The 69,022-nt window shown below is 38.9% G+C and overlaps 6 protein-coding genes across 14 annotated transcripts in view; 3 read left to right on the top strand and 3 right to left on the bottom strand.

The window, feature by feature from the left end:
* Positions 1-2,618: 2,618 nt before the first annotated feature.
* LOC121903451 (leucine-rich repeat-containing protein 43-like) lies at positions 2,619-14,140 on the top strand. Its single transcript, XM_042420471.1, has 12 exons — positions 2,619-2,794; positions 2,976-3,188; positions 4,608-4,718; positions 5,476-5,615; positions 7,024-7,262; positions 7,401-7,564; positions 9,574-9,733; positions 10,928-11,067; positions 11,164-11,253; positions 11,724-11,942; positions 12,112-12,202; positions 12,798-14,140. The coding sequence occupies exons 1-12, from the start codon at positions 2,708-2,710 to the stop codon at positions 12,983-12,985; spliced, it is 1,842 nt and encodes a 613-aa protein (XP_042276405.1). The 5' UTR covers positions 2,619-2,707; the 3' UTR covers positions 12,986-14,140.
* A 103-nt stretch (positions 14,141-14,243) lies between these two features.
* clip1a (CAP-GLY domain containing linker protein 1a) lies at positions 14,244-43,618 on the bottom strand. 7 transcript variants are annotated; one of them, XM_042420464.1, is made up of 27 exons: positions 43,331-43,616; positions 37,680-37,995; positions 34,929-35,488; positions 34,281-34,405; positions 33,961-34,177; positions 33,650-33,847; positions 33,151-33,242; positions 32,805-32,865; positions 29,825-29,929; positions 27,653-28,561; positions 27,335-27,451; positions 26,853-26,910; positions 26,641-26,724; positions 26,272-26,428; positions 25,925-26,090; positions 25,552-25,767; positions 21,560-24,013; positions 20,363-20,500; positions 20,130-20,236; positions 19,869-19,989; positions 19,715-19,767; positions 19,072-19,189; positions 17,728-17,878; positions 17,553-17,605; positions 16,872-16,877; positions 16,216-16,343; positions 14,244-15,286 (listed from the first exon to the last, which is right to left on the bottom strand). In XM_042420464.1, exons 2-27 carry the CDS (start codon positions 37,768-37,770, stop codon positions 15,058-15,060), a joined length of 6,714 nt encoding a protein of 2,237 aa, XP_042276398.1. In that variant the 5' UTR covers positions 37,771-37,995; positions 43,331-43,616; the 3' UTR covers positions 14,244-15,057. The 7 variants fall into 7 exon arrangements, with proteins under 7 accessions (XP_042276398.1, XP_042276397.1, XP_042276404.1 ...); XM_042420463.1 differs by having other exon boundaries at positions 34,929-35,491; XM_042420470.1 differs by lacking the exon at positions 29,825-29,929.
* Positions 43,619-46,547: 2,929 nt separating this feature from the next.
* On the bottom strand, positions 46,548-51,770 carry zcchc8 (zinc finger, CCHC domain containing 8). The gene is made up of 14 exons (XM_042421254.1): positions 51,515-51,770; positions 51,338-51,380; positions 51,183-51,257; positions 50,807-50,909; positions 50,647-50,724; positions 50,409-50,512; positions 50,174-50,239; positions 49,990-50,050; positions 49,766-49,902; positions 49,513-49,655; positions 49,298-49,404; positions 48,810-48,896; positions 48,263-48,383; positions 46,548-47,940 (listed from the first exon to the last, which is right to left on the bottom strand). The coding sequence occupies exons 1-14, from the start codon at positions 51,687-51,689 to the stop codon at positions 46,946-46,948; spliced, it is 2,295 nt and encodes a 764-aa protein (XP_042277188.1). The 5' UTR covers positions 51,690-51,770; the 3' UTR covers positions 46,548-46,945.
* A 683-nt stretch (positions 51,771-52,453) lies between these two features.
* si:ch211-110p13.9 (uncharacterized protein LOC562347 homolog) lies at positions 52,454-54,652 on the top strand. Its single transcript, XM_042420717.1, has 4 exons — positions 52,454-52,803; positions 53,329-53,458; positions 53,582-53,715; positions 53,815-54,652. Exons 1-4 carry the CDS (start codon positions 52,684-52,686, stop codon positions 54,595-54,597), a joined length of 1,167 nt encoding a protein of 388 aa, XP_042276651.1. The 5' UTR covers positions 52,454-52,683; the 3' UTR covers positions 54,598-54,652.
* A 324-nt stretch (positions 54,653-54,976) lies between these two features.
* Positions 54,977-61,076, bottom strand: rsrc2 (arginine/serine-rich coiled-coil 2). Of its 2 annotated transcripts, none has more exons than XM_042420715.1 (10): positions 60,871-61,076; positions 59,513-59,654; positions 59,096-59,136; positions 57,600-57,763; positions 57,151-57,282; positions 56,933-57,049; positions 56,376-56,476; positions 56,020-56,282; positions 55,812-55,901; positions 54,977-55,702 (listed from the first exon to the last, which is right to left on the bottom strand). In XM_042420715.1, the coding sequence occupies exons 1-10, from the start codon at positions 60,874-60,876 to the stop codon at positions 55,517-55,519; spliced, it is 1,242 nt and encodes a 413-aa protein (XP_042276649.1). In that variant the 5' UTR covers positions 60,877-61,076; the 3' UTR covers positions 54,977-55,516. The 2 variants fall into 2 exon arrangements, with proteins under 2 accessions (XP_042276649.1, XP_042276650.1); XM_042420716.1 differs by having other exon boundaries at positions 56,376-56,461; positions 60,871-61,065.
* Positions 61,077-61,390: 314 nt separating this feature from the next.
* kntc1 (kinetochore associated 1) overlaps positions 61,391-69,022 on the top strand; it is a 21,846-nt gene continuing 14,214 nt past the window's right edge. Inside the window, exons 1-26 of one of the 2 annotated variants that reach the window (XM_042420713.1) lie at positions 61,391-61,788; positions 62,028-62,180; positions 62,329-62,449; positions 63,033-63,148; positions 63,384-63,462; positions 63,568-63,645; positions 63,738-63,772; positions 63,884-63,994; positions 64,489-64,582; positions 64,859-64,911; positions 64,999-65,111; positions 65,209-65,263; positions 65,350-65,448; positions 65,556-65,599; positions 65,721-65,786; positions 65,896-65,971; positions 66,250-66,375; positions 66,555-66,721; positions 66,832-66,943; positions 67,114-67,257; positions 67,334-67,390; positions 67,685-67,756; positions 67,888-68,007; positions 68,471-68,614; positions 68,716-68,811; positions 68,964-69,022. The exon at positions 68,964-69,022 is cut by the window's right edge and continues 45 nt beyond it. In XM_042420713.1, the coding sequence (XP_042276647.1) occupies positions 62,037-62,180; positions 62,329-62,449; positions 63,033-63,148; positions 63,384-63,462; positions 63,568-63,645; positions 63,738-63,772; positions 63,884-63,994; positions 64,489-64,582; positions 64,859-64,911; positions 64,999-65,111; positions 65,209-65,263; positions 65,350-65,448; positions 65,556-65,599; positions 65,721-65,786; positions 65,896-65,971; positions 66,250-66,375; positions 66,555-66,721; positions 66,832-66,943; positions 67,114-67,257; positions 67,334-67,390; positions 67,685-67,756; positions 67,888-68,007; positions 68,471-68,614; positions 68,716-68,811; positions 68,964-69,022 (2,381 nt within the window). In that variant the 5' untranslated portion in view covers positions 61,391-61,788; positions 62,028-62,036. The remainder of the gene's footprint in view (positions 61,789-62,027; positions 62,181-62,328; positions 62,450-63,032; positions 63,149-63,383; positions 63,463-63,567; positions 63,646-63,737; positions 63,773-63,883; positions 63,995-64,488; positions 64,583-64,858; positions 64,912-64,998; positions 65,112-65,208; positions 65,264-65,349; positions 65,449-65,555; positions 65,600-65,720; positions 65,787-65,895; positions 65,972-66,249; positions 66,376-66,554; positions 66,722-66,831; positions 66,944-67,113; positions 67,258-67,333; positions 67,391-67,684; positions 67,757-67,887; positions 68,008-68,470; positions 68,615-68,715; positions 68,812-68,963) is intronic. The other variant, XM_042420714.1, reaches the window with a different exon arrangement.

The raw sequence follows: 69,022 nt of genomic DNA on the forward strand, positions 1-69,022 counted from the left end.
TACAAGAGTCCCTATTTCCCAGTGTACAAGGCTCCAGGTTTTGGGAGGCCGTAAAGGAGATGTGCATCATCACAATGCAAGAAAGCAGGAGCTCTACAAAAAGGTTATACATAAAAAATATGATGTGGTCATCTGCATAACATGTCAACCAGAAGCGTGTTCAAGCCTAACTGGAGTCAACACCACAGAGTCAACGCTCAAGATTATACTGACAGAGAATGATAAAGACAATGTTGTCGTAAAGCTCACATTTGAATGAACTTGCCGTCAGACTTTTCAGGCAGCCACCATAAGGAAGTTGTTAAAGAGTAGTTAAATGTCCAATTCACATATTTTCAGTCATTCCTGAAGTCACAACATACTTATTAACATAAGCATTATTACACAGAGATACGAAGAGTCTCTTTATCAGGTTCATTTTTTTCACCCTTTTCAGATAAAAGAATAACACAAAATGATTTAACTTTCATTTAAAAGTCGCTTACCTTTAGCCAGAGACATGTTGCGCTTTTTGTTTGTTTGCTGCTGAGTTAATGGACCTAAACTGGCGCATGCTGTGCTTATATATCGAAACACAGGATTTTTTTCTCATGCCATTAGTTGGTGGATGACGCCATTGCGGCATTATCGGCCCCAGAATCTCATTGTAAATGTTTCTATTTTGCAATTGTGGGGTACAATGCACCACAATACTGGTTTAATGTGGGAGGCAATGCAAACTGACACAGAATTATCAAAGACATCTGATGTTTATCAGTTGAACGAAAATAAGAAAAAGTGAAGTCTGCTGTCTGAAGAAATTTCACTGTCACTTACTGCAGAATTTCAAAACCAATTACCAGACAAATTGCAGATTTACTCTGAAAATTATTGTTATGATGCCATCAAATCCTCAGAGAGTCTAACCTTGAACTCACACAGGTTATTTCACTTAATCTCACTGAATCACAAAGAATCCCTCTACACATGGAGTCACTGAATCACAAAGCAAAGAATGAAGAATGCACAGCCAGCCTGCTTATCCTGCTGACATAAGAGGTAATTAAGTGGCTCACTATAGGCTGCAGCCTGGTTTATCTAGGATCTTTTGTTTTTGGATTAAAATGCAAGTTTTTCCCTTTTCCTGTTCATTCTTGTTTCCAGTGACCTGAGATAACATTACTCATGTTTAAATTTTTCTGCCGCGTCATATGGACTAGATTGCTGCTTCTAAGAATTTGAGATACCTTTTAATTGGTAATGAGCTTCCTAGAAACACAAGTCCTAAAGCAAACTTTACAATCTTTTCACCTCTTAGAGATTTTTACCATAGATAACAAACCACAGGTTTCCCTCAAATATGCAAGAGACTTTAGATTCAGTGGAAATCAACAACAGGTGCTGGAAAGAACACTTACACACTTTTCTTGCTGTAATCATTCCTCCTGTTCATACTGGCCATTAAGAGATCCCTTCATAATGCACTTTTAACGTACAGTACCAGTCAGACCCTCTCATTCAAATGAATGAAAAACTGTGTCCAAAGTTTTGACTGGTACCGTAAGTGATGGGGGACAAAATCTACAAAAATGTGTTTAAAAGTTTATTTGAGGCTATATGATCCTACCACTGCGGCTCAACAGGAAAACACTTTTACTAAAAAGGGACATTTTTACTAAAAAGTCTGTAACTCTGGAAGATATGCACTTTAACTAACTCAGATGGTCAAAGCCTCATTTTATCTTCATTTTAATTCATTTTCGCTCAAAACGATGACTGTGGATTTTGTCCCCCACATTGTAAGCTCATTTAGAGGGAATCGTTTAATGGTCAGTATGAACAGGAGGAATGATCACAGTGAGGCTTCATTATCTTCGGTTTATCTGGTCTATCAGACCATACAGAGTGGTGGCAAGAAAAAGTTACAATATTATTAGTATTTTTGAACCACATTTAAGGTGAGAACATACTGATTGTCCAGGATTTGCAGTAATGTGTCAATCCCAGCAAAATTCTGTGAAGATTTACTTGGAACAAAGGGAAAAAAAGATTGTTTTTATTTGTTCAAAGAAAAATGCCTACATGGGTAAATGTATTTTTATACGGTCTATGGGGTAAATACATTTCCACATTACAATCTGGGAAGAAAGGTGTGCATGAAGATTATGAAATAACATTTATATATCAGTCACTCTCTGTGGGGTCCTGTGTCCTGGCATTTTGAGCTTTGCCTTGCCATTATAGCAGTAGGTACCTAATATCATTAACAATGGCTCAGTACCATCTAAGTGTCCCAGTAAGTGATTCCAGTGAGCCAGCGTGCACAATACCACAGTATTAACAGTTGTAAAACCGATGTAGTGTAAGTCTTCTCGTACAGTAAACTGTACAATGTTACTCTCTCATGTTGCATCCATAGCAGGTTACAGGTTACATGTGGCATCGTGCACAGAGTGTGTGCTCTCAACAATGCCAGTAAAAATCTCCTCTAATCCCTCTGATGTGCTCATTTCCATAGTTACCACTAGTTAAGACATTTCTGTGATACATCCCCGGAGCTGAAACAAGTTTTTCTGAAGTTTTAACTGCTTCACTCAGTGAGTCCCAGCTGTTGCCAAGCAACTGGCAACCATTTGTAAACAAACACCCGGGGCCTTTTCCCCTGCAAGACTGACCAAAGACAAACTGACCATACATGCTTTAGATACAATAGCTATTGTTGACAGACATGAGCTCAAACACACTTTCTGCTGTGTTAGAAAAGCAGATTCGCCGTCTATGTCTGAATGACTTTCCTTGTGGATATGGCAGCTGGGTGAGTTCAATTCAGGTTGCAGTGTCTTCTAGATAAGTAAGGGATAATGTACAGTGAGCGGGTCATTATTGTGAGTGTCCTTGGACCTCATGTATATTTAGCGGTTTAAAGCACTCTCATCACTGCACAGCTTGCTTTTTTTTATGTAAGATTTTATTAAACATAGTGCTTTTGTTTGTAGAGAAAGAGTAAAGACAGTACAGAGGGAGCAGAGACAGAGGACACAGGCGTCCTGCTGGATCTGCTGAGTTGCCCTCACTCTCCGTGGTGGCACGATGAGTCATGGAGCCCACAAGCTGCGGCCCTGAGACGGCTGGCTGTGTTCACACCTGAGTCTCTGCACGGTGACTTCGTTTACAATTACTTCAGCACACTACGCATCGTGGACAAGGGCGTGAGTGTACAGATTTTCTTTCCTACGTCAAAATGTTGAACTTTTTAATTTCATTCACTGCTCTCACCTGACCAGGGTCCAAACCTTTTTACAGAATTTGCTAAAACTGGTGAAACATAAACACCAGTTTTTGATTGAAAGTCCTGATTTAAAAAATGTTAAAAAGGATGCTATAACTTTAACATGCGCTCCCTGGCCTGATCATAGAATCCCCAAAACATGTTATTTATTATAATCCCCAACTTCAATGTCCCCAAATCCAAAAATCAAATTACACATCTAAAAAATTTTAACTGTTTTTTGTTCAAATTCAACAATTAATTAAAGCAAACCCCAAATCTCAAAAGTGGGCATTTGGGAACAAAAGATAAACAGATGATTGTAAAAAATAGATCACATTTTCATATCTGGATCTCCTCTGGTAGCTGAATTATGGCTGCAACTTCAATAAATGAATGCTGCTTTTGCACAATTGAGCAAACTTATTTATTCATTTATTTATTTATTTATTTATTTATTTATTTATTTATTTATGCATTTAAGGAAATTATATAACATAATAACACTGGAGTTAGAAAGCATATGAAAAAATAAAAAGAATCAAAGAAACAGATAAAGAGGGAGAGGAAACAGGTAATAAATAAAATAACTTATTACATAAATAGTTTGTAGGATACAGTTGAATAAACTGATAAATTAAAGTCAGAGGATACATTAAATCAATATAGGAACAACAACCATAGATACACACACGTGTGAGTGTGTGTGCACACGCATATACCCACACACACATTCCCATGTGTACCCATGTACAAAAAGAAAGACAGATAATATCATATTGTTGTCTTAGTTTTCACATCTCATTAGAAATATTGTGTGTTGTATACTCAACCATTTTCACATCTTTCTTCAAAGATATGAACTCAATTTCTAATTCTTATGGTTGTTTTTTCCACTCCATATATTTCATTTACAAGATCCTTGCATTTGGAATTAATTAAGTTCATCATCTTTTAACTAATTCCTTGTAATTTCTTCAATTATCTCAACCCTTATTACTAGTAACAAGTGAGAATCTTTCTTCTTGATCTCGTCTGGTATTTACTCAAATACGAGGACTATCACTGTACATTATATATCCTTGTAACACTCTTTTTAACTTTGTTTTAAACTCATTTTCTAAAAGGAGGGCGTTATTAAATGTCCAAATGCCAGCACCTTTTTTCCTTATTACTACTTAATGTCATTTGCAAAGGTATATGATCTGATAAATGTATTTGTATTTTTGTACTACTTTGTGAATCAATTTTTTTCATTCCACAATAAATTAAAATTCCCCTCATAACACAATTATCTCTTAACTTTGATGTTTGATTAAGGAAACATGTACTTGATCCTTTGTTGTTGTGTTGCGTGCAGGTATCAGTCATCGACAACGGCCTGTTAAAGTTTTCAAAGCTGGAGGAGTTGGTACTGAGCGCCAACAAAATCTCTGACGTCCCTGCAGATAACCTCCCCAAAACTTTGAGGGTGAGTCACAGATATGCATCAGCTTGATAAAAAAGTTCATCAGATTAAGTGAAATCTGCAAAAGTTTGTCAGTAAAGGATGATTCAAATTTGAATAATAAGGAAAACAGAGTTAGGGAGTTAGGCGGAATCAGGCACTGCTAAGATGACAACAACCAGAGCCGCTCACTTTGAGCTTCAAAACTGCTCTTAAGAAACAACGGGTTAAGTCATGGTGGCTACGTCCATATTTTTTTACAATCTATGGGTAAAACACCTGCTGTGACATAGCTGATGTTGTAACATGAACAGTTTGATTGCAAATACGGACGGGTGACAAATTAAAACCAAAAACCAAATCAATACAAAGTTGTTCTGAGTGATCACCTTTATCCTATGATTAAACATTTCTATCCTGATGGGAGTGGTCTCTTCTAGGATGACAATGCCCCAATTCACAGGGCACGAGGGGTCACTGAATGGTTTGATGAGTATGAAAATGATGTGAATCATATGCTATGGCCTTCGCAGTCACCAGGTCTCAACCCAGTTGAACACCTATGGGAGATTTTGGACCGACATGTTAGACAGCGCTCTCCACCACCATCATCACAACACCAAATGAAGGAATGGTGTTCATCCCTCCAATAGAGTAGTAGAATCAATGCCAAGGCACATTGAAGCTGTTCTGGTGGCACATGGTGGCCCAACACCTTACCAAGACACTTTATGTTGGTTTTTCCTTTAATTTATCACCGGTCTGTATGCTTCTTTCAAAGATTTTGGAACTACGTGCCAACCAGCTGGTTGCACTCAACAGTCTAACCAAGCGCCCGTCTCCTCGACTGCAGTACCTCGGCCTCGGCTCAACTAGTGTAGGTTCCCATGAAGACGTCACTCATCTTACAGGAAGCCACTGGTTAGTTCACACACACACACCCACATCCACACACACACACAGGAAGTCGGCTGGTTTTTAACAAGGTAAACCAAAACCAGGTCAAATGAAAATTTGAACAAAGACGAATTGTGTGATTTTTATGGTTTGTAAGGCAAGACAATATTATAACATCACATCAAGTGGTGATGTTTCATCGCAGGTTTTTCTACGTGATTTTACACACCTACTGATCTGAAGGCGTGTCTGTTTTTCAATTCTGACACTTACTGAAGCAACACTGAGGGTCAGGTGAGGACGACACAGGGATGACTGCAGTAGACACTGTTAGGTAGATTATCTATTGATCCCGCCTAAAAGTATTATATGTACTAAATGTTGTTTCAGTGGGAGCAAGGAGTTGATGATTTTACAAAATGACACCCACTCTGCATTAAAGTTAAAGACACCTTAAAATTATGGTCATAAAAGTCTTTTTTATTTTACTGAGGATGAATATAAGATGGCAAATATAGAAACCCTTATCTAATGTGGTTATAATGTTAGTAAGCCAAAATATTTTCTTGAGATTTCCTTCTTTGTCATCAATTAAACAGAATTGTAAAAAATAACCCTGATAATAATCTGAAGGTCGATACTGAGGTTGACACTTAACATTTCTAAAAAAAAAGCCAAGCCAGTTACAAACTGGAGTTGTGATGTTTGAAGATACTGAGTTGCATCATTACATCATAGGAAGTGTAGGTGTTTTTGGAGCAAAGTCATGACATCTCAACCTCTACTGCTCCTTTTTAAAAAAAAAAAAAAAAAGTCTGTTGTGAGTAGGCTTGCAACTAACAATTATTTTCATTATCAATTAATCTGTCAGTTATTTTCTCAATTAATCTTTTGGTCTATAAAATGTCAGAAAATGGTGAAAAATGTCGATCACTGTTTCTCAAAGCCCAAGATGCAACCTCTAGTGTCTTGTTTTGTCCCGACCAACAGTCCACAACCCAAAGATATTCAGTTTACTGTCACAGAGGACTGAAAACAAACAGGAAATATTTATGTTTAAGAAGCTGGAACAAGAGAGTTTTGGCATTTTTTCTTTAAAAAAATCACTCAAACGATGGATGAATTTGAATTTGTTTAGTTGGCGATTAATTTTCTGCCGCTTGACTGATCAATTAATCAACTAATCATTGCAGCTCTACTTGTGAGTTACCAAACTTTATGGGAGCATAATTAAATTGCTGAAGAAATTCCTTCCAGTTGCTCATAACTCAAAAGTGTATTATATATATTTTATTTTTGCTATGTTGTCTGTAGGTTTATTTGTACATTAAACGTTAGAATCCATGCTCTTCCTCGTCTTCACCGTTTCTTCAGAAGTTGTTGGATTTGCAGTCTGCTGTCCTGTAAAACCAGTGACTCCCTCTGACCTCAGGCCGCAGCTGGTGTGTCTGGACCTTAGTGACTGTGAGTTTCAGGCCCAGCAGGCCCTGCTGAATGCCTTGAGTACGCTCCCCTGCCTCAGGACGCTGGTGCTGGAGGGAAACCCCCTCACTCTTGCGCCCTCCTACCCGGGTTTCACTGTGGACAGTCTCCCACAGCTCTCTTGCCTGGACGCCTCATGGATCTCCCCTGAGGAAAGACATCGTTTTAGAGGCTTGGCCAAGATGAGTGGTGAGACTTTGGACTGTCAATTAGTGTTTCTAAGTCCTCTGAACCTGGGCTCCTATTGCTCAAATTAAACAGTTTTGTCATTTTATCCACATCAAGAGCTTATAGTTTACAATATATGGATTTTTTTCTTTTGTACAGATCTGATAGTGGACTGGGCATCAGCCACAGTGAGCGTAGGCAGGATGAGAGGAATCCCAGACCCGCTGATGAGTGTGGATGAAAACGCTCCTGACTTCCCTGTCATCACCTACAGCTATTTTATCACATATGTGTTCTTAAGTCATCAAACACCTGTTAACCAGGTAAGGTAGGGGAGAACAGGGTTGGTAGTCACACTTTTTACTTTCATTTGAATCCCTCAAAAACTGTATCCTTAATAGATTCCCTTTCAATGTGTAATAGAGGCCTAAAGCGTCAGGTTGGCATGCAGTGACCTCACTCTCCTTAAGCTTATTCTGTTGTGTGTGGACTGTAAAATACGTCAAGTACACTTGTGACGACCCATCGTGGGGTTGGTAATCACACACTATGGAGTTCATTGTCCATATGTTATTTTAATGAAGAAAAAGAAAAAAAGAGGCAATTTATAAATGAATTTAAAAAGTTTAATTTCATGTTGAATGTTCATGAATGTGACAAACATCCCCAACTGGGATTTTTTGCTACCAGTAAAGCTAACAACCACATATTGTAGCTAACTGTAGGTCTCCCCTCATACTTTTTAATGGTAATAACTGTCTTATTATAATCCAATTGTATAAAAGCTTAGAAGAGAAACACAGAGGAGCTGGATATTTACATTTTGACATGGAAAACACTAAAAGTCCTCTCACCTCAATGTCAAGTGTCTTATTCCTGATATGACCTTGTAAGTGACCTCTGACCCTCTAGGGCGTGACATCTAATGAATATGCTCTCCCTTATCTCTGTTTTTGGCATAGTGTTCGATTTTATATCTTTTCTTTTCAGTTTGAAAATGGTCATAATAATATCTGCATTTTTGAACCTGTAAAAACTTAAAGGTTAGGTTCACATTTTTCCAAGTCTGTCTTAAAACAATGCTCACATGCCCATACGTACACTTCAAGAATGATTTATCGCTGTAATTGTTCCTCATGTCCGTACTGGCCATAAAGAGATTCTTCCTAAAGCTATTTTAATGGAAGAGATGGGGGACAAAATAAACAGCCCTCCTTCTTTGCAAAAACACATTCACAAACTTCAGCTGAGGCCAAAGAGTCAAACAAAACAACTGAGTTTCTATCAGAGTTACAGTCTGTTTAGTGCAAAATTTAATCTGCTGGATTTTATCTGCTCAGCAAGGAAACACTGCCCTGGGAAATAAAAAGGGGAACTTTTGGACTAAAAAAGCAGCAACTTTGAAAAATATCCAATTCATTTGACTTATTATTTGACTGTTTTATGCACAGAATAAAGACTGTGGATTTTGTCCTCCATCTCTTACGCTATAATCATGTTAGACAGAGATCTCTTCATGGCCAGTATAGACAGCAGGAATGATTATAGCAACTAATAATTCTTGAAAAATACCTGTGAGCATGTGAGTCATGTGTTAAGACAGACTTGTCAAATGTGAACTCATCCTTTAATCTCAGGTCAGTTCTCAGGTGTAATTTCTGTCAGAAGTCAGACATACAATCAGCACACTGCAGTAAAAGCTACTAATACATTTTATTTAATAGACCAAAGTTTCAGACATTGTCCAAAAACACAAGAAATATAAAACACACTCATCACTCAGGTGTTTGCAATCTGCTTAATTCAGAATCACTCTGCTCCCAGACTGGACCAATCAGAAAGCAGCGCTGCCTGATACTTCCTCTATGGGACAAAGCATGCCAATATGAAAACAGCGACAACTGAAGAAAAGAAAAAAATGACAAAAAACATGTTCAAAAGTCACATAAATCATCCATAGTGGAAAACAATTATCACAGAAACTATTGCAGGGAAAAACAGTGAAGAGAAAAAAAGGTAATAATAAATTTACCTAAAAAATAAAAATATAGCCTATTTTGGCAAAAAAAAACCAACAACAACAACAAAAAAAAAACAAGTAGAAATTGGCTAATATTAAAATTAATACCTAAGCTGTCATTTGTCACATGGGAAATTTCACACTAACACATGAGAACCACTTTGTTGTTGTATTTATTCACATGTGCCCACATCAGTTTTTATATCTGACTTATTTTGCGAGGTTCAGTGCTGAGTAAACTGCTCACACATAGACACATTTTCCCCCTATCTTTTAAATCCACACATATATTTTTTGTGGTGCTGTTCACAGAAAGTCAACAGTGAGTCTAAATTAGACACAACAGCCGGAGGAGACGTGTCCAGTGATGCTGAGCTGCAGTCAAACAAGAACAGCGAAAGAGAAACATCCAAATCAGAAATTCGAGACTTGATGGTGAACACTGAGGAAACCCACCAGGATACTGCACACGGTAATAACACTTTCCCTCCTTTAACGTGCACCGAGTTCAGGGCTGGAAGAGAAAGATTAAAAAAAAAAAAGCTACCGGCATTGTTGTGTTAAGGAATCTGGACATAATGTCAAGTGTGATGTCTGGATTATGTATTCTGAACTTTATCAGTTTCTGTAGAATCACACAAGTGCATGTTTTCAGAGAAACGCACAGTCAGAACAGCCAGCGGAGGGTTGGATGACTAATAATAATAATAATTTAAGTAATTTGTGCCACGCTTTTTATTCACAGTGAAATGCAAATTGCAACAGATTTAGTAACATAGAACCCACAACATACAGAAAATAGTAGTACAAATGACGAAAAAAACCTTCCTGAAAAGAAAGGTTCCCAGGCCTTTTTTAAAAGAGTCTGTGCTGCCCTCAGATGGTCAGGGAGGCTGTTCCACAAGCGTGGTGCAGCAGAGTGGAAGGCTCTCGTTGTGCTGGTAGATCTGAGGGTGTGGGTGGAAGTTTGTGGTGTGATGGGGAGGCGCATGTCCGTTGATGGATTTGTATGTGAGTAGCAGGACTTTGTAGTCAACCTTGAAGGAGACAGGGAGCCAGTGCAATGAAAACTGAATAAGTGTGATATGTTTGTGTTTTCGCACTCTCATCAGGATCCTGGCAGCGCTGTTCTGAATATACTGGAGCTTCTGGATGCTCCTGCCAGGGATCCCTGTGAAGAGCGCATTACAGTAGTCCAGTCTAGAGGAGATAAAGTTTCTCTGCATCTGGCAGGATTAGAGAGAGCCTGAGTTTAGAGATGTTTTTGAGATGGTAGAAAGGGGTTTTGCGTAGATGTCTTATATGGTCATTAAAAGTCAGCTGACTGAGTGACTGAGGAGGAAAAGGGGGATGTCCTGGCTGTCAAAGGTGAGATGAGCTATGAGGGATGACTGAATCTGGGAACATCTTCAACTGGCGGAAACGTATACTCATCCAGGCCTTTATCTCCTCAAGACAGGTGCTGAGGCGAGACATGGCTGCAGAGGGGCTAGACTGATCATTTATTAAGCATTATCACGTGTCAAACTCTTTGCTTAACTTACTGCTCCATCGGTGGTTTGTTTGTATATATTCTCTTAACTAAGTGTCTCTGACTTGGCACAAGCCTGAATTATAGTTTGCTGTTTCTGGTGTTGCACATTCACTTGGATATTTCCTTTTCTAGAGTCAAGACACAGCACATCAAAGCTGCCGTGGTCAGAGTGCATGGACTTCAGTGACACACAAACATACATCGTTAGCGATCTGGGGAGCTTTAAGAAATTCCTCAATCAAGGACTTTGTCTTAGGATAGAAGTGGAAAAGGTAACATTTTTTATTTTGAGTAGGAGAAGGTTTATATGCAAAAAAAAAAAACCCCAGTATTTGGACTCATTTTCTGACATTTGACATGTACTGTAGGTCCTGTCATGGCCTGCGGCTTCTGAAGACGCCCCGGTGGCCAAACCGAGCCAAAATGCCAAAGAGAAAAAAGGAGGGAAGGGGAAAGAAGTGAGCTCGTCATTTTGTTTTCACACACCTCTCTTGAGTCAGCTGGTGGCAGGCAGACTGAGGAGTGGTCCAGAAAAATAAACAATAAGTCAATGGACATTCAGGGAAATCCTGGATTGATGCAGAAACGTTGATTTCTGAAAATATGTTTCCGTTACTATGGCAACCAAGGTGCCAAAACTAATAGCAATCTCAGGCCAGTTTTCAGTTGGCTCCAAATCACTCATCATTCATCTCATTATACTGTGGCCACACTTCAACTTGTATTATAGTTTATTATCTGACATACTGTAGTCTGCCGTCAGAATGACCAACTACCAGGAGGATGCAGGTTTACTTAGCCCTTAATTTTAGTCTTTCACCTGTGAATCTTGTGTCTTGTCTGGTTTGGATTAACCAAACCATCATATAAGCTTTGTGTAAATGTTGAAACTCTGTTCTCAGTCTCCTTTCTGTAATATCTTCTTTAGTCTCCAGTCAAATCTGGCTCCAACAAAGACAAATCAAAGGACAAAAAGAAGAAATCTGTAACAGAGCTGGTCCACGACGCCCCCGTCAGGAGAATCCTCGGCTCTGTCCACGTCCCCCTGCAAAGCCTCGTCAAAGGGGGTCAAAAGGTGGACGTCCTCTGTGACCTCGGTACCCTGCACACGGAGCCTGAGGTGGAAGCTATGCAAACACTTGAAAAGGCGAGTTTAAAGGTGTTCACACAGCTACGGTGTTGTTGAGAGAGTGTGAACATTTCTGTATTAGGAATAGGAAACACTGATAGTAACATATGAGACAACCAGCAGGATTATAAACTCTCAAACTGACATGAAGATTTGTTTCATGTGAGATATGTTTTCCCTCTCAAAGACAATCAAAGAGGACAAGAAGAAGGAGGAAAAGGAATCAAAGCGGAGAGGAGGCAGCGGGACTGGACAGAAGAGCACAGCAGCTTCAAAAGGTCATTTAGATAATCAACTGAGTAAAGTTGAGATTAATTAACGGAAAAATGGTTTTGACATAAATAAATAGGGGAAATAAGTCTAGAATGGTGTTATACTGTGGCTGGTCTCATTATACAACATGTGTTGGTCTATATCTAGTGAGTAACATAAAGTGGGCAGCACACTTTCGAATTTTATCATCATCTAGTGTATAAGGAAAAATAAAAAATCTGATCTCTGAGGGGGAATTGGGTGATGTTACAGTTGCTCACATTCTAGAAGAGAAATTATTATTATAAGAGAGCAAAGAGAAATTATAATAGAAAATAAGAAATATGTAAAATATGTGCATTATACTACATATATAACAGTGTAAATAATAAGGCTGAGAAATTGGATCTATAAGTGTTAAAAAGCAAAAATAGTATAACTAAATAAGAAATATTAGTTGAAATATACAGTATGAATGCAGTATAAATATACACCAGAGTATTGCACAGTTGAATTATTGCACAAAATGATTCTACTGTTATTCTACTGTACTGATTTATCTCTCACTAAACTCTTCTTTTTCAGTCTGATTAACCTCCTGAATCCTGTTGTGCTCTGCAGGCAAAGGAAAAGGAAGAAAGGAACGCGAGGTGGACGTCCACACAGACAACCCCATGTCCATCCCAGTGGAACCAGTGACTCTGGAGTTGAGTGTGGAGCTGGAGAAATGGCGGTCCGCATCAGAAGCCACAAAGCTCTCACACCAAACCTCCAGGAAAAAAAACCCCACTGAATCTGTTTTATCTTAAAGCAACATGACCAGCGAAGCCGGGCTCATGTATTTTCAGTTTGACCCTCTGTAAATTCTGGCTGGGTAAGGTTATAGGCTTCATTTCAGCTCCAGTTTAACCAGTGTCCTCCCCTGCATTCCTTCATTATCCTAAATTTATCATAGTTTTACATGGCCTGCAGTTATAATACAGTTATCAATCTATAGTATCTGCACAGTATTCCAGCCAACATGTGCTTCTAAATGCACTGGGAAGTTTAAACAGTGTGGAAGAGACAATTTTAGCCTCAAAGTAAAAATGGCGTTCACACTATCTGCTGTCACTTTACCTGTGACGTAAATATGATTAGAGATAAAACTTGGGGAAAGTTAAGCCGACAACCGGATGTGTTTCCACCACATGGAGGCAATTAGTCACCTGTACAAAGCAAGCAGCACAGTCCGACCAGTAAAGGACTTCAAACTCAAATTGTCTTGCTAAAAATCATCACCTCAGTTGTTAAAACGTCATGCTGCATGTAACACATGTAAATTAATGTTCCGCACATACTTATGATACAGAAATAAATATATTGACAGGGATTAACCCAACTGAAAATGACGCCATTGCAAGGAGAGGAGTCTGCTAAACTTGTTGCTGTGGTTAGTACTTCATACTTTGTCATATCTGTGCTGATCTGTGGCAACAAATGTCAGGTTTCTATTTACCTCGTCGTCTTCATTGTGAATTAATGTGATCTGTGCTTGACGTCTTGGAAATTATAATGAATGAATAGGGAACATGAATAAATCCCAGATCCAGAAGCCCTGAAAGCACCAGGTTCAATCTGTGTTAACTGGATTGTGGTAGAAATTTAATTGCCAATTTGTTTTGAAATTTGCAACATTGAAGTCCAACATCACCTAAAATGTTTTAGGGTTTAAGGTTCTATTTATCTCATCTGGAGGCCTTGTTTTAGAGCGGTCCCCTAAAACTATAAAGACTTCCATTATTTTATGTTGCATGTTCTCGATAACTCTGTGTTTATTTGATCAAACCATAAACTGACTGACACACATCAAACCTGGGAGCAGGCAGTAGCAGTACTGGGAGTACTGGTTAGTTGGTTTCTGGGAGTCTGGGAAAAATATTACATGTAGACTGTTGTGTATCACTCTTGATGGTACATGAAGGCAACAGAGAACAAACCAGATGCACAGAGATTGTGCATTAAGCCTCCAACTGAACAATCAACACAGAGTTTGATTTTTAATTTATACATAAATTTCATTTATTTTATACAGATATTCAAAACATTTTTTAAAGAAATGCCTAAGTATTTCATTGTTTCATACAGAAATGATCACTTAATTTCAAAGAAACTTTTTTGGAAAGGCCATTTCACTGGAACTGAGGGCTTTACAGTAAGTGTGAAGTGCTTCTTTCTTACCTTTCAATCCAGCAATCCCTTTATGAAGACCATAAAAAAAAGTTCCTGTTAAAGCCAAACAGCACAAGGTTTCCACTGCTCCACTCCAGGCAAGAGCGAGCAAATCTCTCACCTGTGATTACCCTTCACAAAATTACACACATACTATCAAAGAGTACATAGTATTTCCAGGCATAAAAAAATAAACTATAGCTCACCAATTTTTTGCGCAAACTGACATTTGTTTTTCAATCAAGTAATTTACATTTTGAAATAAACACCTTTTATGATACTATATTATCTTTGTAACCCTCCCCGACAAGCTGTGCAAACAATGTTAGGATATTGATAAATTAAATGATCTGAAGATCCCACAATGATACGTCCACCAACAGTATCTTCTCATTCACACAAACCCAGGATATCACACATTTCCTCCAAAGTCATTTACAAATACAAACTGTTGATTATTTTTCTGGATGTCTGAACGTTTGGAGAGAGATTCTGAGGAGAACTTTCTCCTTATAAGAGCGCTTAAGGGCTGGCGTGGACGATGAAGACGCTTGGGATAAAACAAGCACACAAAACGCACACATGACAAACCGAAACCCCAAAAAGCACCGCATAATCTAACATGATGTGCAAATACAGTGATTGTGCGAACGAGAGGGTTGGAAAGGCTTCAGAAGGTCTGGTCATCGTTACAGGATTCGGTCCAGTGGCCAAAGACCTCACAGATGTCGCAGTAGGGCCGCTCTTCGCCCTTATTGCCGTGGTAGGTGGTGTGCGGGGGGGAGTCGGGCATCTGCATTTGTGTGGGACAGTCCTCGGTGTCGTGGAGGTCGAAGCAGTCGCAGATGTCGCAGAACAGCCGTGGGGGAGGCTTCTTCTTCACGGGTTCCTTGTCGAGACTGCACAAAAAAAAAAGAAATAATCCTTTTATTCTATTTTTATTTTATTTTTTACTTTTTATAACCTACTTTCTATTTCTGGTTTTACTTACTTAAACTCATCTCTTATATTTTAGTATATTATTATTTTATTACTTTATCTCTATTTTATCTGTATTTTCCTTTTAATACCCTACTGTATATTTCCGGCTTTACTCACTTTAATACATCTCTCCCTTTTTTCTTCCTTTCTTTCTTTCAATATTTTACTATCTTTTCCTCACACTTCTATTTTATTTATTTATTTTGGCTATTCTGAAAGTTATGATAGCGTCTCCTCAGTTCCTGTTTTTATTGAGTTCTTCATTTATAACAAAGTAATTTATTGTTTGTGCATGGATGGGGGGGGTTGTGTGCTTAATGCAGTGAATCGTAGCTCTACAATGTAAATAGAAATATATGAAAGCAGAGGCTCTGAAAATGCAAACTCACACAAACTTATTTTTCATTTCACCTCCATCATTTTGTTTCTTGTGTGCCGTGGATGTATTCAGGAGACTGAGTGTATTTTCTCTCTAAACTTTATTCAAAAAAACTGCACTTACAAAACGCCACACCGGCCTGTGTGTTCTGTTTCATTTCATGTCGCATTCTGATCGGTGTGTTTGTAGTTGTGGGTCGTGGCAGCGTTCCCATTGTGAGAATTTCATCCTAAATTTCTGATGCTGTCATAATTTTGCCTGAGGCCGTCTTTGGTCGCCAAAGTCCCACATCATTCATCGGTTCACGTGTCTCAGTGAGATCTAGGATCACTATTTTGGATTGACGACCAAAGATTTTGCCACGTTTCTCTCACGATTGTCGACTTTTGCCTCAGACGGCTCAAAGACGCACAGTGTAAAAAGGCCTTTAGAGGAAGTCTGAGAAAATCTGCGAGGTAAGGGACTCACCTGTCGTAGTTATCCAGCTCGCTTTGATTATTCCCATTGAGAGCGGCAGCTGCCATTTTCTCCAATTTGTCCTTGAGTTCCTCGTTCTTCCTCTGAAGGTCAACAATGACTGAATTCAGGAACTCAATCTGTAAAAGTGACACATAACGGTATCATCAATGCTGTTGTTGGCCAACGATCATGCATCCACAAATTCTTTTACACAATATTTTTTTATTAAATTGACAGATTGTCTCCCCTGTGAGGGTTTTTCACTGTGTTTCGTTTGCCTCAGCCCTATGACAGCGACCACAGAAAACAACTATGCTTCGCCATATCCTCAAATAATTAAACCTTTGTTAATCAAGATGGTGAATCACCACTGTGAGATGTCAGCCAAAGAAAAATAATCCCTCAGAATGAGTCAGTAGAGTCTGTAAAATACGCAGGAACGAGTAAAAAGTACATCTGATCTCTGTTAAGCATCTATGATGAGTGTCACCAAAATTTTAGTGCAAGTTACTGAAACCTAAAAGTATTCTGAAATCCTGATTTATCTTTGAAGGACAGTTTCTAGTTTTGACACCAACTATCATGAGTTCCCACTGGACAAAACGTAATAGCCACAGTGACAGACAAACATGCACAAGTGAAGCTGATGAAAAACATTAACAAACCGCTGCCTGATGGTGGTGTAGCATTGCCAACATCAGAGACAGGGCAGAGGAGAGGAGTTGGGATTTAAAAAAGAGAAGGGAAAAAAAAAAAATTTGAGATTCAAATTAGGACCCACCTACTGCTAGACACACACACTCAAGTCATCACTGACACAGAAAATACAGTATAACATTTTACAGTCAACAGAGGCTGAAAGCAATTGTATTAAGTGAAGGTTGTGAGACTGATGACACACGATATCATCTCACTGTGGGTGAAATTCTCATATACAACTGATCCGTGTGAGAACTGAGATGACGTTAGAAAATGCTTTTAAAGGAAGTTTCAAATCAATTTATACCCATTTCACCTCTGTAAAAACATTATACTGTAACAATTACATGAATCAACAGTGGACTGTATAACTCGGAGTACAGTGCTACATCAGTATGTTAGTAAATGTCTCAGTAAGCAGCACAGTCATTTCACAAACAGCATTCAGTCAGACTGTTTCCGTACGACTGCCCAGATATGAAGACCAAGTTAATGTCAAACCAGAAAGTTAAATAGGCCAGCGTAGGGAAACAGCTTTACACTGAATATATGAACAGCAAGAAAACCCAACGAAAGACAACCGAAAACCTCAACCAACCCTGGTCTATAACTGGTATTATTCAGACTGAGAGGAAACATGCACCCACCTGACTCTCAGCAGTCTCCTTATCCTCCCTTAGTTGGTCCAAAACCGCATCACCTGGAAACAACATCAAGTACAAGATTATATAAAAGTCTATCTGTTTTATTAGACTTTTTGTAATCTCCTTTCTGCTACCAGAAATAACAGCAGCTGCGGTCGCAAGTTAAGCCCATTGTTACCTGTGGACTTGTTGATGGCGTCAGGCCCTGCAGCCTGGTCCTCCTCCAGTCTCTGAACACGCTCCTGTAGATGAGCTTTGTCCCGCTCCAAGGCCTGAATTGTACCCTGCAATGTCTTCTCTGAGGCATTTTTCTCACGCAGTGCAGCCAGCTATCGAGAAAAACCCATCAGTCAGTGTATTTATACGAAATTAAGTTAACCAGGTTACTGTAGATCTGTGTATACATGCAGAGGATCAGTAATCAGATATCTCTCCTTCCTCTGACCTTATTTTGGAACTGTGGCTTACGAATTTGAACTGTTTAGTGAAGATGCTGCTTCCTGACTGACAGATAGAATGAAGCTCCTCACAGTGCAAAAGTGTCTGAATTTAACAAATGTCTAGCAGTGAAAAATGATCTATTTAGTTCAGTTTCAGTTTAAATACAAGGAAACATCGCTGTGCATAATTATCTCTCATTTCATCCAGCTGCTCCGCTGTGTTATACACATGCATACTTGTAAAAAGCCTTTTAGAAACCTGGTTACGTGTATACTATAAATGGAAGAGAAATCAGTGTTCTCCAGGAGAAATCTACCTGAGGAGACCAGGTTTTTTGTTTACAGGACAGTTAAGAAGCTTACTAGAGAAAGTCGACTGTAACCTGGTTAATTAAGTTCATATAAACCCGCTGATTTGTTGGGAGTTTCTTGGGGAAGATAAAAACTGCACTAAAAGCATTACAGTGTTATGACAGCAACAATAAATCCCTGAACGACCATTTATTATCACTACCAAGCAAGCACAAATTCAATTCAGGCAGTAATTTAATCTGCAAGTCAAGATCTGACTGTACACAGACCTCAATGTGTGAGTGAATCCAAAACTATTTTTAAGAGGGTGACAAGATATCAAATGCGCTGAACAAACAAAAAGAAAAGTGTCACTAGGTTTGTGTAACAGGGACTCACAATCTTCAAAGTTGCACTGTCAGGTTTGGCAGGTTTCAGTGACATCCTGTTAGTCTCTACAGAAATGTCCCTGCCTTTGTCCTGTTCTTTGTCATTTTACTTGTTTATCAACTATCAAGAGGAAATGATGCTAAAAGCCAAATATGGGCTTTCCAGAGATATGAAAGACTGTGGGGAAACACTTCTTGCATCTTATAGTGCTCAGAATCTGTTACTACAGCACTACTACATCTATTACTACAACAGTGCAGAGATCTTGACCGGTGGGTGCATAAAATCAAATCTAAATCTTTCTGTGCACTCAGAATATATGTTGTGCATGCTCTCCAGTTTTGTAAATAAGCTGCTATTCCTGCTGTTAGTACGAGTACCATCATGCATTTAAGTCTTACCTCGCTCCTCATGTTTTCCACCATCTGGTCCTTCTCTGAGATTAAGGCACTGTTTTTATGGATGGACTGTTGGAGGGCGGCCTTCTCCTTGTCCAACTGCTCCTTCAAGGTGCTCTCACTGTTAAATAAACAATAGTGACTCAATCTCAGAAGTAAAGTTGTACAGTCACTCCAGGATGAGAAAAAAATGGCTCTGATTTACCAAAATGTTTATCAAAAGAATTCCAATAAGTAAATAAATAATTTAAAACATGCCAACTCAGCAGTGAAAGCACATATTAACAAGTTAAGCGGGTGGGTGGGTCTGTGGGTAAAATGTCTGTGTGCTTTTCTTTAATGTTCCTTATCATCTGCCACCAATAGTTAATAAATCAGTACTATTACAGGTTGATGACCAACATCACATAATATTAAAGGTGTAAAGTACCTGAAGGCATTATTTGGCAGGCTTTGAAGGAATAGAAAAGTATTACGGTACATACCATTCACTTAATTACACATAAGTGTCATACAGGTGAAAGAATGAACCAGCTTTTGTTCTTTGTGCTTATTCAGACAAGCTTTAAAAAACTCACAATAACGGTGGACTTTCCAGATTTCTGAGAAACTGCCTGAATCACAAAATGATACTGTATTCTCTTACCTTTGCTTCAACTCCTCCAACTGTTTTTTGAGTTTTGAGTGCTCGTCCTTGAACTAGAAAACAAACAGTTTCAATTAAATCATGATCAGCAGATCAATAGCTGATAATCAAAATATTCTGATGCTTTTTAAATAAAGATGTAAAGTTGATGCACCTTCACAAGATCACTCTGGCCTTTGTGTTTGCTATCGAGGTCCTGAGTCAGCTTCTTGTTCTCATCCTGCAGCTTCTGCAGCGACTGCGACTTCACAGAAACCGCTTCTTTAAGCTTCTCACTGAATACAAACACAAATGTTAATCATTTTTCAATCATTCAAAATATTCTGACTGATTTACTGAAACCCTCTAATGACATCATACTATTCAAATCGAATGGATTCAGTTATTCCAACAGCCAAAACTGAGGAAGACTCACATTTCCTGACACAGACTCTTGGTCTTCTCAGTTTCTGTGCAAAGCTGCTGTTTGGATACATTCAGATCTTCTTGGTGCTGAGAATTCTCTTTCTTCAAACCGTCCAGCTAAACGAATAAAGACATATTTACAATTTCAAGACACATATACCAAAGTTTTCACTTCATTCCGTTTCTCTCTCCACTCAGTCACTGAAAGCTTTAGCATTTTCTCGGCAAACACTCATCTCTAACCTCAGTCTCCATCTCCTGCTTAGAACGCCGGAGCTCCTCCAGCAAAGCTTGAGCTTCGTTCTTCTCCTGCAGCAAACTGGATTTCTCTTTTGTCAGCTGCTCGAGAGCTTCAGCAGTCTTGCCGGAAGCCTCTGAAGCCTAAAGCGTGCATGAGCAGGAATATTCGTCAAGAAATGTTTTATATTAAGAGCAGTAACTCTAGCTTCAACCAACCAGGATGAGATATTTGCAGGTCATTTTATGAAGCAATTCATAATGCATCATTTGACCACAACCAATGATCTCATTTTAATATTATTGAATAAATTAATGACATGCCTAAGGAATTAACTTATTTTAATTATTGATAATCAATTACCCAAATTTCAGGTCATTTTAATTTTGAAGTACATGCCTATTAAGAAATAACAATTATTACACTAAGGTGGAAAATAACTATGACATACGCAAATATTCTACAACCTGTGGCCTCAGAACGGATACAGATAAGAACTTTCCAGTCACTTACGCAACTAGTCAGATAAGGAAAAAAAAAAAGGTCAAGCCGTCTGTGTAGGACTTTCTCAAATCATACCACTGCTAAAATTAATCCTAAATGATGAAGTAACAATCTGTTCTCCTTCAATAGCCCCTAAAATCTAGCGTGTCAAGATACTTCATTTTTCTGTTTGTATTGTTTTTGAAGTGTAATTCGCAGTCTGCTCAAAGAGATTTTGCATGAAGTCAAATCCAAAAACCTCAAAATTGGACAAAATGACATTGTAAAATAGACTGGTGCTATAATTTCTAAAAACTATTTTTTTCCTTTTGAACTGCAAAACTAAACTCACAGCAATATGTTGAGAAATTCCCACATCTAGCTTTTTTAATAAGTCTGTTTACATCATTTATACAATCAAATGAAATATGAAACACCATCAGATGGTGTGTGTTGTCAAGATCACTTTAGACCTACATAATAATGTGAAACTGAAGAATTTTGCCTGTCATGTTAGATCACGTTATAAGTCCACAGGAGAGCAAGTAAAGGCTGGGAACTAAAGGCAGTCAATAGCGGTTAGTAAATGGAAGATGAAAGTTAGGCACAAAAATAAAAGTAAAGGGGAAAGGGAGACGCACCAGCAAGCATGCAGTGAGAAGGTGACATAGCCCCAGCCACTCTACAGTGTGTGTCAGTGATTACTACTGGAGGAATACCTCAAGCTGCTTAGAAAGAGCATTGTTTAGTTGGGACTCGAGCTGCCTGACTCGCTGGGTGGCTTCATCTCTCTCCACCTGCAGGGCATCCTTCTGAGCTGTTAACTGTGAGATGCTGGAGGAAATTTCTTCTTTCACAACGGCAGAAGCTGATACCTCTGCAGCAGCAGTCTTGTACTGCTTTTCCAAATGTTCTTTATCAGTTTGTAGGGTCTTGACATCAACCTCTAGTTGTTGCTGGCTAGCCTGCAACTTCTCTAACTTTTCAAGGAGCCTTGACTTTTCTGTGAGCCAGTTTTCTTGGCCAGTGTTGAGAAGAGAAATGTCCTGCTCCAATTTACACTGTCCGGCTAAAAGGTTCTCCTTCTCTGTGGTCAGGGTGGCCACTTGTTTGTCCATCTCCTCAAGTTTAGATAATAGCTGGTCTTTATCTTCAGACAACCTACTAGTTTCTTGCTCACGCTGCTTCAATTGTGTGCTAATAGCCTCCATATCCACCATAAAAGACTTCTTTTGCTCATCAGCATTCTTGAAGTTAGAAGAAATCTCTTCATTTTCTTTTGTAAGTTTGGACAACATTTTTTGCATCTCTTCAATTTGCTTGGAGAGAGCATCCTTATCAAGAATAACTTTATTCCTTTCACTAGATTCAGCCTGTAGCTGGCTCTGAAGAAGGAGCTTGGCCTCCGATATTGATTCAGTCTGGCATTTTAACTCCTGGAGCTCCTGAAGCAGCCCTTGATTCTCTGTCTGCAAGGACTGCATTTTTTTGTCAGATTCAGTCTGCAATGATTGCAGACGCTGACAATCGTTTGTAAGTTTATCTACCTGTTGAACAAGTTCCAAATTAGCTTTTTCAAAATCCATTTTTAGTTTACTATGCTCTTGAACAAGTTCAGCTTTGCCCTTTTCAAGTAGTTCAATATCAGAGTTATGTTTCTGCAGTTCATTTTGTAAATCAGCCTTTTCTCGTTTCAAAGAGTTAATCTCGGCTTCAACTACGTCTTTCTGACGTTTTGTTTCCTCTAGCGTTGCTGTTAAATGAGACTTCTCTTGACTAAGATCAGCATTAGATCTGGAGTAACTATCCAACTGGTCTTTAGTTGTTCGGATATCGCTAGCTAGCTTATCTCGCTCAAGAGAAAGAGCACTTTTCTCAGAAGTGGCTTTTGTGTGCTTCTCTTCTAACTCTCCCTTCTCCCCTGCCAAACGCTCATAATCCATCTTCTGCTGCTCTAGTGCTGATTCCAGGCTCATTTTGTCTTTTCGTACGGCATGTAATGCCATCTCAGTTTCAGAACTCTGAAGCCGAAATGCTTGCTTCTCTTGCTCAAAAGATGATAATGCGTCTTTCAGTTTGTCATTGGACTGAGACAGTTCTTCTGTTGAGACTTTAAGCTTCTCCTTTAATTCTTCTATTTCTTTGATGAGCTCTTCTTTTTCATTACAGACCTTTCTTTGGATCGCAAGTAAGTCATCTTTCTCCTGCAGAAGGTGAAGCCTCTCAGAATCAGTCACCTGATTGCTCGTCTTGAACTCGTCCAACATCTGGGCTAGGCTCAGTTTTGAGGCTTTAAGTTCTTCACATTCACGGACAGAGCTCTCCAAGTCTTTCTTGGTGACGCCAAGTTTATTCTGGAGCTCCTCCTTCACTGTCTCGAGGCTCTTTTTATCTGACATGGCTGCACTGATTTCAGAGGACAGTTCTGCCTTCTCTTTTGTTAAAGTTTCTGTGAGGGCCTGCAGCTGGGTATTCTTCATCGTGAGATCTTCTTTCTCCAAGTTCAACGATTTAAGTTTGGCCTGCAACTCAGCATTCTTTGCATCAAGAGACTTTTTGGCATTTCTAGCAGCATCTCTCTCTAAAATCAAATTGTCCTTCTCAGATGTGAGCTTAGACCTGCTTTCACTGAGGTCCTCTTCAAGCCTGCTCCTTTCTTTGCAGGCATTTTCATAATCCTCGAGTAGTTGCTTCTTTTTAGTCTCAATCTGCTGGATGTCCTGCTGGTGCTTTAGGAGCATGTCATTCTTCTCTGCATTTTGTCTTTGAAGCTCCTCAGTTTGGGCCTGGTATTCGCCTTTAGCATGCTTCAGGTTTTTGTTTTCAGTCTGTACATCCTGAAGATCATTTTTGAGCTTCTCCAGCTCCTTGTTCAATGAGGTTCTTTCTTCATCTGAACGCTTGTTGTTGGCGAGTAGTTCCTCTTGATGTTTTGAAAGCTTATCTCTGGTTTCTAGCAGTTCTTCTTTCTGGACTGAAAGCTCTTTGTGACTTATCTCAAGAGCAGAGAGCTTGCTCTGAACATCTGAGAGCTGTTTCTCCAGTTTGCATTTCTCAGCTTTAACATTCTCACTTTCCTTACACATGTGCTCCAGATCTATATTCTGCTTTTCCAGTTTTTTGGACATATGTTCAACATCATGCTTGTAGGAGTCAAGCTCAGCAGAAAGACACTGGGAAAATAAAGTTGGAAGAAAAAAAAGGAGGGGAATATATATACAGGGAAAAGTAAGAATGAATCCAAAATAAACCAAGCAGATATGGACATAAGTGATATGCAATTGGAAAGGTTGAGCTGCAGAGGCATTAAAATGGCAAAGGATTACACCACAGCTTACACCACAATGACTTAAAAAATATAAAGGCAGACATTTTCACTTCAGCTCTTACTTGACTTAAATACATCTGTTAATTACATTAATATCAATAATTTTGGCTGGTATGTAAACAAATAAGTGGCTGCTGGCTGTCAGAGTGTATGACTACAATCATCTGCAGCATCTGATACAGCACTTACTTTATGTCGTTTTTTTGTTTTTTCAAAATCGATGAAAGTGAACAGAAAAAGTATATGCCAATTGTGACAATGAATCCCAGCCATCATGTAAAAATAGACATAAAAATGAAACTTATGTTTGTTTGGTAAGTGAAAATGTAGTACTTAGATGAAACATCAAGCTGATAACCAATGCTAGCAAGGGTACTTATAAAAGCTGTTATCTCATCATGTCATTTGGTTTGAATAACTAACACACTCTATGTAAGTGGTAACTGAACATCTGTAACACTGATTTTATCCAACTTTAATCTTTCAACTTTAAATCCATTCAACTTTAATCCTAGCCAGTGCTTTATCCATTTCACAGCCAGATCAAACTGGTTAAACTACATTTTTACTGTTAAGGATTTATTTAGCTTTTCCAATAACCATAAATAGTCTCAAATATAAATCCAAGATATAAATTTCTTAGGTGTACCCCTGCAAGCATGTAGTCCATGACATATTAGCCTTAATGTCAGGGGGAAGTGAGAAACTTAACACAATAATCTATATGATCGTAATTAAGAGTGAAAATGTTAAATGAAAACAAAAAAATGTTACCCATGGGCTAAACGATATAGACAAAATCAAATATTACAATATTTTTGACCAAATACCTTAATATTGACATTGCAACAATATTGTAGGGATGACTATTGGTGCTTTCACAAAATATTTACACAATGAGATTTTTGATAAATAATTATCAGTAATGTGGATATAATGACTAAGTGGTTAAAGACAAATAAAAGAACAGCTAGAACAGTCTGGTAAGTTCAGAAAATTACATCACTTTACTGTAATACAGCCTTTAAAACCAGGAAAAGACATCACTTATACCATATCACAATATTACAATGTCCAAAATCTAAGACGATATCTAGTCTCATATCATGATATCAATAAAATGTTACTCGGTTACAAATAGTCAGATATAACTTTGTTGTGAAGATTGATTTCACATTTTGTTTTTGTGTACAAAGTGACGTTTTTGACATCCAACTGATTTGGGGAAGAGGCTGAATTTCATGGTGTAAGTTTCTCATCAACAAAAAGCATGGGTGATGATCTTATATGAACGAACATTAGTAAAATCAGGAGTACATAAATAAAATTTTACATCAAATGTGGCGATTTGAGTAATGTGTACCTCTGCAGGTTTGTTCTTACCTGAACCTGTTCCTTGTATGGCTGCAGCTCAGATACCAGCTTCTGCAGCTCCTGGGTTTTGTCCTTGGAGGAGGACAGCTCCTGGTTCAACTTGTCAACCTGACCTCGCAGCACCTCAAGCTCCTTCGCATGGAGCTCTGAGGCCTGGGAGAGAGCTTTCCCCTGTGAAGTCTTCAGCTCCTCAGCCAGGGTCTCACCCTGCTGCACAGTCTTCTCCTAGAAAACAGTTTTGAGGCAGCAAGTGACTAAAGGAAACACCTTTTCCATTGTATAAACCAAGTATTACACATTTTAATGTCTATAAAACTATTTCTCTTTGTTTGACATACAATTCTCATACATAAACCAATCATTTGTGCCCTACACTACTAACCAAGGCAGCAATTTTCTCCTGAAGGCTACTTATTTGAGACTGATGTGTATCTCTGGTCTCTTTCAGCTCCTGGTCTTTGCGGGACAGTTCCTGCTGGAGTTTTTCATTCAAGTGCGCCACCTTCTCCTTCTCCTCTGCAAGCTGACTCTGGAACTCCTCAAGCCTCCTGAGTGATGATGAAAAAAAGAGTGACAGGTTAGATAATTAAAAAACAAACAGACTACAGAATGGAATAAAACAAAAGCAACAGATCTGGAAAAATGATTATAAATAATATAAATAAATACATCTTGTTTAAAGTGCAGTAATTAAGTTATAAAGGAATAGAGTATAATAAAGGGTGGTACCTTTCTTTCTGAATGAGGTCTTCATTCATTTTGGTCAGCTGTACTGAACTATCACCAGATGCCTTCATCATGTCTGAAATATCATTTTCCAGCTTGCTTTTGTCATTTGCAAGCTGCTCAAGCTTTTCATCTGCAGTCTTGAGCTTCCTCTCCAGCCCTTAGTAAGGACAAGGAATAAAAGTTTGTTCATAAAGTCAAAGGGTTTTTATGGCATGAGAAAGAAACAAAAAACGACAAAATGTAAAATTATCTTTTGCTTTTCGATTAAATTTCTATTGTTGTTTTTTGGTACAACTTTATGAGACTACAGAAATTATACTTCTTACAAAACATTTAACATAAAAGAGATTGCGGTTCTAATGTTCTCACCGTTAAGTTGACTTCTAAGAGACTCTGATTCTGTAGTCAGGGATGTGCACTGCTCTTCCTTCTTACTGAGCTTCTCAAGAGTTTCTACAAAAAGAAAAGTGCTTCATTTTAGATGCTAGAAGTTTGTAAAAGCCAAATACTGGAAAATCATGGGAAAAGGTGGTAGGAAAAACATTTCACTCACTGAACAAAACAATCACTGATACATTTACCTTGCATAGTTTTTGCTGATTTAGTCTGCTCTTCTGTGCTTTCGGACAACTTTTGTTTCTGTGGGAAAAAAATACTTTGGCGTCAACTTTTTGTTAAAGTTTCAAGACGGTTGTTTAACATTTTCATGGGTTGTACAGCATATGTATCACATGTAGTCATGTGTAAGACCAACAGATACAGCAGACAAACAGACATATTTGCTTGTATTCGCTCATTGCAGATACTGTATGTCGGTATCTGTGTATATGTTGGCCAATAAGTAACAAAAAACTGCAGTAGCGAAATGTTTAAAGATACATTTAAGGTAGTTTAGAAAGGTCCTGCTCAGTGCATCTTGGTCACAATTCTCTGAAAAAATGTATTGATGAGATCTTCATCAAAAATGTTTATTGATGTTGATATGAAAAGACAAGTGACTGCAATCCTAAAGTAAAAGAGGAACTGCATGTATCGACTTCAAAAATTAAGTGATAAGCCTCACCAGGCCTCCAAGCTCCTGCTCCAGTGCGTCCTTCTCCTGCTGTACGGTGGTCAAACTCTGCTGTAGGGAGAGGACTTCCTGCTGCCGGCCCTCCACCAGAGAGCTCAATTCACTAACCTACAGTACATATCAAGTAAAAAAAATACAGAGGGCAAATGCAAACAGCAAAGAAATATGGGTAAGCACATCAAACAAAACATTAGCAAAAAAATGGCAGAGAATTATTGTCTGAAAATGAAAGATTAACACCACTTCAATAAAAGATGAGACACACTAAAATGGGGTATTACAATAGTCAGGGAGAGATTAAGAACGCACCTTGGTACCCTGTGAGTGTTCTTGGCTCTGAACCTCCTCTAACTGAGTCTTCAGGGTCACAAGTTCCTGGTTACCTTGTGCCACTTGGCTGCGCAAAGCCACCAGTTCTGCCATCTGCTCTTTGGTTTGTCCATCCTTGTCTTGGGCCTGTTGTGCCAACGTTGCTCGTTTCTCCTCAAGCTCTTTTACCATAAGTTCTGCGGCATGAAGCTTTCCAAGGACATCCTCCATTTCCACAAGGTGCTGCTCCTCAGCTCTTTCAACGCTGGACCGTAGCGACTCTTCCAGTCGCTCCTTGTCTTCAGTCAAAGACAACAGCTCTGCCTTTAGTGCCTGCACTTCCTGACTCCAAGCTTTAGTGTCAGCTTCATGTTTGGCTCCAGCCTCCTCTAGAGCCAAATTGTGCTCCAACTTCAGCCTCTCTAGTGCACTTTTGGTTTCTACAAGCTCTGTTGCCTGCTCACCTGCACCTTGACTGAAAGACAGCTTCAGCTCCTCCATGGCTTGCTGATGAGAAGAAATGGCAGACTCTAACTTGGAACGCCACTGTTCGATACTGTCGGCATTCTCCTTCTCAGCCTGGCTTAAGCGCATCTGCAGCTGCTCGTTATCACCGGAGAGCTTAATGGATGTAGCTTGAAGCTGGGCAACTGCCTCTGTGTGGGTCTTTTCTTGAGATTCCAACTTCTCCTTGTAATTCGCCTGCTCTTCTTGCTGCTTAGCTTCTTGGGAAGCCAGCTGATCCCTCAGAGAGTTTATCTCTTCCAGAAGGGGAGAAATAGTAGAATCTGAGTCCTCAGAGCCCTGTTGGGTCCCAAGACGTAGCTGCAGGTCAGCTACCTCTCTGGTTCGCAGGGAAAGGTCCCTCTCAAGCTCCATAATACGGGATCTTTCCGACACAGTAGCAACCTTTGAAAGCAGAAATCTTACATTCAAACATGTGTCCCAATCTGACATACTGAACCAGTGAGACTTAAGCATACTTTGACTGATATTGAACAGATAAAAACTAATTGGTAAATTGCACTGCAATAATAGACAACAAAGCACGTTGTAATGGTAAAACCTGTCCAAACTCAAGTAATGTATTCAGATAGAAAAACTGTTCAATTTGCTTTCTTAATGAGAGGAGATGGTTTCCAAAAAAGGCATTATACTGACCTCTTGTGGCTATAAAGGGTATGATTCAAATAATGGACGTGAACACTGAAAGCATGTATGGAGCTGTAGCAGTGTGTAAGACATTTTCCACCATCCATTTAACTATAACTAATGAAAGAACCTGAGGGGAGCATTGACATGTTTACACTGATGTACTGCACCTAAGTTCTCAAATATGAGTCTTTTTTGCTGCTTCGACATATTTACAGTAATGGCTTTGTTAGGACAGATGAATCATTTTATCAATATAATCATTTTCTTGATAAATTAATTGTCAAAACAGCACCTGTAGAAACTATCGCCCTCATCCTCATGAAACTAAAGAACTATATTTTTACTGATACCCCTTATAACTATACTACTCTAGGGGAACACACTGATGCGTAGTCTGGGAGGTGGAGCAGGTTTAAGACTAGCAAAACGCAGGGACACCAAATAAGCAGGACAAATGGATGCTGGGAAGGACTGGGGAAGTAGAACAAAGGATAACCGAGAAAATGATTAGCTAGGGACAAGGGAGAAGTTTGTCTGTCTGGTTAAGCGGTGATACCAGTAAAGCAAGAGTGAGTTCAGGTTGGGTAACTTATTGGAAAATGGTGCAATTAAGGAAGCTGTCAGGCAAGACAACTGAAAGATGCATGTGGTTGTATTTTGGTAGTTGTGAAAGAATATTATATTTCTCAATGTAAAACAATTTGAAACAAATCAATTTAAAATGTGAGTAGGGTTAACATTTCAGGAGGAGAAAATGGTTACAAAATCATTCTCTAGCTGAGTTTGCTAATCTAATTTTACAGATGATGAACTATTTGATTTAATTTGTTTGTTGTAAGAGGAGGAGTATTTTTTTATGTTAAGCCATAAAATGCATTTGTGGGGTTCATTCACCACAAGCCAATACAAAGCAAAGCTTCAGTTAAAGCTCAGGACTTCTCTGTACCCTTTTCGGCCACTATCCCCGGCCCAAGCCCCCTTTTCCAACGCAGCACACTGCAGAGCAGAATTCATTACCCTAGTGTCTTCTAACTCTCTTTGGAGTTTCTCAGCTTTGGTCTTTTCAAAGAGCAGGCTCTGTTCAAGCTCCTTAATGTGGGCATGCTCCAGTCTGGTCTGCGTCTGTTAGTAAACAAGGGGGAGAGGAAGAGAACACACCAGTGCCACCATCACATGCCAGCCCAACGCAGACAGAGAGGGAGGGAGACAGGAGAGAGGACGGAGGGGTTTGGACAATGATGATAGGGATGGTGTATGTGTGAGTGTGTATGTGTGTCTTTGTGTATGAGTGTTTGGGGGTGGGGTGGGGGGTTGGGGAGAGGGTATTGAGGGGATGGGTGAGTGGAGATGGGAAGACACCCCATGCAGAACTTTCAGGCTGTGCCATAAACAGCTGCACATAGGGATTTATTGTGAAAGATGAGTGGGAAATACAACACAAGCAGCAATAGAAGGGGGCATGTGTTATGGATGTGCAGGATGAGTATGTTGATGGAGGAAGTTTAGAAATAACCATGCAAAATTGACACCTGGTGAACAAAGCATATTGATTGTTATGATACACAGAAAATTTAATAATGTGTGTCAAGCCAGCAAGTAAATAAAGTAGAAATGACTTCATCACATCATGGAGAGAAAGCAGTGACCCCCATACTTCATTCTGTGACATGAAGTCAGTGCGTTAAATCATACAGATATCTAATGTTATGCAATTTCCATTTTGATGTAAAAATAAGAATTCAATAAAAAAAGACATCTTTAATTTTGCTGTCTGCATTTATTATATTTTCCATCTAAACTTAATTGTACTTTTTCCTGCTCAATTACACAGACCTCACATAGAGATTGTGATTTCATACTGGTGAGCTAATGGAGCCTGTAGCATTATCAATACCCACACTGCATTCTCTCTTTGGTGATAAGGCCATTGTCCACACTGTATAATGTAAGTACTGTATAAGAAACCACCAGTTATCAGACCACCATGTGCAGGATTTGTGACCAAAAATCAATCAGTAACACAGAAGCATGTGGGTTTCAAGAAACAGAAGGTTCCCTTTTGACTTCTTGGTATTGTGTGCTATGAATAAGGGTTTTATGACAACTTAATGAAGCATTTCCTGCAACAATTTTGTGTTCTAGTCTTACATGTTACCCAGCGTACGTTGTTTATTGTGAAAGTTTCATTTTAAAAAGGGGAATGTCACCAATTTTAAACATTTTGCCAACAACATTTGTCAGGTCATACCACATTAAGTAGAGTGTGTCGTCTTTCATGGACACAATCTGACAAACTTAACTGTTTAACTGGCTGACCGTAATATTACATTCAAAAGGTAATGAATTAAGCATGATGGAAGTAACTATTAAACTATAACTAGAAAAAATTTAGATCTCACTGTGTATTTTCTGGGTACTGTGAATTTAAACGTTTACTCACACTCTCTGACACTTTATGCATCCACTGTTCATGGTCAGTTTAGTAGCAATAAACTACAATGTAGCCTAACGTTAAAAATAAGACCTTAAGCTTATCGTTACCTGAGTGTGCCATCCTAAAAATTACATTTGAATTCTCATTAAGCTGAGTGATATTCCCCTTTAGTTGCAGTGGGCAGACTAAACTCAGGTATGTGAGAGGGAAGTGGAATGACAAGGGAGCATCTCCAGTGGTTCCATGCTGAGCACTGGACCGACATGAAAGACGAGGACGGGAAGGAAGAAGAAGCAATAACATCACATCACTGAACAAGGAGGCACTGAGGGTTATAGCACAACATTAGTACACCTTCAACAGCTTGAAGTCAACAAAGCAGTTTTAAGTTTGACCTGTTCGGACTGTTGTTTGTTGGTGTATTTCAAGCTGCATGCAAGTTTTTAATATATCCACAGCTGTGAGTAAGTAATAAACTGTTAGTACACAAGCTTTTAAAAAAAGATAAAGGGGTATTCTAACCCTGTAGCCCTCATTTTAAAGATCTATTTTGAGATTGGATGCCTTCAGGGTAATTGAGATGGTCCCCTGTGAAGCACTGTGGAATAAATGACAAATCCTTTGATCAGATATGAACACAGATACCACTGAGCCCCAATACTCTGTACATCAAAGTTGGGATGAGAACATGACTCACTTGAGAAAAAGACAATGAATAATCGCAGCCTACTGTGTTAAATTACAATAAATTATGTGAGGGAAGATGCAAAATGCAGGGACTTTCTTAACAGCTTAGCTTTGATAATGAACTATGACAACAAAACCTTACCATATTAGGTAAAGATTAAACATATAATGTTTACAATATAATGTTTCATTAGGCTAACAATAGTACAACAATGCTAATATACCATTTAATAAGACAGGTTTAGTGACCTCAAAGATATCAGGCCTGGGTTCTTCTATATTTCTGGTTTAGGCGTAGCATGGCTTTGTCATCAAAGCCAGAGCTTTCCTGCACCATTGGGTGCATTTGACAGCTCATCGCCCTGATGCAGGATGAGGAAGCCTGAATCAAACAGTCCATGCAAACATGTCTACTGAGACTGCAGAGTTGGTAGCTTCTACTGATAACACAAACGTCAGAGAATGAAAATGCTCTGTCAATGCTGGACTCAACTGCAGCTCTGTGACAAGAGATGCCAATTAATCTCATGCAAGCTTAAAAGAGATAAACCGATGTAAACAAAGGAGTCTAATCAATTTAAAGTCAACAATAAAGTACAGGTTTAATGAGAGCTGGAAGTCTAAGATAGAACCAGGGTGCAGGGTGACTGCAGCACCTGTGTCCAATTTAATGATAGAATTTAGCTTTTTAATCAGTGCGACAAATGTTGCTTTAAAAGGTACCTGCAAACTTTTTATTTCAATAGAAATATACAATGTCTGATTTCCAGTCTGATTTGGTATTATTGCATTGATCAATGTATTGTTTTTCAAATGTAAATTTAATAAAACATGTAATATATGTTATAATCATGTGGCTCTGTGTTGTGTATTTACCTCCAGGTCTCCTTTGGTAATACAAGCTTCTTCTACACGGAACTGAAGGTCCTCCACCTTCCTATTCAATAGAGGAAAAAAGTGTCAGGTTTTTTTTTTTTGTTTTGTTTTTTGTTCAACCTAACTGGGGAACGAACAACCTCTACACTACAATGATCAAGAGAAAGGTTAAGCCAACTCAGGCACACCACATTTTTCTCATGACTTTGTAAGACTGTAATAGTACAACAGCATTGTGATCTTAGCTGCCACTTTCTCATTTTCCGTCTGAACAAACTGATCTGCTGGAACAAAAACAATAGCTACTGACATGCTGTCATGAGTGACTCTGTGTCTTTGTCCTTACCTACGCTCCTCCTCAAGCTGATTCAGCAGCTCTACTTTGTCTTTGTCTGCAGCTTCTACCAAGGCACGTAACTGATCCATCTTAGACTCCATCTTTAACAAAAAGGTCAGACATTGGACAAAAATGTCCATCAAAAGAGAATAAACATGCAACCAAGCAGAAGACATGAGGTTATACTTCAATTAGTAATATAAATAAAAAGGCGTGGGGGTGTTATTATCTATAGTTGTCAGAATCAAATTTTCTCCTCAGTAATCATAAGATCAGCTCTAGTGTTATTTTTCTGTGACATATGTATAAACATGCAAATACTAATATCATTGATTATTTAAGCCTGACTAGTGAGATCAAATGATCTCTCTCATTCAATGTAAATGATTCTAGTTAACTAAATGTAAACATTGCAAATTACACTGAGAAATGATTAAGTCAACCAACACTTTATGATCAACAGGAGGTTCATGCAATGTGATATTAATCAACCAGTGGGTGAGCTGACCTGCTCCTGGTCATCCCTGAGCAGGGTAATTTCTTGCTGCATCTCTCCAGCATGGCTAGTGGCCTTGGCAACCTCAGCTCTCTCCATGTCCCTCTCGGCCATAAGCTGCTCAATATGCTGTTGCTTCTCCTTCAGTGCTTCCTGCAGGGCTGTGGTGCCTGAAATCTTACGATTATACCGTGATGATGTCTCTGTTAGCTATGTAGAGACAAAAGAGAGATATGGTCAGTAAAGGTCACATTAAAAGACTGACAGACAACTACACACAGCCCTGTCTAGGGAAACTGTCACAGAGTGTGTTCATATCTCACCAGGCCTGTGCGGCTAGGCTTGGCGCTGACAGAGGAGGCCACAGAGCTCATGGTACTGATGGAGGAGGCACTGGGGCTTCGCTTCAGCCCTGATGGTGTTGCCACTACTTTCCGAACCGTTGTCTTTGCTTTGGCCGGCGTGGTGGACGGGAAGCCAATGCGTGTGACTTTGTGCACTGGAGCAAATAAGCCATACTTGGGTTGACACTGAAAATATCTGGGGACAGATAATTGAATACAATTATGCTCATGGAAGTCAAGTGGTTGACAAGTTGAACACCTTTCCTCTTAGTTATTCACAGATCCAGCAATGTTTGTACCTTGTGCCTGCCACTGCCCCATCATTCTTTCCTAAGGGCTCATCCAGTTCCACACCACACCACTCGCCTTTGGCAAAATCTGTTTCCCCGAGGAAACGTACCACTCCTGCCTTTGTACCACCGACCTGAGAAGAAAGCACTAAACATTAGCCAGCATTCAAATCCCTTAACAGAAAAAGAGGCCTTAAAGAGTAATCAGCTTTGCGTGGTAATAAACCCTTAGTGAGATAATTCCATCAAAGCGACAGAAACAAACATGTGCCAGCTGCAAAGAGAATGAGGCCAAACTGTCACCATGTGAAACTGAACATGTTTTTTTTTTTCTTTCAATTATTTAAACGAACAGCTGCAAAGCTTACATTGTACTAAATTTGGTAGTGGTGAGCACATTTCCTCTGAAGCCCAATAGTGAGTGACACTTCCTCATTACAAAATGTGTTAAACACCCTCCTGGTTAAAGAAAGGGAGAAAAAAAGGGAATTTGTCAGTAGGAAGGAAGGTGACTCAGTGAGTAATGTGCCTCACGCTGACACTAATTTTGTCACCCAAGTAGCAAAGGCCAGATTATGTGTCACTGTCACTGTGTCACTTTGCTGAAATATCCTGGGAAGAAAGTTTTTTTCTGAGATAATATAACATAAAGCTTACCAGTACACGGTCACCCATCTTCAGTTCCCTTTCCCCTTTTTTGACTGATCCGGTCTCTGAGAGGTTGGACACAGATTCACTGTTTGTGCGTGCTAGGTTGGAAGATGGCGTAGCTGGTGTAGCTGGTGTAGTGGACGAGGTCTTCTTGGCTGATGTGGTAGTTGAGGGTAATGTTGATTTTTTGGCGGGAGTATGGGAGGCCACGCTACTAACTGAGGGAGTGGGTGAAGCGGCACGGGATGGCGGTGCCGTCTGAGTTCCATTAGCCTCCCCCTCTGTGCGAGACAACTTGGATGGGCGGGTAAATATTCCTCGCAGGGCTTCACACTGGAAGTAGCGCACCCCTGCCACTGAACCGTCATTCTTCCCAATAGGCTCATCTAGAACAATGCCGGCCCACTGTCCTGGGGCAAACTGTGTCTCTCCCAAAAACTGTATGTAGCCTGGCTTATTCCCGTTCACCCATACTCGCTCCCCAACCTGGAAGTCCTCCCCAGCATTCTGGGCGTCTCCTCCGCTGGCACTTGCAGCTGATTTGTCGGCTGCAGCAACTTTAGCTCCTGCTGAAAAATAAGGAAAGTGAAAGAGAACAGGACTTAAAAATCCATTGAGGTAACTGACTTGTATCAGGAGGACAAATGTTGTGCAAAACATTGAAATACTGTGTGATTCAAATCTATGATAGATTATACAATGCAAGTTTAATCTTTCATGTTTAAACGCACAATATGTAATTTCTGCCGCTAGGGGTCTCTCAAAACAATCTATCAAAACAATAACAAAAAACACGGAGTTTGATGACGTTGTGAAGTCGCGTGGGATCATGGGAGTTGTTGTCTTCATTGTTAAACTACCAGCTTCTCCGGGTTAGGATTACTCCTGTGTTCATTGTTCAGGAGGTTTTTACCAGGAGCCGAATTATCCGCAAAAGGTCTCCTCCTCTCCAGAAAAAACGGACTTAGTGATTAAAAAAGATAAAAACACTGAATAAGGCAGTTTCACGTTTAAAAAATAAATAAATCAGTGTTTCTCTGACGCTGTTTCGCAGACACAGGACGTCTGGGAGGGGCTGTGAGCCAAGCTGCTGCTAACGTTTGCTCAGCTTATTTCTCTGACAACTTAAGATCCAGGCGTCCAATGACTAAAATCCTTCATTTCGTTAAAAGATATAGTTAAAAAACAACCAAGATCTAACAACCAAGATAAAAATGCAGCTTAAAACTGAATAAAAGTCAATTTATGACTGGCAGACAACATCAACGTATCATCTTGTATGTGTATAATCTTGTATGTGTATAACCACAACGTTGACGCATGCATCTTGTGCGCGTATACTCTTTGGTATAGGAGTATGATGCCATTGACAGGCAACCAAATGAAACAGACTGTTATCTTGATTAAAATTACGGATTTTTCTGCGTTTCAAAATTGTAGGAAACATTTGGGATAATGTAAGTACACAACTCAACAAAACATATAACATAGGTCTAGTTGTTTTTAGTCATTTTTAACGCAGAATAGTTACATATAACTTTAAATGTCTATCAGTAATAAAACTGTGAAATAATTAATAATAATTAAACATTCTAAATTCAAGATTTATTTAACCTTGAGTTTAGAATATTTTATCAGTTATGTGTTCCCAAGGTCAAGAATGACACTGACATTAAAACATGACTTTAAACTATCAGGGTCTGCAGTGACAATACTAGTGCTGCTATAAAAAATCCAGGCTAAATGAAAAGCTGTCTTTAACACTATCCCCATTCATGTAGTCGTGATACTGGCGCAAAATCTGTGATGCATAGATCTCTCTAATGCCATTCCCAGTGTTATTGCACAAGAGTCACTTCAATATGAGACTGTGAGCCATTTACAACAAACCTTAACTTACTAATACAAACAGCTGTTCTGTACAGAGTTTTTCTTGCCTTCTTTGAGAAACATCTGACACAACTATAAACTGAAACTGTCAAATTTTGAGGATGGTTATTTCCTGAAATGGATTCATTTAATAATCAATTTACCAGAGGACAGTATGAATTACAAATGGGTGGGTGTAGACAGTGTTTCACATGGTGTACAGTATCATGGTTGCCCCTAGCAAGGCTAAATTAAAGTGGCACAGTTATGACTTCTCCCTAAGGCTCAGGGACAATTCAATATTACTGTTTATCATGTTTGCATATAATTGTATTGTGCTATAATCCTCATATTGATAAATTCACTGATCACCATTCTAAAATATAAATCTGGCTTAAATATTTGAGATAATATATTTTTAGATATATCTAATCACACAATATAGTTGTAGTAATCTGTCTTGCAGTTTCTGTCTCAGATGACTGCATAAGTCACAAGGGTCTGAAATGCCAAAAGCCAAGTCAATTAACCTTGGTTTGTGTTTAATTTGTATTAGACATGACTTTTTCATGTCAGTGGTCACAATTTTAGTTTGACATTACTAAAACAAGAGGTTCCCATTCTCACTGTTCGCAAGGAGTATGCTCTCACATCAGTTGTAAATACAAAGACGATTTTACCAAGCATAATGTAAAACAGATCTGACATTTGCATAACATCACATTCACAAGCCCCATTGGGATGGCAAAAGAAATAAAAGCAGAAGCAACTTGGTCACAGCCCCGGAAGTATCAACCCAACAACAACCCCTGGCTCCAGACCACTGGAGGGGAAACACTGCTGCTATTCATTGCAAGTTGAAGAACGTGGACATGAAGAGATTCTTACCTGTGCCGGGGTTGGTCTTGGGTGCCCCTGTCCCAGGAGGCCTGGCTATCTTGCTGGGCACTTTGATCCCGCTGCCCTTGGCTGAGCTCATGTTTCCTCCTGTGTTCTGTTAGACCCACAAGGCTTATGTCCGTCAGTGGGTGCAGACTGACCCCAGACCATCAAAACAACTGGTTGCACCTCTGTGATGGCGAAGTTGTTCTCTCCGCACCAAAATCAATTTAACAAAGAAAATAAATAAAAACAAACAAAAACAAAAAACAAAAACCAGGAAAAGGGAGGAGGGAGAAAAAAGTGGAGCTCACGAAAAAGGACCCTGTTTGGAGAAAGTAAAAGTAAAAAGAGAAAGAGAAAGCAACATTACTTGACTTCATTAGTCTGCTGACAGCAATAATTTAGAGTACTTTGAGTAAACTAATAAAAACAGCAAGCACATATATGTCTTCAAGGCACGCTCTTTGACTTTGTATTGGGTGCTGTGTTAATGGAGACATTTTGTTTCTGTTATGACAACAAGCTCCTCAGCACAGACCACGTCACAGTTAGACCTAAAAATATCCTGTCAAAGGCCAGACGATATGCAGTCTATGTTACTGCCATCATGAACTTCTGAAGAGATCATCATCTGTGACCTTGACCACAACACACACACACACACACACACACACACACATACACATACACATACACACACACACAGCACTACAAGCGTGGTCTCTCTCAATCTGACATTCTGGCATATAAAATCATGCAAGTCTGGTTGGAAGCTTTTTCTAAAACAGGATTACTGTAGAAACACGACCACCAGCAGCAGTAGCAGATTATCCTGTTTGGCAGATTACCTCACCACACAAACAGATTGGCTGAATGTACTATTTAAACACGGTCTTCAGGACGCAAAATTAGCACCAGCCACCAGCCAAATGCTGGTAGAAGCAGTGGATGGTAGATTTGCTTCATTCACTAGCCAAAAAATACAATGGTAATCTATTGAGCAGCTGGTAAAATTTTAACATTCACTAGCCATTTGACCAGTGGACAAAAAGGTCAATAATTTTGAACCCTGATAAGTCTTCCTGTTGTTAGTAGGCTGACAATATGACTGACTGTGGCATAATGATACGTCTTTACAAACCTTCAGCCTTGATTAATTAAATCAAACAAGAGCAAAAATGAGGACAAAATACTGAAAAACCTTGAGTTTCAGGCAGAGTTTACTGACAGATTTGTATTATTTCAGCCTATTTCAGTAGAGTGTTGCATCAAATAAACAGAACGTCTGCAGAGCAGGTGCATAGAAAGTCCAGGACACAAAGTCTGATGCTTGATTGTGCAACCTTCAAACAGTAGGCAAACTACAAACAAACAATCCAAAGCAAGGGTGATCTACTTTTTCAACATGACCCAACAAATACCATACAGTTATCTTAAACCTGCAGTGCAGAATTTTTACATATAAATTCATATCTGCTACATTCAAGGCCTTTGCTAAACAAGTTCACACAATGTTGGTTAGGCCTATCACCGCTAGATAAATCTCTCTATATTTCACAGTACACAGAGTTTTTAAATCTCATGTTGGGCGGGCTGTTGGGTCGATAATCATGCGGCTCTTCTAGACTTTCCAAATGTAATCAAACCAAATGGATCAAATTCTGCATTCTGAAACAAGTCATTTTGTGGGGGTTGTGTGACGCTCAAAACAATTTATCCACCGTTTTACAGCAGCAACTGAAAAGCCTAACCTTTATCTTAATGTTATCAAACTAAGAGAAATGTCCTCCTCTTGCCCTAGTAACGTCTTTGTACTCGGGAACTCACAGCCCAGTGCCCCCCTTTACTCTCACTGCCAGAAGGGGGAGACAAAAGTCCCGCACAGCAGCTTTAACTGTACACGTTATCATGAGGGCCTGGAAATTTTATGTGTGTAATTATAATGAAGGCCTGAAAAGTGTATGTGAACAATCATGCCTCTATCATGAAGTCATATTGTAATCTTACATTTGGTAGTATGTGATTAACAGAGAAATAAATAATATGCATAATTGTTTTGGGTTTTCAATATTATGGAATTGTATTATTTATCATCTTTAGGACAGATTTAGGGTCAATGATTTGTGTAAATCAAATATATTGTTGGAATTTGCTTTAGCACCTTACTTTTACTACAAAGAGTGACTTACTGTAATTGTTAACTATGGCCACAGACCACATCAATAAAATATATGAAATGGCTTGGGTACTATAAAAAAAGGTTTCATTAGGGCAATCACCGGTAAACACTTGAAGGATCCTGAGGCAAATAAATAATATAAATGTTTTGAATGTTCTGAAAAGGGGCTCGATTAGATTCTTAAATAATTTAAATGTCCTTTAATATGAGAGAAACCTGTAAAATATTAGATTAACAAACACACGATGCCACAACTTTACATTTCCTTCTCACTCCTGCGACAGACTGTTTTGAGTCAGTTTGAAGTCAGCTAAGGTGCTTGACCTCACACAGGGCTTAAATCTAATATAGAGAATGTTCACCAGCGTCACGAAAACATACCTTTCATTTTTGAAAGGGCCTAAGAGCTAGAGTATGTAAGCTCACCGAACAACCAAGAGGACATGCTCTCATGCTCTCACACACACACACTCCAAGATATTTCTCAGTAGAGAGAATGAAGGGTGGCCATCAGCACGCAGCGACCTAGTTTGAATGCATTGCTCCAGTTTTTACCCACTGTGCCTTTGAATGACACTGATTAGTGCCCTCAGGTCAAGGGAGGTTCAGGGCAAGAAAGTATTTTGATAACGCCAGCATGGTGGTACTTAAACTCATACAAAAATAGCCCATATGTGATGTGATATGTAAATATTTTAGAGTAAAACTTCTTGTACAACCTTTAAAAATTTCACAAATGTTATCAACATTTAGGCTTATAATTGACCCATAAGTGGTATATGATAAAAAAAAATATTAAGCATTAATTGGCACATTGTTATGGCAAAATTATCTGAAAATGACCTAGCTGTACTATGACTGTCTTGTGAGTAATAACAGAGGATGTTTCAGCTCTGACCGGTGAGCTGATGCAGTCAGCTGAAAATGATCCACTTAGTCTGGAGAATTTCCCACTGCAGTCATGTTAATCTTTTGCCACTGACTCTCACTCTAATCTGTAGCTAGGAAGAAAGCCAAATACCAATGTTTTGCACAAGTGTAAGGAAATGAATCTACTGCTGTATTAAGTAAAATTTTGAACTAGAATAAACTTATTCAGTAATCACCTACACCCAAACAGTATCCCTTGTAGTCTGGTTCTATTTTTTTTCTGATGTAAACAAACAAATTGAAACGGGTAGATGGCAGCCTGTAAAACAGAACTGAGATTTAGCTTACTTCTCAAATGACAGTATATGAATATTCAACTTCCATGTGCAGTGACTGAAGACATATATTTCTGCTCAAACGGGTTATGAACACAATGGAAACTCTCTATGAAGATTTCCCTGTACATCATAATCAAAGGCACTTGGAAACAAGTTCATGTAAAATAAAACACTATCAATCTGTAGACAGATGTAGCCGACTGTCTAGAGTATATCTTGCTGACTAAAGTAGTGTGAAACCACTAATGATTGAGACGTAAGCTGACTTCGCAGTAACAGCAGAAACTGTCCGTCCATTTCAGCCTCTCAAGTACTTGTTAACTGATGGTGGGGTGTCACTGGTTACACAAGTCGGTGCGTTTTCATTCCACATTGTCTTACAGCGGGCTAATATTAGATGCTGGCATCAAGAATACTGAACCAAGTACGAATAGGTTTCCTTTGAATGTTTTTATAGTAAGTCCAGCTGTGACTGATGGTCTAAATCTGCAGCCTTTAGCTGTGGATGAATCCCTCTCAATCTCTGCTTCACACAAGGACATTTTTATGAGATCTGTAGGGCTGACACAATAACCTCACAACTTGGAAAAAGAAGGATGAACACCTTTACATCTTCAAAAGTTTGTATTCACTTAATTATCCCACACTCCTTCCCTCTTGCTTCTGTCATCTCAAGGCCAAGGAGAGCCGTGGTTCTTCCTTTATGAGGAAACATCTGCCAGGATGATTACGTAGGCCCCTGCTAGCACTGACCGAGGAAGGTGGAGAAACAGGACACTAACAAACACAGAATAAGAGCCAGAAGTATCCTGCGTCCTCTGAGTCTATGAATACAGATTAACCTGTTTTGAAGTTAACAAATCTCATTGTCTAAAAGCAGACAATTAACCTGGAGGCATTATATTTCCACACCGCCCTGTCCTACACAAACTCTGGTCTGCCAATTTTTCCCAGACATAACGGAGACCTGAACCAGTAAAATATAAGGTTAGGATAGTAATGTTTCCAATGAGGCCACAATGTAAAAATCCAGACTTTCCAGAAACCAATTGAGCCTCTTCAACAGGAACATTTAGGGCATTTGTCTTTGCACAGAGTAAATCTACCTGCTGGTTTGTTCATGTCATGCATAATAGTTTCCACTCCAGTGGGGGTATGTATGACAAGAGATCAAATATTTATGTAAAGTGACCAATCTGTAAAATTGTCTGGCTTCCCCAGCATACCCAAGCCACTCAATCACAAATCTTGGATTTAAATTCCATATTGACAAGTATAATGTCAAGCAGAAATGTCAAAATAGTCATATGTCAATGTTTTAAGTAGTAATGACTTTGAAGCTCATGAGACTGCAACCCATCAACGTTCAGTCATGTCAATCTGCCCGAACACGCGGAACTGCTTTTTGTCTGACACAGGAAGGCTACTAAAAGCCTAGGTCACGCCTTTACACCGCTAAACTGACTTAATGCAGAGACTCCAGTATTGCACACTTGCTTCACAGACATATTGGACTGTGTGCCCGTGTAATTAACTAAGTAATATACTGGGTGGGGGGTCTGTCCAGCGAAATGGCCTCCTAACGTCACCCCACCTTCACCTCCATCAGTAGCTAACGGATTGAGAGCTGTCGATGAGGTGGCACATCTGGCAAGAGTAACGTTAGAGCCTGAAAAAAAACACGATGTCAGCTAACTTACCTTAACAAGACAATTCTACCTCTCTAGTGACACAATATCCCCGTCTATAATGAGTACGTCCACATGTTCAAACACCAGAATAAACTCACTGATAGACCAGTGTCTTAAGCACAGTGGTTGAAGCAAATTCCACAAGTCCAAAAGTCTCCGCAATGTCACCGGAGCTCCAGCAGGGCACACTGCTGCTACAAGTTGAGAGTCAGCATAATAAAATGTTACAGATAAGCTAGATCACCTGCGAAAATAGCTTCCCGTATAATATTTAATAAGACGTCCGTTGACTGTAATGTCACCTCTCCGGCTTAAATTAATCACAGCCCGCATATCACGATAAGAATAGACGTGATTAGTTGCTAAGTAACGTTAGCAGTGAGGCCCGAGCTTTATGGCGAGCCGGTGGTCAGGACCAAGAGGAGGCTAGCTAGCACAACTAACCTCAACTAACTAACGTCTAACGTCTACGTTACCTGAACAACTTTCACCTCTCCTTTCGTTCCCCTGGTTTATCGGGACTAAACAGGCAAGCGAGTTTAAAGGAAATACATGGCCTCGGCGTGAGCTAACACTTACCTGTTATATTCCTGGATAAGCCTACGTCTTCTGAGGAAAAGAATATATAGCTAGCGAGCTAAGTGAGAGAAACCACGACGACTGCTGCTCGGTTCAGCCGTAGGCAGGCTGTCTGTCCAACGGCCGACAGGAACGTCAACGGTCGGTGCCCGACCAAAGACGACGTGCTCAGTGAGATGCTTCACTCCCCCTGACTGCTGGGGGGAGCCAAACACTTCCAGACAATAAAAACTTTACTGTCTCAAGTAGGTAATCAAGCTGGCGTCACCCTGCGAGAAAACGAGAGTCACATGATCAGTGGTGGAAGAAGTATTCAGATGTTTCATTGAAGTACCAATACAACAATGTGAAAATACTCAATTACAAGTCAAAGTCCTGCATGAAAAATCGGACTTTAGTTAAAGTACATAAGTATTAGCAGCTTGATGTAGTTAAAGTATTAAAGTAAAAGTAGTGGTTTGGTCCATTTGACTGATATATTACTATATATGACAACATGTTGCTGTTGTTGCTGCTGGAGGTGGAGCTAGTTTCAACTACTTTATGTACAGTTAACTAGTTTAGTCCAATGGTTCCCAACCTTGGGGTCGGGCCCCTTCAAAGGATCAGCAGATAAATCTGAGGGATCGTGAGATGATCAGTGGGAGAGGAAAGAAATAAAAACAAAGTTCTGATACACAAATCTGTTTTCAGTTTGTGGACTTTTTCTCTGAACTTAGATTTTTGGTGAAATATTGGATAATTTGAACATTTATTGAAATGAAACCATGTGAGAAGTTTACAGGGAAAAATCACTATTTGGTGGAGCTGCTAACAAGTCATAGACGTATGAAATGTGACCCCGACTACACACTGCTTTTTGTAAGACGCCACAAGCCAAAAAGGTTGGAAACCACTGGTTTTATCTTTAACAATATGTTGTATTTTAAAAGCTTGTTATATTATCCATTGTGTCAAATCTTCATCTGAAAAATAACTAAAGCTCAAATAAATGTAGTGGAGTCGAAAGTACAATATTTACCTCTGAAATGTGGTGGAGTGGAAATATAAAGGAGCATCAAATGGAAATATTCAAGTAATGTACAAGTACCTCAAAATTGTCCTAGTACAGTACTTGAGTAAATGTACTTACTCTTACTCTAGTTCCACCACTGCACATGATGCAACCAGCACTAAAAACATTAAGTGCATCTGTTCTGGTCTGAGGTTCTCAACTTTATTCTAATGTATTTTGTTTTTCTTTTAAAGATGTTTTCTTTAGAGTTCTTTTAATTATTGAAAGGTAGATAAACAAATTGATTAAACAAACTGTATTTTCTTTTTTGCTAAGTTTTACATACATAAATGTAAATTCAGTAAGTCTAAGACCCTCCTGCTTGTTTTTAGAATTTCGCTGAAAAGATACTTTGACTCTATTAAGTTTTCCAAAAATGTTAAAGCTATGAAAAGTGTGCTTTTATTTACGCTTCTGAAAGATGTGTGTTCATATATAAAAATCTTAAAAAGTATCTAATTTATGCTGCTCCCTTTGCTCCTTTTCCTGTGTGTATTGTTGATCTATTGATCTGTTATTCATGTCTGTGTCCCCTGGTTTTAAGTTGTGTGTTGTTTTGTTATATGTGATTTGCTTAATAAAGTTTGGAGAAAAAGAAGTTAAATAATGATCATATTTTGCTGGCAATGTACAGGTTTGTACTGTGTAGGAGTTCAAGAGTTGCAATATTAATTAACAGATAATTCGATTATGTTGAGTCACAAATATAATAACAGTAATGTTGTAAAAATCCAGAATATCACTTGACAACACTTTTCAATGTTGTGAAGGTATTTCCAGAGTCCTCAGAGACTTTTCTGTGTGGATGAAAATATGTTCCTTCCACTTCACAGTAAAAAAAGATTTGTCATCAGTCTTCAAGTTGTGTTTCTGTTTCCTGATCTAAATAGTTCCTCAATTTGTACAAAGTGAAACTAAATTAAAAAGTTTTATCATACTTGTCTATATTGTTGTTACATTGTATTATTTTACTGTATATTTTCATACAAAATGACTTTGATATTTTTTGTGTCATACAAAACAAGAAAGTATATATGTGATTTCTGGCTGCTTGGACACAAAATATAGAAGAAGTTTAGGAAACTGAAACCCAAGTCAATAGTCAGACTTCTGACTCAAATCTCATGATTCTGAGAATTCATTCAGAATATAAAAGTGGAGTTCAAAATCCTAAACCGATGACTACGAGGTCAACTTCAATCCCAGAGGAATAAAAGCAGATGAGTTTGCAAAGGGTTAAAGAATTAATTCATTACAAAGTCATTCTCAGAAGTTCACATATATTCTTATGTGAACTACATAGCGACACATATGTGCTTGTGTACTCATATAATTTGCATAAGTATGTATGAAGGCGTGTGTGTGTATGAAGTATGCATGTACAATTGTGAAAGTCATTTACAAGTATTAATGCAAGTATTCGGTTCATGCAAGTGTTGGTGTGTACTGTATAAACTACTAGTTCGGAATATGGACTGAGCAGTCATGAGAGACACGATAAACACGATTGATTGACATAATATTCACTATGTTGGGAAATTCTATTATCTTTGAAACAGAATATGATGTTTTTGCTCTAAATATTCTCAATTAAGTCAACCAATTTCATTTAATTTCATTCAATTTCGAAATCATGCACCCAAATTATGGTAATCCTATTAAAAAGTCCTTCTCACCAAGCAATTATGGTATTAAAAGCCTTGCCATGACCAGCAATGACTGATAGATACTCAATAGTTAGGCGCTCATATTGCTAACATATTGCTTCTTTAGAGTTTATTTGAACATTTTATAATGTTTTTTGTCAGCAGATCAGTCTGGAAGAAGAGAAAAACTTTATTTCAGCACTGATAAGAATGTGTTTGATCAATGGTGTAATTAAAAAGCTGGCTAGTGTCACAGGAACAAAATGCAAATTGTTGTAGGGCAGAGTTTCAATTATTTGCAACTTCATTTGCAATGTGCATCACAATCAGCAGGTGAGCTGATCAGAACAGAGCTGAACAGAACGTCAACTTGTTCACCAGCTCTGCTAAAGACGTCTAATCATCAACTGTATGCTGTTTTAGCTCACACCTGTGCTGTCAACACAGCAAAATGTCTCTGTAAGACAAACACTTAAAGAGATCTAGTAATGACTGCTAAATAAAATAAAGCACTGAAGCAAATACAAGCATGTTTACTTAAGGATGTCGGAGCAATTCAAGTGGGACAAAAATAGAAAAAAAATCCATTTAAAACACCATGATATGAAAATGAACGCAGGTCAGGAAATGACCAATTAACAATTTTTACAATAAAAAGCATCACTGCTACAAAAATCTGAGACTAATGACTCAAACCCTACAAACCATTGCTGTTGCAGCTTCCCTCACTTCCCTTGCCTAGTTGTATGTTTACAGATCAAATGTATATACAGCATAGACATTCAACTCGGTACAAAATAATGGACTAAAAAAAAAAAAAAAACATGCTCGATAAGATGGTCATGAAAATGAAAATAGAAATTTTGGCTTAAAAAATGTCAATGTATCTTTGTGTTACAATTCACAAAAGTAAACTTATTTTTTCTTGGATAAATTTCGAGGTGAACACTTGAGTAAGTCTCTGATCTTAAGGTATGTCCCTGTGGCCTCAGCAACTTCAGTATATTCTGGTGTATCTTCAAAAGGAACAATGCCAGCTGCAAACTTGCTCCGATGAGGAACAGCTGTTATCTTATCGACATGCTTAGGAGAAGCACAATCTCCAGCCCCTCCAGCAGAGAAATCTGGCTCAGGGCTCTGTGGGTTGTCTTCCTGGCATTTGATTGGCTCAGGGCTCTGTGGGCTGTCATCCTGGGATTTGACTGGACCAGGACTCTGTGGGCTGTCATCCTGGGATTTGACTGGACCGGGACTCTGTGGGCTGTCATCCTGGGATTTGACTGGACCGGGACTCTGTGGGCTGTCATCCTGGGATTTGACTGGACCAGGACTCTGAGGGCTGTCGTCTTGGGCTTTGACCGGTTCAGGGCTCTGAGGGCTGTCCTCCTCAGCTTTGACAGGTCCAGGGCTTTGAGAACAAACCTCCTGAACTCCAGGTTCCCTCTGATTTTCACCGCTACTGCAGGTTTCCGCAGGTCTTGTCGTGTCCATTGCTTCTTCAACCTCTTCCGTTTCTGTGTCGACGTGCACAGGTGTGGAAACACTTGATGAACTGGGTACAGGTGTTCCCATCGCAGGTGTCTCACAGTCACTATTGGTAGCTGTGTCTGCATTTTCAAGAGCTGCCCAGATCAGCCTCTGCTGCTCCTCCAGTTCCTCTAGAGTCAGTTCATCCTCCGTTCCCTCCACAGTCTCATCAACCACTACCCAGTTCTGCCCTCGCAGAGCTGGAGAGCCATTGGTGGGCGTGGGAGGAGGAGTGCCTTTAGGGAGAGGTGGGGGAGTGGGAGTAGCGGGAGGAGTGCCATGGGGTAAAGGAGGAGGTGAACTGAAGCAAGGAGAGCCAGGGGGCAGCGGTGGTTGGAACTGGAAGTCACCTGTGCCTTGAATATGATAAGGTGTTCCTGGATCTGCGGCAAGAAACAAATAAATCACTCAAAGAAGTGACACAAAGAAAGAGGCAGCTGGTTTGAGTATTACTGTGTATTATTCTACATTTCAACTATGAATAAAAACTTTTTTTTTTCTTTACAACAGGGAAACTTTGTGTTAATTTATGTATCAAGTCATATGTACAAAAAAATTGTAAATATTAAAATTAGGATCACTGTCGCTGCTTTTGACTGCTGTAGCAAAGCAAAGCATAAATTTGTGTTCTGGTAACTTGTGAAGGACGTTTAAGACACACTATGATGTGCCCTCTGGACAAAAGTGACTCTGATGAACAGTTACCTGATTCAATATCCATATCTGAGCTCCTGTCTGAGCTCCGATCAGGACTGGACCTCGTCTTCTTCCTTAGCTGTGGAGATGAGTCAGATTCATGCCGTCTCTTGTTGCTGGCGGCACCGGGCTGTTGACGAGGGAAGAATGACATGTGGAATGAGAATATTTAAAGGCTTCATATTGTGTATACATTACACATACTCTCTTCATCATTACCAGTAAACTGATTAAGACTGGAAATATAAAAATCCAGAGGCTGGAATGACGAAGAGGACTGTGAAGTATGAGCCATGGTTTATTAATTTGTTTGCATGGTTTACCAATCTTTTCTCTCTCCAGAAATCACTGTCATGTTTACTACGGGGTTATAGTAGCTCTATAGCTATTATAGAAAAAATGTAATTCTTTATAAACCAGAGTTAGTACAGATAGGACAAATAGTACTCAAAGTATTGCAGAAAGAGGTTTGCATAAGTGTTGATTCATAATATCCAGAGAGTTTGGTTAAAGCTGCGCCAGGAAGAAGGTGCGGCACATCATTTAACATCATTACCGCAGCAAAGTTGTTGGACAGGTAGGCTGCGTAGTTCTGCTTCATGTGGTTGCTCTGCATTGGAATAGATCCAAACTGCATAAATTCCTGGATGTCAGAAAAAAAAAAAAGGAAAACAGGGTGAGACATGCAACTGTTATATAGATGCCCTGCCACCAGAAAGGCAGCAAACTGACAGTATAATGCTGATTCCTCATGACAGACAAGATAGCTCAAAGTGATTCCAGATTATACTCATTTATCTTAATTGTGGGACAGAAATATTGAAAATTATATGTTTCAGCTTTTTATAGTATTTTTGTCCAAATACAAAATGCTGATGAAATCACATCATCCCGCAATACTGCATTCATTTACAGTTTTCTCTTCTCTGATTTTTGAGAAAAAAAAATTGATAAAACAAAACATGAATATAAATAAATATAACTGAAGTAATGTGACTCAAATAACTACTGATACATTCAAGAAGATTATGTTACAGGACTTACATCTTTCATTTTGTTTGGCACTGGTACATTGAAGCCTGGGAAATCTACCAGTTTGGAAACATCATAAGAGATGTTTTGCGTATTGGTGTTTTCGCCTTCCTTTGACACTACAAAGGAGAAAAAAAATATGTCAGTCAAAAACATTTGTATGTTTTTTGTAGTAGTTTCCCCCAAGAAATTCAGTGCAAACAGATTCAATTTAATTTAAAACTTACCGTTTCCATCATACAGTGTTAAGCCAGAGTTTTCCATCTCTGCCTCTTTGAGCCAACCTGGCGGGTATCCGAGCTGCCTCATGCGATATATCAGAGGAGGGAGGGTGGTGCCGTCAATTCCCAGTGCTGACAACAGCTCCTCACTGTTTCAAAAAAACAACACAGTAGTAAACATTCATGGATAACGTTACAAAAGATAATACATCTGATTAAATGATATTTGTGTCTGTTGTGTACAAAATAACAATCCTACCTCATGATTCCTGGCTTGTATTTGGAGAATCGCTCCTCCACTTCATCAGCATGGTATCGCTGGTTACTCTGCATGGCCTGGTTGCTGTTCTGATTAAACTCCTTTCTTCTCTCATTAATGGCAGCCATGTCTTTAGGCTAGGAAGGTAGTGATGCATAAATGTAGTAAGTCAAGTTTGGATTTATATTTGACTTGGGTTCATGCTAATGTTTACTCATTCTTACCTTGGGGCAGTCTCTCAGTTGATGGCTGCCCGAGCCACAGTTGAAACACATGGATTTGGGTCTGCAATGAACAGATCAGTGATGGACTCATTATATAGTAATTTGCCACACAGCTACTGGACAAAGCAAGTCAGAAACAGAAGATGGAAACCAAATAAAGCTTCATTAATAATCCCAGTCGTACCTTTTGTCTTTCATTTCTATCTCCTGTCCATCTGTGCCGATGACTTGGTTGAAAACCTGGTGATAGCTTTGCAACAATTCAGGAAGTTATATCATGTTTGTGCACAATACAGCAGTAAAAGGATTATCTTGTCTACTTTAACACCATAATAGAAGTTGGCTATTTTAATGAGCACAGTTAAAATCAGAATATCTTTCCAACAGGAAATCTGTCAATTTATCTATCATAAAGATACGCTGGAACTTCCCATCCATCTGTCAGCTGGGGGTTTTCATTCATTAGAGGTTGTCCAAGTTTATCAACACTGAAAGAAGTGAAATACAAGACACTGCCAACAACCTGGGACAGAAAAAACAAAAAAATTGTTTATGATATGTTAATATAGCATGAAGGCTATTACTCCCATTTCCTTTTCCATGCAGCCAGAAATTATGTAATGTGAAAAACCCCCAAATTTAACAGTAAATACTCACTTTAAAGGCTTCCGTTGTTGTTCTTACACTACTGGAAGCCAACTTCTCCGGATCTTCATCCATAGCAAAAGCTGCATTCTTCGTAGAGAGTAGAACAAGTTATAAGCAAAGTTAACTGTACTGATATTCGTTACAATTAAATATGTTTTGGGACAAATACCTGAGGTTTCAGGTGGAAGGAGGGATTTTTCTTTTGATTGCTCGGTTTCTGGTGCTTCAAAATCACATTGCAGATGCAATCTTCAATTTCTTGACGACACTGCCTGTGAGAGGAGACATTTATTCTTGTTTTTACTGATTATCATGATTCAATACATAGTGTTTCAGTAATCATTTTGCATACACATTGAAGTCAGTTTTATCTGATTAGCCAGAATGTAAAACAAGAGTTGTCCAAATGTTTTGCCACACAGGTTGTTATGCAAAACAATATTCTCACTATTGCAATATCAACTTGAGGCAGATATGACAACACTAAACACTCAAACCACAAGTGAGCACATGAGCAGTTTATCTGATGAGAAAAGATTGCTTACTTTGATATAAAGTTGTTGGCATAAAGGATTTGAAGAACTGGCCCGTCGATGTTGACATCTTCAACCGTGATGCCGCTATAAAGAGGAAACGGTCATCAGTCACCAGGTAATCAGTTCATAGCAACATGTAGTGCGCAATTAAAGAGTCCAATTACCTTGGTCGTGTCAGGATGTTTAGTTTTCTTCTCAAACCTTTATGTGGTCAATGAGTTAAGGAATTAGAGACTACAAAAATGACATTAGCAGACATTTACAGGGTGTACGTTTATGTGTTTTGGTTCATGGTAACAGCTAGCCGATGTTAGCTAAGGAGCTAACTGACGCAAGGATATTCTCTTCGGTTAGTCTCTGGATGTAGTCGTCACACTCCTCCAGCCGGCTCTGGAGCAGGCCCATCTCCTCCTGGTCTTCTTCATTCTCTGTGAAGCGAATATGCGTCGGTACCGGTGGTGCGGAGTCATCTAGCTGCTGAAAGAGCTCAGTATCCCCGAAATCTACTTCAGCCATTTTTACTTTGCGGACCAAGACGTTGGTTCAGAGGTCAAAGTAACCACTCTCCATATTCATTGGTCCTCGTAATGTCACGTGTTGGGAGAATACGTCATGGGTTTTTAGCCCACAGTTTTGTATTACAGGTTTCATAAATTTCACAAGCGCAGAAGGATCTCTTGGGCTGCTTTACAGACTACAGATTATTAAACAAACGAACACTGAACATTGAAAAAATAAATAGACCAAAGACGTGTTTTACTTAAAGTCCCCCTTACTCAAAATTTTGTTTTTCTAATTGTTCCTTCAGTTGAATGTTCGAGCTTCACTGTGCAGAATGATGTGTGTGCAGAGTTTGACACTAGAAGACTATTTTCACATTCATCTGCTGAAAGTGAAAAGTTTCTCTACCAATCCAATTTAATTGGATTGGTTTAAAAATAAAATCCAATTTTAAGGGGTGGGCATGCACGATTTGTTACACCAAGTAGCAAGTACAAGGAATTCAACGTGGTGCAGATGTTAACAGAAAGTTCAATACATATAAACATTAAACAATAAATAATATATGTAGTGGAATAAAAATCACAATATATCCCTCTGGAATGTAGTGGGAAAGTAGCAAAAATGTACAAAGTACCTCAAAAATGTACTCAACTACAGCACTTGACTCAATATTAAATATACTTCCATTACTGATAATATCCAATTGTTGGGAACACAAGATTAGTTTAGATTTTGACCAGTTACCACCAGACTCAGCAGTCAAAAAAGTTGGTGAATAATAATGCTCAGGTGCTCTTTTCTTTTTGTTTTGGGATTGAGATCTCCTCATTCGTGCCTTCTCATTCTTTGGTCTGTGAGACAGCGTTGAGGGATTAAGACGCCCAAGTATCACTGTTTCTGTTTGAGTTATCGAGTTGTTTGTTGCTGCTCCCAGTTTTGGACGTCTTAACTTTTGTCTGCTGTATTTTCCATCGCGAAAGGACGGGACATTTGCTTCTAGCCAGCAATGTCCAGTGTCTCAACTATCCATTTAACCTTACCGCAGTGGGACGGAGGCTCACGGAAACTCCGCTATATTTACTTGGTAAATGTGACTTCATTCAGGCTCACAGCGTGTCCCAACAAGGTGAGTGTTAACTTTCACTGCGACCTCAAATATGTTGTTCTTTTAAAACTTAGACGAAGATGATAAATTTGTTTCTATAATTGCATTACTCATTACCCCTGACATAGCTAGTGTGCTATATCGGCCATATATCATCATCATCATCATCATCACCATCACCATCACATGACCATAATGAGGAAGGACCAAATACCATCCATAATGTGTCACATAGTTTCCTTTTAATTGTATATCCAAAAATAATGTCAAACAGCATATAAAACATGTTGCCAATGATAACAGAAACATGTGGAAACAATTATTTGAGTTTTGTTAAGATTAAGGTTTTTACTTGCCTCTAGATTTCAGCTACTAAATTTTTGTCACACATATTAAAAACTGTACTTTTTGTATTGTGCGTTTATGCCATTTACACAAATTGAGCTTCTTTTATCAATATAAAATCATTTCTCAATTTATCTCCATATCTAAATGGAAGACTTCATAAGGAGGTGGCTTCATATATATCATATGTTTCTGTTTCAGGGTCCAGCGGCTCCTCTCTACTTAGGAGCTGATATCTTCTCTAACACTGACATCCGTACAGAGAACCATCCCAGATACCATGCCAAGTTTGCCAAGAAGGGACTGGCCACAAAAATACATTTTTCCTCAGGTGAGAGAAAGCAGAACCAGAGCCAGAGGACATAAGTCTGACTTTACATAGCTTACATCAATGCACACGAACACCCAGGCACCCACACTAAACAATGTGGTCTTCCCCTCTGGTTTGTTGCAGCATTCAGGTTCCACGGGCTGAAGGTACCGACTGCAAGTAACAGCCTCTGGTTCTACAGTGTTCAAGGACTTTTTCGAGTTGCCTTTGAAATGTACAATAAGCAGGAGCAGCTTGCTGTGCTGGAGAACTTCCAGGTACAGTACAATTCACACCAGGGACGTCTCTACGTGATGTAATTGCTTTACTTATATATATATATATATACCCTAATATAACTTTTCTCTCCTCTGTAGGATGTTTGGAAATCGCAGATTAATTACAACCCTCTGAAAATGAGTTACAGCCTCAGTGTGCAGCTGGATGTTGACATATCCAGCAGCCTGTGCGACACAGAACCGAGGATTGAAATGTCTGGCCAACCTCAGCATTGTAAGTTTGGCCAGGAATTGGTGGGAATATGTCGCAGTGACACAGGTGACACATCAGCAGATCACGATTACTGCAGTTTTCCAAAGCAGAGCTTGCAAACTGAGCAAAGCCAACTGGTTTTACCCACAGTGAGACAAAAACTGCATAGCTTGGGTGACAAACTTTCCTCTGAGACTCAAAGCTTCACAGAGCAGCAGCTGGAGACTACCTTGCTCCTTCTGGAGAACATTGAACGATACATTCATGGGAATTTAGAAGAAAAGGATGTGACAGAAGCCGTGTTGGCGCTCTTAAAGACCAACGACTGGGGTTCTGTGTATTCAAGTTCCCTGCTTAATTGTATTGGACGTTGGCTTGGCCAGCAGTTTCACACAGCCAACAGCAGCATCAGCCAGAAAGTGGAGGGCTTTAAAGTTCAGCATATTGAGCGAATCAGTGACTTGCCACCTGCTGAGGAACTAGCCACAGAGCTATTCCCAGAAGCCATGCGAACACTGCTGCTTCACTGGATGGGTTTAAGCGAGGAGTCTACCCTTGAGAAAAGACGCAGCGAATACCCAATACTGCTCCTTATCCTTGAGTTTGCCAACCACAACCTCATCACCGGTGTGGCTCATGTGCTTTATTCCAGTCTTATATGCAAATAAGAGTGGCTGCAATTTTACCAAACTTCCAGTATTCTAATAAATGTATATTTTAGTATTTGTACTTCTTCTTTTAGACATTGTATTTTCTGCTGTACACAGTACTATTAACAGGTTTGGTGATAACTATAGCTGGATGACAACTGAATCTAATTGTGACAACATGATCGTTTGGTGTTACTGTTTTATAAATTTGTTATTTAGTGATTCCAAGCAGTTTTGATTCCATATGATTTTGCCCTCATTTATTATATTGTGCTTTGAAAAATATCTTATTATTTTTAGTCCAGCTCTAACATCAAATTTGTTAGCCAAATGTAAAAAAAAAACCCACACATATATTACATAAAATACAAATTGAGGTGATATAGGAAAAACCTCATTCAACACAAACTAATTTATTTCAAGAACATTTGAAATATGTGATTACTCCTTTCAAGTCCGTCTTTATCCATGGCAGTCCTGAAGACAATATGTATTACAACCCACTGGTTTGTTTTTCCCAGTCTGGAGAAATGAAAATGAGGGATTGTGATAATGCTACATTGACTTCAGGTTCCTTTTTGCTAAATGGATGTAAACAGTGTCCACTTGAACCACATATTCACTTTATGTTCAAACAATCACATATATATTTATGAGTTTTAAAAAAAAGCTACCACATTACTCAAACAAATATCTAATAATTTCAACCAGCATCAGCTGGTCAAACTGATGCATCCTTTTCCAAAGATGTACAGATTAATAAACACTGAGACAAACTCAGCGCCTTGCTATTTACATTATAATGTACCAATATGCGAGATGTTTGTCTATAAATAAATTACAGATTCAGAGCAACATCCATGCAAGCTTAAGGGCTAGCAATGAGCTGGTAGTCCTATATGATCAGGTAAGTGGCAAAGACCGCCGTGGTTTGGCACTAGATCGAATCCATCCCGCGCGAAAATGAGGAGGAGAAGCCGAGGCCCATTCCCCTCTGGGTGTGTGTCTGAGATCGAGCCATCTCATACTGAACGTCGAGGTTCCTGAACATCTCCTCCTGCTTCTGAAGAGTCTTCAAGCCGTCGTCATTAAGTGGTTTTGAAGCTTCCCCATCCTCATCTCCCTGAAAGGACAGGAAAAGTTACAGGTTGGAAAGCTCAAACCATTCAACAGAAAATGTAATGGAAATTATCAAATATATTTTGGTTAAGTAAAAAAATATATGTACATACTTTAATGCCCATTAGTTTGCGAAATTTAACATTTTGGTCCTTGTTTCCAAAGTTTAGCTTCTCCCACAACTCAGCTGTCTGGGACTTGTCCTTAAAAATTAAAAACAGAATGATAAATATTTAATAATGGAACATTTACACCAACTGTATAAGGAAAAGTTGAGCATGCTGTGGATAGATAAAACATATCAGCAGACTCAAATCTTACCCCTTCCTTCTTTCCCTGCCATAGCATTTTCCTCTTTTTCTCCTGCTCTGCAAACTTCGAGGGGTTTACAGCGGATGGGTTATAGTAACTGGGCACGGCGATGCCAGTCTCCGCCAAAGTTTTTGCTTGAAGGGCTGCCATCTGTGCTGCCATGGCGATCTGAGGCGTGACCTGCGTCCCAGAGGCCAGGAGGGCCGCCACATTGAGGGCAGGGTTCGTGGCAGCGGCGGCAGCAGCTGCAGCTGCTGCAATAGGTGCAGTCACTGGAAGCAAAATACACAGATCAGCACAAGTTTGTAACAATCTTGACTAAAATTATGAAGATTTTAGAACTTGGCACAACAATCACTTCTCACCTGCAGCAATCTCCTGCTGTTGCTGCTGCTGTTTCTCTATCATCTCTTTTTCCTTCTGTTCCTGTAGTTTCTTTGCTCTCTCCAGCCTGGACACAAGAAGACTGAACAAACTCAGTTGGTTTAAAAAGCACAGACCTCTCACTGCTTTGTACTTAAAAGAGACAATATGTGAGGACGTAAAACAAACCTGTAAGAATAAAATGTTGAACATAGCTTAACATCTATACATTTACTCAGTATTGTTTGAGCATTTTTACCTTCATTCAATAGGGGACAGTAGAAATTTGAAAGGAAACGAGGTCCGACGTGCAACAAAGAAACTGGGGATGTTGCTATAACATAGTCAGCATCTTAGACCCCCTAGTTCACCAGTACACATCACCAATCATATTTTTCCTTGTTTTACTAACTTGACAATGTCTATTATATAAAAAAAAGAAAAAGAAAAAAACCCTTTGTAGCTGCAATCACGTTGATGTAATAAGAACCACTAACATTGACCAGAATCGTCCAGAACAGACTGACCGACCGCCATGCCTTGAAACCTGTTGCCTTACCTCCTGGCCAGAGCCTCTTGGGCATCCATAGCTGTGTTTCGGCCCCGGAACGCAGGTGGATTAACAGACCTGCTTTGACTCTTTCTGCGCACTTTCTCACTCCTTTTCTTTCGCTCCCTGGTGAAACAACCAAAAGAATTAATTGGACACACTGAGATTAGTAAACATGAGGGACTAGAGTTCAAATACACTAAGTCTGATATTTGAATTAAACCTACCTGCTCTTGCTGCGACTTCTGCTGTGATGTCGGTGTTTGGACCTTGAACCTGAGCGAGACCTGGCCTTCTTCTTCCTTTCCCGGCTGTGTGATCGTGATCGCCGTTTGTCCCTACTCCTGCTGCGATGCCGCCTGAAAGTAACAGGATCCGTCAACATGAACAAACGAAGCTGTTTTAGTGTTGCTGTAATTTTACCTTGAAAAATATTTTGAATAGATGATCTATTATATAGCAAAAAATGTTAAGCAGTATTTAATAAGACCAGAAGTTCCACACAAGTATTTATGATCAATATGTTTATTTGTGGGGCTTCACTTATCTAAACAAAATAATCCACAAATTATACCAGACCCCCAGTAACAATCACTTTTCTTTTTGGTCATTAAACAAGTTATCAGACCTACTAAACCTATTTCCTTGTACAATAGACTTTATTAACCAGACTAACCTCTCTCGCGAGTGTGACCTGGACAAGCTTCGACCCCTGGAGGGCTTCCTGTCTTTACGTCTGGATCGCTCCTCTCCATTCTCTGCCGAAAGTCTCTCTTGCTCTTGCTGCTCATCTGTTTTTTTGTGAGATTTTGATGGCTTCTCAGAGTCCCTCTTTCGTGCCTGTTTTAAGAAGAAGTTGTCTCTTTCAGGAAAATAGTGCAACAAAAAGAGTTAGTACCATGGCTTATAGAAGAGGGTATGTAATAAATTTGACAAGTTGAAAAAAAAAAAGCCCTTGTCATTTCAAATCCATTTCTGTAACATCTACAAAATGTCATCCTCAGAAACGATTGCAAGTGTGGGCATTTGTGTAATATGGACTACTTTGACTGCACTCATGTCAATATAATTATAGCAATTAATCAAACCAGCCTGTTTAGAACTTCTCACATCTTTTAGCAGTGTGCATGCAAACCTTAAGATCTGATTTTCAGGGAGGGAAAAAAATTAAATGTGGTTTATCAATACATCATTATTCAACAACAACAATGTCACCTAAATACTTTGCTCTCAACCGCACTGAAAGGTGGAAGTAGGGATGGGCATCCAACTTACTTTTTACAGCTTTAAGTCATCGAAATCACATGACACAAAATGACAAATTTATCATGGAAAACATGGAATAACTTCCTAAATTAGAAATGATGCATGTATATATATATAAATACACACATATACACTTTTTTGCAAGATTCAACTTGCTTATGCAACCTCTTATGTCGAATTGTTAAGACTTGCGCCATGCTTATCTCATGTGAGCATAGTTTAGAATGGCTTTTCATTAAAGTTAACATTACTTTAAGAGGAAGATAGCAGTTGTTACTCTTTATACAGATACATTAGTCTGACAGGCAAAACTGCATAATTACAAAAGGTATAAGAAAACACCATGAGATTCTGTTTGGATTAATTGAAAGATTAATTAGATTAATTATGCCCATCCCTAGCTGCAAGAGTTAATTCCATCTTTTCTACTAATAGTGTGAGACAAATAGGAGTTTGAATGGCAGATAGTTACCTGTCCCAGTAGTAGACATATTATTTTGCTATGTCAGCAGGGTCTTCTGTTCAGTCTCTTCGTGCATTAGCACGCTGAGTATGATTTATTGTAGAAATGTTATCATGTGATCTATACACAGGATTTAACAAAAAAATAAAAGAAAAAAAAATCTACTCTTCACCATATAATATGGTTGCAAATCATGACAGATATCCAAGGATGAAAGCTTCCTTTGAGACATGTCAACATGGGGTGAGGAGGGACAAAAAAGGTCCCTTTCCATGTGAGTAAGCCCATGTCCATTTATTTCTTTTGTTCTTAATTTCATGTAACATATTTAACCTGATTAAAAACATACTCACCGCAACCTAAAGCTAACAAAGAGTATAACTTAAGACCTTCAAAATCACATTACATGTGTTTCTAATCATAGCAATGAATTTATCATTTACCTCTTTGCTCCTGCTGCGACTCCGTCTGTATTTTCTGTCACCTGGAAACAGTAGAAAGTAAAATGCTGTGAATATATGTATCAAAATTACCTTCACAGCAAACTTGTAAGAAAAAAATGATGCTGCGAGTAGCGCATTTTGGCAAACATGCAGTAAATCTACTTTATTTAGTAATTTATGCAATTACTGGACCAGATTCTGTTGAGAGATCGACTCTTTCCTGTGGGCACATTAAATCTGCACTGTTTACAGGAACATGAGTACAGACTGTGCCCAGTAATTATTGTTTTATGTTATCATGCCATCACATGTTTATGTAACTGCATTTCATGAGTGTTTATACTGAGAACAAATTTCATACCATGGCCCCATATTTACTGACATTTTCAGCAGTGAGTACTGTTACTGAATACTAACGTTTTCTGTCCCTGGAGCGCGACCTTGACCGTGAATGGTGATGTTTGGAGCTTCTGGGAGATCTGGATGATTCCATGCTGTGTTTTTTTCTGTGATGAACTGGAGAGGCTGTTCTGGTCAAGTCGGCAGAGTCATCACTTGCCTGAAAAAGAAAAAAAAGAAAGAAAAAGGATCAGTGTGGGTTCAATATGCTCACATAGATGTATCTGCTCTCAAAGGCAGTGTGAACTATTTCTGGACATTAGAGCATAGTTCATGAGTATACCGAAATAGAACTGAGATGCATGTTTTGTTGTACTATTTGATGCTGACAGTTCATGATTACAGCTTCCAATTCACATTCAACATACATGTCCTTTCTATATGGTATTTGTTAGTATTAAAACCTCCTTTTGCACATAGTTGTAGACCACTTGTCAGCACAGTAAATTTACTTTAACACTTAATTTAACTTGAAAAATTTTAGTAAGGATGGACTGTAGTACAACGCATCCTCCTAGACACATTGTTTTTCATTTTTGTTTTCCCTTAAAAAGTAAATATCACGGTCTTGTCACTACATTTAACATTGGGTTTTTATCTTTGATATCCTTTGAACATCCTTGAATCCATGTTTAATCAACAACATTGAGTCAGGTGAAAAGACTAACGTTAATTGCACACTGCATATAATGTTTACACTATGTACATTTGCACATTCCTGGTAAGTAATTTGTTCATTTCACTCTCTTCAATTGAAAACTTAAATCCGTAGCAGCTCTTCTCACTTAGAGTATATTTTACATATTTTTTATTATAAACTTCCTTCTCTTTTTATATTATTTAGGTTTAGTTAATTTGGTGTATATATTTTTACTGTTATACACTACAACATCGAGGCAAATTCCTTGTATAAGCAATAAACTTGGCAATAAACCTGTTTCTGATTCTTTGTCCACAATGAAAAACTAACTCACAGGTCATCACAAAGTGTTATCTTATGCAGATGTTTGTATGTGACCATGTCTCTAATTCAAAATATACAGTCCCGTGGATTTTAATGAGTGTCATGATCATGTTTTTGTCGACAAAAATGTTGACCCAGATAATTGAGTAAACGCCAGACAAACAAAATAAAAAGACAATTAGTCAACATGCTATCTAAATTCGCTAAATCCGACTACGTTCGTCATTCATACTTCAATCAGAGCATTTTTAGGTCTGAGCTATGTGCTATGCAGCTAATCCTACTAGCATTAACGCTAACCGCCATCTTTAAGAAAACTAATCTCTAAATATAATCGTTATCTTATAATGACGTTGTTCAGATGATGCTACATTCATGTATATCTTGAATGTGGCTGTGTAATGGTACTTACCGACATAATTCTGAAGCACACTGTAAATGTAACACGACTGTTTGGCAGGCTGTGCAAATGTTCACGGAGAGGTAGCTAGCTGCTAACCAGCCGTTGTCTAGCTCAGCAGCTACTTTGAGCCGAGTTGCCAGGTTTCACCTCTGACATCCCCCAGACTCAGGCAACAAATATGCGCTGAATCCAGATTAAAAGTGCCTCACAAGCAGCACACATAGGCTATCTGTCAAAATAATTATGAGATATTCAATTTTACGACTGGAGTGATGGTGAAGTTTGCTTGAATGCTAAAAAAAAAAAAAAAGCTTGAATATGCTTGAATAAGAGGAATGACACCGATATATTTTTTTTTTCTTGAAGACCTTCGGTTAAATATTCGTTTAAATTATTCAAACTCAATACTCTTAAAATAATATAATTATATAATTACTGACAAGTTCAAGCAAAGTACATCCTAATCTTTAACTACACTGCAAGGCCTTAAATGTAGCAATACACCATCAACAAACAACAGACGGAAAGATATCCAACCTGGCAACGCCACAAGGCTCTCCGTACTATGGCCCCGCCTGTAACTTTTCTTTATCCCTCATTGTCGTCTGTCAGGCAGCACCATAGGCAGCACCTACTTCAAACAGTGCAGCCCAAACAAACTTCGTCAATAAAACGGTTAGGCTTAGATTAATTAAAGATAGATACGCTTGTTTGGGAATTAATCCTGCCAATTCTGACGAAGATGGTAGTGTTTGTACGTAACCTGAGAGGGATGTTGTACCTGGAAGGCAAAACTCAGGGATTTCACTGAGTGACATAGTTTTGCTGTTAATCTACAGCAACCCGCCAAATTCCAAAGCTAATGCTGTTGAGTTTGCGATATGTAGTTTCTGTGTGTTGTGGCTGTCCAGTAATCCCAGTAGACTGGTGAGTTAACCTACTAGCAACTGTATCTAGTGTTATATTGTCTTTCCCCCAGTGTTCATAGATAACAACAGCAGTTCGACTTTCTAACTCCCGTCTGAATTAACTTAACTAGCATTAGCGTTATCATAACAGTAAAGTGGTAATGTTAGCTAGCTTTATCTCATTTTTCGCTCACCAACTCATAAACGAATCATTTCCAGATCAAAACTAAATGGTTATATATTTCTTTTATGTCTTAGCTACACGAAATGGCGATGTGGAGCGACGTTGAACTTCTGACCAACGAGGATACAAACACTGTCCGTTTCTGCAGTGAGTCAAATGAGGAAAATGGTAACGTTAGCGGCTTGTATCAGGTGGATACACTGGTCAAAATCTCCACTGCCAATGAGGTAATAATTAGTCACTATGTACAGTAACGTAAAGATAATGTACATGCTGCTCCATTCATTAACATCCAGGAGTGTTGACACAGTCTGTCACTCCTGGTTTAGTGACAACACTGACCTGTGATCTGATGGAAATGCTGTTTCTTTGCAGGTGCAGAAAGATCCTCGTCTCTCCTCCTGCAGTGGTTCAAACTGGAGCATTGTTGTTGCTGACAAGACGGTCATCCTGTTTGACCAGAGCTATCAGACCATCCTGCTGCTGCTTCACTTCGGTACACAGCTTCATGCTTCATGCTGTTTCTTATCTGTCAGATGTCAGCTGGTGTCCTCTGAGAAGCTGCTGCATCCAAATCAGGATTTGGACTGAATCCTTTTAGAGATACTGTAGTGGAAGGTTCAGTCACATGTAGAGCTGCAAGGAATAGTCAATTAAATCGATTAGTTGCCAACTATTAAGCTAATTGACAACTATTTTGATCATTGATTAATCATTTGGAGTCATTCTTTAAGAAAAAGATGTCTATATTGTCTGGTTCCAGCTTCTCAAATGTGAATATTTACTGATTTTTTAGTCTTCTGTGATAGTAAACTGAATATCTTTGGGTTGCTGACTGTTGGTTGGGACAAAAGAAGACATTTGAGAATGTCATCTTCGCTTTGGGATCAGTGATTGACATTTTTTGTCATTTTCTGACATTTTATAGACCAAATGAATAATCAATTAATTGAGAAAATAACTGACAGATTAATTGACAATGAAAAGTCAGATGCCAGATGTCATCATAGCTCTTCTATCGATGCAATTGGACTTGTCACATTAATTACTGTACGCTAATACCAATATTTATTTTTCAGAAACTGATGTGGATGCCTTTGATGTATGCCTGGATGGACAGTTTTTGGTGGTCTGTGAAAGAAATGGAAACCTCCATTTGATCCATGTTGCGGACAAGAGAATCCTTCTCACCAGAGTACGAGTGTTTTTTAAATATGTGTGAGGCCTGCCAGATTGTAGGATTAGAATAGATATGATCACTCTGTGCCTGACCTTGGTTTGCTATACTGTACCTGACTGATTTCACCTATGACACATGGAAAAATAATACTCAACTAGAGGTGATGGCACCAGCTGTAACATTGGTAATACTCTGTGTCTTTTTCTGAGGTGAGTTTGAGCTGCATGATGTGTTTCACTGATGTTTGCAGGCTTTGGTAGAGAAACCATCCAGCGGAGATAAGAAAACTTATCGCTATCTCGTCATAGAGGAGGACAAGACATCCTTAGGTAAAATCAAGACATGAAGTGAACCTGAAACATGAAGGAATTTAGAATTAATACTCTAGATGTTATGTCTAATAATGCTTTTTGATAATTTTGTTTTTTTTACAGGGATGTACCATATGTTCCTTCTCATAAAGGATGGCTTTTTCCACATTACAAACCTTGCTTTGGCAAAGATTGAGACAGGTACAAAATATTATATGAGGAGGACTTCAAATTTTTGTTGGAGCCACTTTATTGACCAACTGTAACTTTCCTTTTTTCTTTTCTTATCACAGCCATTGAAAAAATGGATGTGGGAGCTTTGAAAGATGTAAGTTAAGCAATCTTCTCTCCATGCAATAGCAAATGTTCTTTCTTTTTGTTTGTTTGTTTGTTGTTGTTGTTTTTAACAACAGAAATATAATCAAAATTCTCAATTCAGCTCCAGTCTCTCATCAAGATTGACTTCTGCTCCACCGAGGATTACCATGAGGAGGGTTGCAGCACAGCAGTAATGTTCAATCTGGGGCATGAAATCCATTTAATGATTGGGGTCAGTGTCCGTGAAAGAAGTGTGATTTCTGTATTTACCACATTCAGTTCTGATACATTCATTACATATGAATGCATACAGTATTTAAAGATTCAAATGAACTCTACTTATGGACCATGGTAGCTAAAATGTGTCAGTCCTTGCTCATGCGGTTGCATTTGTCATTTTTCTGAATATTATTTTATTCTGTAACTTTGCTCAATAAGAATTTAAAAACCACTAATCTTCGATATTTATTTTAAATTATGCATTTGTCTATATACCTGTAGATTCTTTCAGTTTCACATTTTCCTAAATGTTAGTTTAAGTCCCACTGCTCAGAAAAACACAGCTGTACGCATACTACGGATGCTTTCACGATAGAATTGAATTGTTAACCTAAAATGAAGCTTCATATTTATTCGTGTAAATGAAATCTTCATAGGAACACAGTAAGCAACAAAAATGTGTTTCTTCTCATGATGCTATTTGTCACATCATTATCATTTTCACAGGGCGATAAAGAAAATGTCATAACTCACGGGACGATGGACCCTCATCAGTCCAAGATGCGCCTCGCTCACTCGGTCAACAACAGCTTAATACCAGGTGAGCTCTTGCTTCACATACAGTTACATACTGTAGCTACACAGCATTAATGAGCCTGTATTAAGCATTTAACTTGTTATCAATGTACTGTATGTGCTCATGTTTTTGGACATTGGTATTTATAGGAAAATATTATTCAGTAAAACACAAAGTCCTGAGTAAAAGAGAAAACATAAGAAACAGACATAATGTGAAACAGTTGCAAAACAAGTAAAATGCCTCTAAGAGTGGATTGTGCAAGGATTGTAACATAATATTTATATGTCTACTTCAAAGGAGTGAAGAAGATGGTGGTGGTGGAGAATCTTTTGTATATTCTGGACACTGAGGTGAGTTCACTGGTAGCACTCAGCTGTTTGATGTTAAGATGTTTGAGATTTAAATGTGGATCACTGTGCATTTTTCTTTGCTCTCAGGATGTTCTGAGTCTTTGGGACCTGCACTTCCTTGTTATGATTCACTGTTGGCCGGATCTTGCTATTCATGACTTTGAACTCACCACAGAATGCGGCTCTGCCTCCATGGTTGCGTACGTGTTAATGTTTTATATATGTATTCTGTATTCATATAGTACAAAGGGATTTCAAACAAGGTTAGAAATCTAATCTAATCTGTGTGAATTACAGCCAAGACAAGGGCAGCATGAAGATGATTACACTGATGAAGCAAGACAACAGTCAGGTATCATTACAACTCCTTTTTGAAGAAACTATAAAATGATTATCTCAAGTCTGGTCTCAACTCCAATATGTTTTTTAATTTTTCAGTTCAAGTCACTTCAAATACGATGTCTGCCCTCCATGACTGTCTGCTACTCTCTGGATGTCTCCTCAGTCTCCTGTCTTGTCCGGACAAAAATAAACATGGTGAACAATCAACAATAATTAAATAGTTATATTAACTTTGCATGTGCTAATTCTAGATGTTGACATTTCTGCACATTAAAATCAGCTGTTATGTCCTCTGATTCCAGGATACGATTTATTTAGTTGAGGGGATTTGTGAGAACCCAGAAAGGTAGGATTTGGTCTCTAAGATTACTGTCTGTCCAGTCAGTACTTAAGTGATATGGTGAATGTTTTAAAATATTTATGATGTGGGTTTGTTTGGTTTTTTTCCCCCCTTGTTCTTCATCAAGTAGTCGCGGAGAGCCTGTATCTTCTGTTGTTGTCAGATGCTTCACAGAGGCTTTGCCTGAGAACAGGTAGCTCATTTTAACTGGATACATTCATGCATTGATTTGTAATAGTTTGTGCAGCTGTTGTCCGTGACAACGGTATAATTAGACTTACTTCACTTTTTGCTATTCTCAGGCTTAGCAGACTTCTTCATAAACACATGTTTGAAGAGGCTGAAAAGTTTGCCATCACATTTGAGCTTGATTTAGAGGTAAGTGTGTGTCTTCAGAAGAAAAGTGACATTCCTGTGACTGTTATAAGCTGAACAAATGTCAGTGGATATTAATATGGAAGTTTACATGTTCTGTTTGCTACTTAACCAGAGAAGAAGAATTGTAGAGCAGAAAAAAGACCAGAATAATCATTCAACAGTCATTTACCTGCTCAAGTAGCAGGTAAAGGGACTGATTTGCAGTAGAGAATCACCTGCACAAGACTGTGAGAAACTTTAAAAGGGAGTCAAAACTAACAATCTTACTTTTTGTTCAGCTTGTTTACAAGGTGAAGCTTGAGTTTGTGCTGGAACAGCTGGCCTCTGCATCAGTGGGTGGCTATGGGCAGAATGTGTTGTCTGAACTTGTGGAAGAGGCCAAGATCAACCTGATGAAGATCACGGTGAGTGTGACAGTGCTACCTTTCAAAAGACAGTCTAAAACGCTCAAGGAACAGAGGCTGAGGGAGGCAATGATCTTTGGTTTTGTAGAGTATTTAGTGTAATTTAAATTTACTGCCGCAAAATGTCTGATGAAAGTTATTATTATAAAGTTTCCACTCTTGATTTGTATGTTTCCTAGGATGGGCAGTATGTGGTGGAATATTGCCTCAAAGCTCCATGGCCGACCTTCGAGACGGCGGAGAAGATGCTCAACCACGCTGCCACACGATACTCCTCTTTACAGATCCAAGAGGCTTTGGCCAGGCTGGCAACGTTCTGCAGCCTTCACGGCCTGGAAAATTTCAAGTAAATGCAAAGTCTCTGTATTTGTTGTGTGACACAGTCAATTTGCCATATTGTGGTATATTTATTATGTAAACAACTGTGATTTTAGCATATTACTTTGTCATCCATAGTGGCATCGCCTGGATTGAGTTTCTGAACAGCACCGACAATTTAGGAGAAATTCTGACACACCTAAGAGAAGGAGACTTGAAGGGTGCACAACTCCTTTGGCTCAGATATGAGGTAATAAAGAACAGCTTCATGCACTTCATAATAAATTAACAGAAATATGTCAAATATTAATAATCTGTGTTTTAGGAATCAATAACAATGATGAGACAAAACATTTCTGTGAGAGATATTGTGTCAGGGTCAGTTGTGATGTTTTCCTGTATCTATGGGTTTTGTGACAGGGGCAGATTGCGTTGGAGTTTGATGAGAGCAGGTTTGAAGCTGTGCTCAGTGCCATCCCAGAGGACCTGCCATCCCAAGAGCTATGTCCTTGGTTTAGGACAGTTTTTGTTCCCTTTGTGAGGAGAGTGCTTCCAACAGGACAGGTAGGATATCACCTGTCACCTCACCATATGGTGCCATGCTTTCAGTAATAACAGTTTCGTCTTTATGTACCCTCAGAAAATCCTGGCGAGATGGCTCGAGCAGAGGGCAAGGAACCTGGAGTTAACAGAAAAGGTAAAAAAAAATAAACTAAACTTGTCGTGTAACGTGTAGTTTAAGTAAAACCAGGGTTTAGTAATCTTGCACTACAAGGCAGCAGAAATAACCCCTGGTGATGAGCATTTATTGATTAGAAGTTCTGAATGATTTTGATGACTTTTGAAAATTATTGCAAGCATGAATCACAATAGTAATTAGTAATATAACATAATAGTAAAATAGATAAATAATAGATTAAGTCTAGTGGGGGGAAACACTATTATGGAGTCACCAGTTGAACCAGTGATTTGAATGTAATGTGTTTTTCAGGGTGCTTGGCCTCAGAACGGGTTGGACTTGGCAGTGCTTGGACTGCCCTCTTTATGGACATGGATGAAATCTGTAAGTTAGTATTTGTGCCTAAACAATGATGATCTACCTGTGAGTGTGAATTGTAACTTAATCATTATGATATTATGTGATCCATGATTTGTTTGTACCTTTTTTTTTTGTTTGTTTGTTTGTTTTTTAAGGACGATAATTACGGCACAGAAGAGGTAGAGAACCTAAAGTCCCTGGTGTCCAACCTCCGCAAGCTGCTGGACCTCCACAAGAAATATAACTGCAGACTTTCACTTTCAGTCTTTGAGAAGGTTTGTTTTTTTTATCAGTGATGTATTCTGATTATACTTGAGCCTCAAACATGCTTCAGATATCTCCTTCAGGAAATTAATATTTTGTTAAAGTACTTGGGCACCATAAATTCACACATCTTACTGTATCGGGTTGGATATTTTTAGTTTTTTAGTTTAGAGTATGAAAAGTGGCTAAAAAAGCCATGCTTGGAATTATGCAGAAACATTGATAGTGCTTATCTGTGCCTGTAGATGTCAGTAGATAAGAGGAGAGATCAAACTGTAGTATGGATATCAGGGTTTATTTCATTATTTTAAAAAAAAATCAAAAAGCTTTCTAGTAAGACAGAGTTGTAGCCTTGAATCAAATCATATGTATTTATGTATGTATATGAAGAGATCATTTTAATGAGAAGTGTTTATTCCTGGTACATTTTGTTGTTCATGTGTTAATAATTTATCTTTGTTATGAATTTGAAAGGGAAGTGTACGCAGCGTAGCGTTCTTCATGCTGGACAAAGTGCCAGCTCCAGAGCTGATCGCCGCCACAGTAGAGAGCAGCATCCTGCCGTATGCTGAGGAGCACGAGATTCCTTTTGATGAGCTTCTTCTACAGTATATCAAGGTAAAACTCTGACACAGTCAAGCACACTGGGAATTAACATTTAATTTTTCCAAATGCCTGATGATGATTAGTGTTTCTCTTCTCAATCCGATCTTCACTAGGATCTGCTGGAGCGCTGCAGCTCTCAGACCACAACACTTTTCACAGAATGGGAAGCCAAAGCAGTGGCTGTACTAGGCTGCATGACTGATACTGACGTAAGTTTCGTTAAAACCATTACACTTTTTACATTGCATGACACTGAGGGCTTATGAACACATGTATTTAGCAGAAAAGCCAGTCAATAAAATGCCAAAAAAACAGTAGAGTTTGGATTTGTGAAATCCTGCGTTATTGTATTTCCTGGCAGCTGATGGTGGATGCTGTGCTGGAGATCATGCAGAAAGCTGTAGTGCCCTGGACTAATGA

The sequence above is a fragment of the Thunnus maccoyii genome, chromosome 9 (assembly GCF_910596095.1).
Source record: "Thunnus maccoyii chromosome 9, fThuMac1.1, whole genome shotgun sequence".
NCBI classification, from domain to species: domain Eukaryota; kingdom Metazoa; phylum Chordata; class Actinopteri; order Scombriformes; family Scombridae; genus Thunnus; species Thunnus maccoyii.

Coding starts and splice junctions, on each gene's coding strand:
- LOC121903451 (XM_042420471.1), top strand. CDS start 2,708: ATGAGCTCAAACACACTTTCTGCTGTGTTAGAAAAGCAGATTCGCCGT. Junction 2,795..2,975: donor CTTGTGGATATGGCAGCTGG/GTGAGTTCAATT, acceptor TTTTGTTTGTAG/AGAAAGAGTAAAGACAGTAC. Junction 7,565..9,573: donor ATCAAACACCTGTTAACCAG/GTAAGGTAGGGG, acceptor TGCTGTTCACAG/AAAGTCAACAGTGAGTCTAA.
- clip1a (XM_042420463.1), bottom strand. CDS start 37,770: ATGAGCTCAGCCAAGGGCAGCGGGATCAAAGTGCCCAGCAAGATAGCC. Junction 32,866..33,150: donor CAGCTTGAGGAGGAGCGTAG/GTAAGGACAAAG, acceptor TCTATTGAATAG/GAAGGTGGAGGACCTTCAGT. Junction 17,879..19,071: donor TGGAAAACATGAGGAGCGAG/GTAAGACTTAAA, acceptor TTTTCTCGATAG/CTGGCTGCACTGCGTGAGAA.
- zcchc8 (XM_042421254.1), bottom strand. CDS start 51,689: ATGGCTGAAGTAGATTTCGGGGATACTGAGCTCTTTCAGCAGCTAGAT. Junction 49,903..49,989: donor AACTGAGAGACTGCCCCAAG/GTAAGAATGAGT, acceptor CTACCTTCCTAG/CCTAAAGACATGGCTGCCAT. Junction 49,405..49,512: donor AACACTGTATGATGGAAACG/GTAAGTTTTAAA, acceptor TCTCCTTTGTAG/TGTCAAAGGAAGGCGAAAAC.
- si:ch211-110p13.9 (XM_042420717.1), top strand. CDS start 52,684: ATGTCCAGTGTCTCAACTATCCATTTAACCTTACCGCAGTGGGACGGA. Junction 52,804..53,328: donor TCACAGCGTGTCCCAACAAG/GTGAGTGTTAAC, acceptor TTTCTGTTTCAG/GGTCCAGCGGCTCCTCTCTA. Junction 53,716..53,814: donor CTGTGCTGGAGAACTTCCAG/GTACAGTACAAT, acceptor TCTCCTCTGTAG/GATGTTTGGAAATCGCAGAT.
- rsrc2 (XM_042420715.1), bottom strand. Junction 56,283..56,375: donor ACAGCAGGAGATTGCTGCAG/GTGAGAAGTGAT, acceptor TTTTGCTTCCAG/TGACTGCACCTATTGCAGCA. Junction 55,703..55,811: donor GCAAACTAATGGGCATTAAA/GTATGTACATAT, acceptor CTGTCCTTTCAG/GGAGATGAGGATGGGGAAGC.